The sequence below is a fragment of the Aegilops tauschii genome, chromosome 2, assembly GCF_002575655.3.
Source record: "Aegilops tauschii subsp. strangulata cultivar AL8/78 chromosome 2, Aet v6.0, whole genome shotgun sequence".
Classification (NCBI taxonomy): domain Eukaryota; kingdom Viridiplantae; phylum Streptophyta; class Magnoliopsida; order Poales; family Poaceae; genus Aegilops; species Aegilops tauschii.
In genome coordinates, this window is record NC_053036.3 from 513,566,236 (window position 1) to 513,638,324 (window position 72,089).

A 72,089-nucleotide genomic window follows, 5' to 3' on the forward strand; every position below is an offset into this window, starting at 1 on the left:
CATCAACAATTGATGCTCCTTCTTGATTTCTACTTTCGCGGTGTCAAACATCGCGAATAGCTCAAGGATCATCATAATTATCCCCAATATGTTATAGTTCATCACGAAGCTCTACTAGCTTGGTGGCAGTGACTATGGAGAACCATCACTATCTCATCTGGGAGATTAACTCCCACTCGATTCAAGCGATTGTGGTACTCAGACAATCTGAGCACATGTTCAACGATTGAGCTCTTCTCCCTTAGTCTGTAGGCTTAAGAAACTTGTCAGAGGTCTCATACCTCTTGACGTGGGCACTAGTCTAAAATCCCAATTTCAGTCTTCGGAACATCTCATATGTTCTGCAACGTTTCAAAAACGTCTCTTGTGCCACAATTATAAATCGTTAGCATTACGCACTGAACTATCACGTAGTCATCAAAACGTGTATGTCAGATGTTTCGTAACATCTACAGACGACGCTGAGGTTCAGCACACTGAGCGGTGCATTAAGGACATAAGCCTTCTGTGCAGCAATGAGGACAATCCTCAGTTTACGGACCCAGTCCGCATAATTGCTACTACCAACTTTCAACTAAATTTTCTCTAGGAACATATCTTAAACAGTAGAGCTAAAGCGTAAGCTATGACATAATTTGCAAAGACCTTTTGACTATGTTCATGATAATGAAGTTCATCTGATTATTGAATGAACTCCCACTCAGATAGACATCCCTCTAGTCATCTAAGTGACACATGATCCGAGTCAAACTAGGCCGTGTCCGATCATCACGTGAGACGGACTAGTCATCATCGGTGAACATCTCCATGTTGATCGTATCTACTATACGACTCATGTTCGACCTTTCGGTCTCTTGTGTTCCGAGGCCATGTCTGTACATGCTAGGCTCGTCAAGTCAACCTAAGTGTTTCGCATGTGTTCCGAGGCCATGTCTGTACATGCTAGGCTCGTCAACACCCGTTGTATTCGAACGTTAGAATTTATCACACCCGATCATCACGTGGTGCTTCGAAACAACGAACCTTCGCAACGGTGCACAGTTAGGGGGAACACTTCTCTTGAAATTTTAGTGAGGGATCATCTTACTTACTACCGTCGTTCTAAGCAAATAAGATGCATAACATGATAAACATCACATGCAATCAAATAGTGACATGATATGGCCAATATCATTTTGCTCCTTTGATCTCCATCTTCGGGGCACCATGATCATCTTTGTCACCGGCATGACACCATGATCTCCATCATCATGATCTCCATCATTGTGTCTTCATGAAGTTGTCTCGCCAACTATTACTTCTACTACTATGGCTAACGGTTAGCAATAAAGTAAAGTAATTACATGGCGTTTTCATTGACACGCAGGTCATACAATAAATTAAGACAACTCCTATGGCTCCTGCCGGTTGTCATACTCATCGACATGTAAGTCGTGATTCCTATTACAAGAACATGATAAATCTCATACATCACATATATCATTCATCACATCCTTTTGGCCATATCACATCACATAGCATACCCTGCAAAAACAAGTTAGACGTCCTCTAATCGTTGTTGCATGTTTTACGTGGCTGCTATGGGATTCTAGCAAGAACGTTTCTTACCTACGCAAAAGCCACAACGTGATATGCCAATTTCTATTTACCCTTCATAAGGACCCTTTTCATCGAATCCGATCCGACTAAAGTGGGAGAGACAGACACCCGCTAGCCACCTTATGCAACTAGTGCATGTCAGTCGGTGGAACCTGTCTCACGTAAGAGTACGTGTAAGGTCGGTCCGGGCCGCTTCATCCCACGATGCCGCCGAATCAAGATAAGACTAGTAACGGCAAGTAAATTGACAAAATCGACGCCCACAACTACTTTGTGTTCTACTCGTGCATAGAAACTACGCATAGACCTAGCTCTGATACCACTGTTGGGGAACGTAGCAGAAATCAAAATTTTCTACGCATCACCAAGATCAATCTATGGAGTACTCTAGCAACGAGGGGAAGGGGAGTGGATCTACATACCCTTGTAGATCGCGATGCGGAAGCGTTGCAAGAACGCGGATGGGGAAGTCGTACTCGTAGCGATTCGGATCGCGGTTGATTCCGATCTGAGCACCGAAGAACGGTGCCTCCGCGTTCAACACACGTGCAGCCCGGTGACGTCTCCCACGCCTTGATCCAGCAAGGAGAGAGGGAGAGGTTGGGGAAGACTCCATCCAGCAGCAGCACGACGGCGTGGTGGTGATGGAGGAGCGTGGCAATCCCGCAGGGCTTCGCCAAGCACCGCGGGAGAGGAGGAGGAGGAAGAGGGGTAGGGCTGCGCCGAAAGAGAGACGTTCTCGTGTGTCTTGGGCAGCCCAAACCTCAACTATATATAGGGGGGAGGGGGCTGCGCCCCCCTCTAGGGTTCCCACCCCAAGAGGAGGCGGCCAGCCCTAGATCCCATCAAGGGGGCGGCCAAGGGGAGGAGAGGGGGGCGCCCCACTAGATGGGCCCTAAGGCCCATCTGGACCTAGGGTTTGCCCCCTCCCACTCTCCCATGCGCCTTGGGCCTTGGTGGGGGGGCGCACCAGCCCACTTGGGGCTGGTCCCCTCCCACACTTGGCCCACGCAGCCTTCTTGGGCTGGTGGCCCCACTTGGTGGACCCCCGGGACCCTCCCGGTGGTCCCGGTACATTACCGATATCACCCGAAACTTTTCCGGTGACCAAAACAGGACTTCCCATATATAAATCTTTACCTCCGGACCATTCCGGAACTCCTCGTGATGTCCGGGATCTCATCCGGGACTCCGAACAACATTCGGTAACCACGTACAAACTTTCCCTATAACCCTAGCGTCATCGAACCTTAAGTGTGTAGACCCTACGGGTTCGGGAACCATGCAGACATGACCGAGACGTTCTCCGGTCAATAACCAACAGCGGGATCTGGATACCCATGTTGGCTCCCACATGTTCCACGATGATCTCATCGGATGAACCACGATGTCGGGGATTCAATCAATCCCGTATACAATTCCCTTTGTCTATCGATATGTTACTTGCCCGAGATTCGATCGTCGGTATCCCTATACCTTGTTCAATCTCGTTACCGGCAAGTCTCTTTACTCGTTCCGTAACTCACATCATCCCGTGATCAACTCCTTGGTCACATTGTCACATTATGATGATGTCCTACCGAGTGGGCCCAGAGATACCTCTCCGTTTACACGGAGTGACAAATCCCAGTCTCGATTCGTGCCAACCCAACGGACACTTTCGGAGATACCTGTAGTGCACCTTTATAGCCACCCAGTTACGTTGTGACGTTTGGTACACCCAAAGCATTCCTACGGTATCCGGGAGTTGCACAATCTCATGGTCGAAGAAAATGATACTTGACATTAGAAAAGCTCTGAGCAAACGAACTACACGATCTTGTGCTAGGCTTAGGATTGGGTCTTGTCCATCACATCATTCTCCTAATGATGTGATCCCGTTATCAACGACATCCAATGTCCATGGTTAGGAAACCGTAACCATCTATTGATCAACGAGCTAGTCAACTAGAGGCTTACTAGGGACATGGTGTTGTCTATGTATCCACACATGTATCTGAGTTTCCCATCAATACAATTCTAGCATGGATAATAAACGATTATCATGAACAAGGAAATATAATAATAACCTATTTATTATTGCCTCTAGGGCATATTTCCAACAGTTCATAGGCACGGACCATAGTCTGAGTTGAATCTAGTAACGGTATTCGGATGGAGAACGATTTAACTAGAAGCTTAGTAACGGTTTTCGGATGGAGACACGGCTAACTGGATCATAGTAACGGTATTCGGATGGAGAACGAATCAGCTAGAACTCAGTGACGGTCTTCGGATGGAGAAACGGCTAGACTAGATTCTTGTTTATGACCTGTGACATCTGAGGATCATGTTTTATTTTTTTTTGTTATTATTATGGACTAACCATTTACATTATATATTTTATTGAGTATCCCTGGGATGGTTCTACCTCCTGGATATTCACTGTGATTATTTATCTTTTATAATCCCTTTATGTGGTGTCGCTCAGATGCCCGACTGCGGCATGCTTGTTGTTTATTTATCTTTTATAAGCCCCTTATGTGGTGTCGCTCAGACGCCCGACTGCGGCATGCTTGTTGTTTATTTATCTTTTATAAGCCCTTTATGTGGTGTCGCTCAGACGCCCGACTGCGGCATGCTTGTCGCTTATTTATCTTTTATAAGCCCTTTATGTGGTGTCGCTCAGACGCCCGACTGCGGCATGGTTACTCTTGCATTTTCCTCTCGAGGAGTCATTCAGACACTCGCTTGGCCCTCAGTATTTTACTTTGGGATTTCGGGAGGACTACCGCCCGACTTCTCTTTTGTTTCCTCATGCATCATTAACTCTACGTCTGATTGCACTTGTTAATCTGTTCTCATGCATCGTGTTTACATTTGTTATATCTCATGTTCGAACTATCTTGCGAGTACTCTCATAGTACTCACCCACGTACTGCATGTTCATATTATCTCTGCATGCGAGCAACGCAGACTTTTGTGGCAGACGTTGTGATCATAATTATTTCGGAGTATGATTATCTCCTGTTATATTATACCCGTGTTCTTAATGTTTGCGAGTACATTCAAACGTACTCACTGGCTTGTCCCTGGCTATTGTCTTGGCCAGATTTTCGCGCATGGAGAAAAGCATCGCGGTGACAGCCTCGGAACCTACGTATTGACGATAGCAGCCTCGCGAAGATAGGAGTTATCCTGGTCAGCTGTTCTTGTGGGAATGGAGTCCCATAGACGCAGTTGTATCACAGACCGCTTCCGCCATCAACCACTAGAAACCAAATGTTGTACTCCTAGGCCACAATGGTCTTGTACTACATATTTTTGTACCTTGCTTGGAATTCTTGTATCAAGTTGGTGCCTCATCAGCTAACAGTAATCCTGGGGCTGGTGAGCACAAAGGCCGTTTTCTGGGAAATTATATCCCGAAAATCCGGTCGTGACAGTCGGAAGCTGCTACGTCGCTGACAATCGTATCCCCTCTGCCGTCCGACAACGACGGCGACGACCAAACCTCCTCCGATCGACAGCCAAAACTACGGCGAAAGCGCGGGCGTGGTGGCGGCCATGTCGGGACGTCGTTTGGTATGGACGGTCGGCGGCTGCGCGGTGAGGAGGCAGCCGGAGAATAGCGGCGGCGCCGGCGGCGGGGCGGGGCTGGGAGAGGGGTGTAGGTGTTGGAAGCGAAGGGACTGCTAGTGTACCCGACAGGCGGGCCACGGGAGGACAAGGGCGTGCGGCAAGCCCGTCCGCGCGATGTCCGTTTCGCCCCAAACTCAGCGCAAGTTTGGGCCGGGGATGGGTCGAACACGGACGGAATCCGGACATTTGTCCGTTTGGGGCCGCACGTTGGGCCGCACTATTCGTTCGTTCTACTTTAAACGGACGCACCCGGATAAGATAGGGTCGTGCGGTGGAGTTGGCCTTATTCCAGAAAGAAGGACGCTAGGAAAGAAAATGGAAGATTGAAGAAGAAGAAAAAAATATGACATGTGGGGCCGTGTGGTCAGGGTACTAATTTTAGGGATTTGAATATGAAGGTTCATTTACGTCACGCTCTACCACCTCAAGGTTTTTGCAACGAGATGGCAACCGAAATAATCAAAATCAGTATGTCCTCCGTGTTGACAACCGATTTGTGTCGATGGATCTACGTTCGAAACTGTTTCGATGAAAAAGAAAACTTGAGCTCTCTTGTGGTGGGGCACATGTGAATGGAGCACGTCGTCCAACACCACCCCATCCCATCAAGCCATCAGCCGTGACAGGAGCACGTCGCGCGCGCCTCGCCGGCTGATCCGACGGGTCAGCCAGCCCCGTCGCCCGTCTCGCAAGTCGCAAGGCTGTCCTCACCCCGCAGGCGTGCAGCACCTCGGTTCCCGCTCACCCCGGCATCCACGAGATACGGGCGTATCCGCTCCTCTAGCCCCCCTTTCGTTGCGCTTGGGTACGCGCACCACCTACGGCCAGTAGCATCGTGCAGGACAGCGTCGCCGCCGTGGCACAGGGGCCACGCACATCGTCACGCCCGCGTACCGTTCTGGCTTTCCCGTTCTCCGAAACGACTGGCACGCGTCCGCTGGATCATGCATGCTCTCGCGGCCCGAGCGCGTCGCTCGCGGTCACTACTCCGTCCTCGCTGTGACGCCACGGACAGGCGGTTACGGTGGCAGGCAGGCAGGCAGCCACCGACACGGCACCGGCAGGGCTCGCTTTTGAGCTCACCGCGGCAGCCGCAGGGTCCACGCTTCTCCGTGCGGGGAAAGAAGGAGGGGACAGACGGACGAGCGAGCGAGAGAACGGCAAAAAGGCGGGGAGGGGATACGATGCGGCAACAAGCGGACAAAGCAGGAAGGAAAACGCCTCGGCGCGCAAAGCAGAAGGTTTTGCCATTGCCAATGCAGGAGAAACCCCAGAAAGCGAACAAAACCCCGACCCACTTCCGTTTCACCGCTCGCCCACGCCGCTCCACGTTCTTCCCCCTGCTCTCCCACGCACGCGACGCGACGCGACGAGGCGGGCACTGCTCCGGTCCACGGGGTGCTTCGCCTGCCGACCCGTCCCATCGCGGCGCATCGTGCATCGTCTTGTCTTCGCGGCCAAGCTTTCTCTCGGCCCCGGTCTGCTCTGGTCTTATATTTTACGGAATCGATAACTCCTGAACGCGCTGCATTTTGATATTTCCGTCCGAACGCCTCCTGCGCCGTCAGATTTACAGTACGAATCTTAAATCGGCTGGGTTGTCACGTCACGCAAAAAACCCGTTTGGGCCCGACACTACCGACCCCGAACGCCTCAGTCTGTCTCTCTCTCTTATCCTTTCCCCAACCATACCTCTGCTCACTTTGCTGCGCATTCTCGCCGCCGTCGCCAACATCAACCGCAGATCAGCTCCCGCCCGACCACCGCCTCCGCCGCGCGCATCGACGGCTACCGCGGGACGAGGAGGCACGCAGTTCCCTCGACGCCCTCGCGTGGGGAGCATGGCAAGCCTGCGGCAGGCGCGCGGGAAGGAGCCCCGCAGGTCCCGCGGCGGCCTCGGGGAGGAGCATGGCAAGTTCCGGCGGCGGCTGGGCGATGAGGAGGTGCGGCCACCACCTATCCACCTGGTGCGCCGCCGATGCCGTCGAAGTTGGTGTTTGGTGCGGGCAGAGAGGAGCGGCGAGAGGGAGATGGGGGGAGAGGCGGTGGGCGACGCAGGGGGAGGGCGGATCCGGCGAGACACGCGGACCACCCTGATGCGCCTTCGGCTTCCATGCGGGAGCCAGCCGCCCCGTTCCCCGCGACGGCCATGAGCGCCAAGCTCCTCAAAGCTACAGCCATGGCGTGGCGGCTACCGCACCGCCGGGGAGGAGATGCAAGCCACCGCGTTGCCGCAAGGACGAGGTACCGGCCACCGTGCCGCCGGCGTGGAGAAGGGGTAGGCACGGCACCCGTTCTAGAGAAGTGGAGTGTGTTCTACAGGCTTACATCTCGCCGCGCGTTCTACAAATTGTGCAGCTCCTTTCTGAGGTATGAATCGTGTCCTCGCCTCTCCCGTTCCAGTTCTTCTACTAACTAATGTGAGTTTTCCCGAGACGAGTTGCCGTCCTGCTGATTGCTGGATTTTTAGAAGATAATCAATAGAGGTGTTGGTTAGTATTAGCTGCAGGAGAGGAAAGCGCTGGGTGCTCCCGTCGTCGCACACAGTCGCTGAGGAGAGCCGGCGCCTATGGAGGACGTCGAGTGGCAGTGGCAGTCGCTCCCGCTTCTTGTGACGCCCCCGATTCAATCGTACACTAATCATGCACGCAAACGTGTATGATCAAGATCAGGGACTCACGGGAAGATATCACAACACAACTCTAAAACATAAATAAGTCATACAAGCATCATAATACAAGCCAGGGGCCTCGAGGGCTCGAATACAAGTGCTCGATCATAGACGAGTCGGCGGAAACAACAATATCTGAGTACAGACATAAGTTAAACAAGTTGTCATAAGATGGCTAGCACAAACTGGGATACAGATCGAAAGAGGCGCAGGCCTCCTGCCTGGGATCCTCCTAACTACTCCTGGTCGTCGTCAGCGGGCTGCACGTAGTAGTAGGCACCTCCAGTGTAGTAGGAGTCGTCGTCGACGGTGGCGTCTGGCTCCTGGACTCCAGCATCTGGTTACGACAACCAAGTAGAAAGGAAAGGGAGAAAAGCAACCGTGAGTACTCATCCAAAGTACTCGCAAGCAAGGAGCTACACTACATATGCATGGGTATATGTGTAAAGGGCCATATCAGTGGACTGAACTGTAGAATTCCAGAATAAGGGGGGATAGCTAGTCCTGTCGAAGACTACGCTTCTGGCAGCCTCCATCTTGCAGCATGTAGAAGAGAGTAGATTGAAGTCCTCCAAGTAGCATCGCATAGCATAATCCTACCCGGCGATCCCTCCTCGTCGCCCTGTTAGAGAGCGATCACCGGGTTGTATCTGCCACTTGGAAGGGTGTGTTTTATTAAGTATCCGGTTCTAGTTGTCATAAAGTCAAGATACAACTCCGGGTCGTCCTTTTACCGAGGGACACGGCTATTCGAATAGATAAACTTCTCTGCAGGGGTGCACCACATAACCAACACGCTCGATCCCATTTGGCCGGACACACTTTTCTGGGTCATGCCCGGCCTCGGAAGATCAACACGTCACAGCCCCACCTAGGCACAACAGAGAGGTCAGCACGCCGGTCTAAATCCTATGGCGCAGGGGTCTGGGCCCATCGCCCATTGCACACCTGCACGTTGCGAACGCGGCCGAAAGCAGACCTAGCCTAGTAGGCGTTCCGGTCCAATCCGGCGCGCGCCACTCAGTCGCTGACGTCACAAAGGCTTCGGCTGATACCACGACGTCGAGTGCCCATAACTGTTCCCGCGTAGTTGGTTACTGCATATAGACCAAATGGCGAGCAGATCAAATACCAAGAACTCGTTAAGCGTGTTATTTTGAAGTAACCGCGGACGCCGTCCAGGGCCAGGCCCACCTCTCGCCTAGGTGGTCTCAACCTGCCCTGTCGCTCCGCCACAAGATCCACTCGCGGGTACTCCTACGAGCCGACCCGACTTTAGTCACCACAGGTGTCATGTATAGAGTATATAAGTATATACCCGTGATCACCGCCCAAGTGATCACGGCCCGATAGTATAGCACAGCAGACGGACAAGAATGTAGGGCCACTGATGGAAAACTAGCATCCTATACTAAGCATGTAGGATTGCAGGTAAAGGTAACAACAGTAGTGGCAAAGACAGGCTATGCAGCAGAATAGGATTAACGGAAAACAGTAACATGCTACACTACTCTAATGCAAGCAGTATAGAGAAGAATAGGCGATATCTGGTGATCAAGGGGGGGGCTTGCCTGATTGCTCTGGCAAGAAGGAGGGGTCGTCAACAGCGTAGTCGGTCGGGGCACCAGCAGCGGCGTTGGTCTCGTAGTCTACCGGAGACAAGAGGGGGAAGAAACAATGAATACAATGCAAACAGATGCATAACGATGCATGACATGACAAAGCGTGATGCTAGGTGTGCCCTAACGCGGTAGTAGGTGATACCGGCGAAGGGGGGAACATCCGGGAAAGTATTCCCGATGTTTCGCATTTTCGGACAGATGGACCGGAGGTGAAATGTTGCATGTTCACTATGCTAGGGACGTGTGGTGAACGAACGGGCTGCGTATCCGGATTCGTCTCGTTGTTCTGAGCAACTTTCATGTAGAAGTATTTTCATCCGAGTTACGGATTATTTTATATGATTTTCTAAAGTTTTAATCATTTTCTGAATTTAATTATTTATTTAAAACCCACATTATCCAGAACAGTATGGGATGACGTCAGGATGACGTATGTGTGATGTCAGCAGTCAACAGCGCGGTTGACTGGTCAAAACTGACACGGGGGACCCACGTGTCATAGACAGTGGGTTAAACAGAGTTCAAACTAATCTAATTTAGTTAGTAAGACTACTGGGCCCACCTGTCAGTGTCTATTTAACTAAACTTATTAGTTTTAATTATAAAAATGTTTATTTGGATAATTAACCGAAGGGGGGCCCACACGTCAGTGTCACTGGGCAGCCCTGTCAGCAGTTGACTGGGTCAACCCAGTCAACTGGGGCCCGCGGGGCCCGCTGGCAGTGACCCTGGGGTGGCCCCAGGTGTGCCACATCGGCGGTGGCCGGCGGCTCGACGCCGGCGATGCCAAAATGCGGCGGAGGGCCTCGGGCCTCGTCGGATTTCGCCTACGGGCGACCATTTCGCGCGCGCTAGGGTGCGTTCGAACGGGCATCCATCGAACGGGCCTCGGGCATCTAAAAAAATGTTTTCTCCACCATAATTACCAGTGCAATATTTGGCACCCACCGAACATTTTTGTTTTGACATTTGAAAACTTTGGGTGTTTGTCACTAATTCATTTTTTAAATTTGAGATGTTTTGATCTAACACTTGATTAGCAACAGTAACAGAGATGACATGGCATCATCAGGAGAGTTTTACTGTAGCCTAATTATCCGGGCGTTACACTTCTGCTACGAGTGTATTGTGATGCCCCCCGATTCAATCGTACACTAATCATGCACGCAAACGTGTACGATCAAGATCAGGGACTCACGGGAAGATATCATAACACAACTCTAAAACATAAATAAGTCATACAAGCATCATAATACAAGCCAGGGGCCTCGAGGGCTCGAATACAAGTGCTCGATCATAGACGAGTCAGCGGAAGCAACAATATCTGAGTACAGACATAAGTTAAACAAGTTTGCCTTAAGAAGGCTAGCACAAACTGGGATACAGATCGAAAGAGGCGCAGGCCTCCTGCCTGGGATCCTCCTAAATACTGCTGGTCGTCGTCAGCGGGCTGCACGTAGTAGTAGGCTCCTCCGTGTGTAGTAGGAGTCGTCGCCGACGGTGGCGTCTGGCTCCTGGGCTCCAACATCTGGTTGCGACAACCAGGTAGAAAGGAAAGGGGGAAAAGAGGGAGAAAAGAAGCCGTGAGTAATCATCCAAAGTACTCACAAGCAAGGAGCTACACTACATATGCATGGTTATATGTGTAAAGGGCCATATCGGTGGACTGAACTGCAGAATGCCAGAATAAGAGGGGGATAGCTAATCCTGTCGGAGACTACGCTTCAGGCCACCTCCATCTTGCAGCATGTAAAAGAGAATAGACGGTAAGTTCACCAAGTAGCATCGTATAGCATAATCCTACCCGACGATCCCCTCCTCGTCGCCCTGTTAGAGAGCGATCACCGGGTTGTATCTGGCACTTGGAAGGGTGTGTTTTATTAAGTATCCGGTTCTAGTTGTCATAAGGTCAAGGTACAACTCCAAGTCGTCCTGTTACCGAAGATCACAGCTATTCGAATAGATAAACTTCCCTGCAGGGGTGCACCACATAACCCAACACGCTTGATCCCATTTGGCCGGACACACTTTCCTGGGTCATGCCCGGCCTCGGAAGATCAACACGTCGCAGCCCTACCTAGGCACAACAGAGAGGTCAGCACGCCGGTCTAATCCTAAGCGCGCAGGGGTCTGGGCCCATCGCCCATTGCACACCTGCACGTTGCGTGGGCGGCCGGAAGCAGACGTAGCAACCTCCATTACAAAGGAAGTCACGTTACGCGGTCCAATCTGGCGTGCGCCACTCAGTCGCTGACGTCACGAAGGCTTCGGCTGATACCACGATGTCGAGTGCCCATATCTTTCCCACGTAGTTGGTTAGTGCGTATAGACCAAATGGCCAGACTCAGATCAAATACCAAGAACTCGTTAAGCGTGTTATTTTGGAGTAACCGCGGACGCCGACCAGGGCCAGGCCCACCTCTCACCTAGGTAGTCTCAACCTGCCCTGTCGCTCCGCCACAAAGATCCACCTAGAGGGCCGTCGGGACAAAGGTCCTTTCAGCCCCCAATCTGTGAATCACTCGCGGGTACTCCTCGAGCCGACCCGACTTTAGTGACCACATGTATCATGTATAAAGTATATAAGTATATACCCGTGATCACCTCCCAAGTGATCACGGCCCGATAGTATAGCACAGCAGACGGACAAGAATGTAGGGCCACAGATGGAATACTAGCATCCTATACTAAGCATGTAGGATTGCAGGTAAAGGTAACAACAGTAGTAGCAAGGACAGGCTATGCATCAGGATAGGATTAACGGAAAGCAGTAACGTGCTACACTACTCTAATGCAAGCAGTATAGAGAAGAATAGGCGACATCTGGTGATCAAGGGGGTGGGCTTGCCTGATTGCTTTGGCAAGGAGGGGTCGTCAACACCGTAGTCGTACTGGGTAGCGGCGGCGTCGGTCTCGGTGTCTAGCGGGAGAAGAGGGGGGAAGAAACAATAAATACAATGCAAACAAATGCATGACGATGCATGACACGACAAAGCGTGATGCTAGGTGTGCCCAATCGCGGTAGTAGGTGATACCGGCGAAGGGGGGAAACATCCGGGAAAGTATTCCCGGTGTTTTGCGTTTTCGGACAGATGAACCGAAGGGGGAAAGTTGCGAGTTCAATAGGTTAGGTATGTGTGGCGGACGAACGGGCTGCGTATCCGGATTCGTCTCGTCATTCTGAGCAACTTTCATGTAGAAAGTATTTTCATCCGAGTTACGTATTATTTTATATGATTTTCCAAAGATTTAATCATTTTCTAATTTTAATTATTTATTTAAATCCAACATTATCCAGAACAGTGCATGATGACGCAGGCATGACATCAGAGTGATGTCAGCAGGTCAACTGGTCGGTTGACCAGTCAAACCAGACAGGTGGGTCCAGTGGGACCCACATGTCATTGTCAGGGGCACTAACAGGGGGGTTTAGACTAACTAAATGGGTTAATTAGCGGGTGGGGCCCAGTAGTCAGTGAGAGAGTAGGGTTTTAATTAGCTAAACTATTTAATTAACTAATTATTCTTTTTATTTATTTCGTTTATTGAGGTGGGGCCTATAGGTCAGTGAGACAGGGGCGGCCCAGTCAGCAGTTGACCAAGTCAACATGGTCAACAGGGCCCACCTGCAGTGACCCAGGGTTGGCCCCAGGGCCAGCCACGTCAGCGGCGTCGGCGTTTAGCCGCCGACGGCCTCAAACGCGGCAGCGGCGCACGGGAGGCCGCGGGATTTGGCTACAGGCCACCAAAATTGACGCGGGGGGTCGCGTTCGAACGGGGAGTCGATGCCGTGTCGAATGGTGATGCCGGCCGGAGTTGGGGCCGCCGGAGACGGCGTCGGCGAGGAGCCCAGGCGACGGCCGAAGCACGGGCGGGTCGGAGCCGGCGCTAGGAGGCACGGGAGGGGCGCTGGTGGTTGCCACCGGCTCCTGCGAGCGTTCTGAGCACGACAGCAATCTCAAACGAGGGTTGCGGTGGCCGGAAGCGAGCAGTACGACGTCGCCGGCGGTGGGGTGTTTCGGGCAAGCAACGGCAACGGCGTTGCGGCGCGCTATTGGGCAAACGGAAGGGCTAGTCGGGCCCTACTCGACGCAACGAGTTCAACGGAATCATGCCCATGACCATATGGTCACCGGCGACGAGATCCGCGGTGGAGCGTTCGGGTGCTACGGCGACAACTAGCTATGGCGCAAATGCGCGAACTAAAATGGCCTGGGAGGTTCTACGCGATGCGGGGAACACGGTGCGCACGGGCTCGTGACCACTTGGTCGCCAGAGCCACGCCGGCGACGAGCTTGGGCGAAGCCGCGTTCGGGCACGGCATGGAGGAGGAGCTACGGTGGCGGAAATGCTCGGGAAAGAGAGGGGAAAGAAGTGCATGCTCACGTTGCTCCTGTAGGTGTGCTTAAGTGGGCTCGAGGAGGGCTCGGTGCGGCGGATTCGGCGGCGAAGCTCGTCGGAGCAGAGGAGGAAGACGGTGGCGTCGTGGGCGTTGCGGTGGCTCCGAACTCCAACGGGGTGCACCGGTCGAAGCAGCGGACGATGGCGGCCCTTGGAGACACAGTGGGGCAGCAAGGTGGGCACGGTGGCCGTGGCTAGGCCGGAGCCATGGCGGCGGTGGCGCTCGGATGCGGTGGGATGGATCTGAGGGGAGAGGGAGAGGCGCAGGGACCGAGGGAGGGGGAGCGGGGGCGAGTGGGAGAGGGGATCAAGGAGGCGAGGGCGTGGCGGCCTTATCTCCTCCCGGCGTCGGTGCCGGCGAGGCGGTCGGGTGGGGACGCGCCCCTGTTCCAACCCGGGTCGGGGGAACAGGGAAGGGAGACGAGGCAGGGGGGCCGGGTCGGCTGTTGGCAAGCTGGGCCAGGTGGGCCGGTCTGGCCTGTGAGCTGGGTCGCCTGGTCCAGTGGGGGGCCCTTTTCTCTTTTTTTTATTTGTCTTCTGCTTTTGTATTTTCTTTTCTTTTATTTCTTTTCCTTTTCTGTCTTAATTCACTTTAAAATACTTAGGCATTTTCTAAAAATGAGTTTTCTCCACAATAATTACCACTGCAATATTTGGCACCCACTGAACATTTTTGTTTCAATGTTTGAAAACTTTTGTTGTTTGCTATATTTTGAATTTGAATTTTAAACCGGTTTTGAACTAACGAGAGATTAGCAACAGTAACGGAGGTGACGTGGCATCATTAGCAGAGTTTCACTGTAGCTTAATTATCCGGGCGTCACAATTCTCCTCCACTACAAGAAATCTCGTCCCGAGATTTAAGAGGTAGAGAAGGGGGGAGGTCTAGTTAAGAAATTATAACGGATCTTCTCGGCCTTGGTTGCTCTTCTCGAAGAGGTCGATCCATTACATTGATGTCTTCATTTCTCTGCTTCAGGTCATCATGATGAAGTCATCATCCTTTCTTCGGAAATTTCATCGTACTTACGAAAGGACAAGGGGTAACTTCGGAAGAATGGACCTTACAAGGTTGACTATGTGGCAGATAACTCAGGGAATGTGGTAGAAAGTAACTCTCGAGTAGATACTTAAGAAAATATCGAGAGTAAAGTAAGAAGGTGCCATGAGAAGTTTCCAATGGGCAGGCAATCGTTGGATGGCCTAATCAGAAGGTGAAGGGGGTTCAGAGCAACGAGAATAAGTATTGCGTCTGATATCAGAATATATCACTTGGCAGGTGGCCCGTGAATTACATAAGAATTGAAGCGCGAGGAATAACTTTGACAATAGGGAGTACAGTAGAGTCAGGTTTCGATCCTGTGGAACTGTGGGTTATGGGCCCACCAAGTGGGTTAAAAGTAGGAAGGGCGATGACGTCTTGCACGATCATGTAAGCAAGGTATGTCAGAGGATAGCCTATCAGTTATGTCCGCAACAACATCAGTACCAAGGGCGAGGGACGGAGAGAACCATTTTCCTGCTCGTTGAACGAGGCGGACCAATAGGCAAAGTTCTCGTCCATCGGTGGCTACCGGAATGTCATCAACAATAGTAACAGGTTCTTGCTGACAGAATTGTACACCGAGGTGTTTACATAAGCAGGAGAATATTGCTGCTTAGATCATATAGATCACAAGAAAGGTTCAAACAAACAATGGAAAGTAAAATATGATTATCATATTAAACAGAACAATGGAAAGGAAAATGTGTTTAAACACATAATTCAGGGGTATATCCTTCCAAGAACAATCAGGGCATGATATCCATGTCAAGATATAACATAGAAAACCCTTTAGGTAAGAGGAGAAAGAAATTTCATGACATTACCCATACAAAGGTGTTTGGATAATTGATAAGGAAAATTTAGCATTGTGCTTCAATTGTTCTTATCGATGATCGGAGTACCACAGACAAGCTTCGAGATAGCATGGACATGGTCTTCAAGCAAAAGTCGGACTTTGGATACACAAAGGATTCATCAGGAACAACTTATAGAATAAGTCTTACAATTTCCTCATGGAAGAATGGCTAACCTTGCTAGAAAGGAAACTATAACAATAGGTCCTCCGGCCAGGTGTGCTAGGCATGACAACACCTTACCGAGTGATATAGAGACCAATGTTATAACTCTTGGAATTATGTTCCAACCATCATATCTGACCGAGGTTCAGATCTGTTTGGTGTCAGAATACCTCTGACTTAGGATGCCAGAGAAGACAAGGTGCAACAAAAATTGACGAGAAGACATTGTAAGATTCTTGGGAAATGAACTATGGGAGTGAGTTCTGAAACAAGAGTTCATCATGAAACCAAGGAGAGGATGAGGGGTGGCTGATGGACTCAATGACAATTCCTCGAGATTTCCAAAAAGATGGATTTCCACAATCATGTGATCAAGGAGATAACATTTGTCAGATCAAGTGACATAATGATGTATGCTGGAGGAAAACATACGCAATTAATCATTGGTTGAAAGGTGCACCCGAAATATGGGCTGGGTTGCACGATCAATGTTAGAATGGTGACTTAATGAACAAAAGAATTAGAATGAAACTCGACCATTCACTTCAAAGCAATAGGGTTGCTAGAAGTTTTGAATTCACACATCATAGTTCAATTGTCGGTATTCCGGTTGGAAACAACACGGGTACCAAGAAAGAATGGTGGGGGTGAGAAGTATCACTATACTAGGGTTGCTAGAAGTGTATCAACGGCGTCGCCAGCCATCGACCCCTCCATTTCGAGCTTGCTCGAGGTACAAGATGCATTCGTCCATCTCATCGCTACGAAATTTGTTGAAGCTGCAAGTCTGATTAATCAATCCATTCCACCGGTGTTGTTTCAGTATTTGCCATGCTTTTGTTTTAATTGTGTTTTTGCACTGACAGTCAGTACAAGTAGTAGAATAGAGTGTCAAGCATATCAGACATACATAACCTGGTCCCATGTTGCTTTCATGTTGATTCAATCAAATCTAATTGATCGTTTGAGACAATCTCTATTTTGGTTCAGTAATGTCATGTTCATTTTACTGTCGGAGTGATCCATCGAGTCCATGCATGCATTTTTGGTTGATTGGTTCAGTACATATGGCCATGCAATTGAAGAAGAAACAGTCTACAATCATTGATCGAGCATACTATGGGCAAACATTTTTTATTGCCATGCCAATTAAATTTTTTATTTGACACAGCGAATTAACTTCTATTGCCAAGACGAAGGCAATTTTTCGGCAAATAAAAATGGAAATTTTAGTTCAGGAATCATGGCGAATTTCTAAATTTAACCATGGCAACTCTATTTTCATTTGACCATGGCAAATTTTGTTCAAAGATCATGGCAAGTTTCAATTTCTCATTAAGTAACCATGGCAACTTTTTTTTCATTTGATCTTGGTAAGTTTAGAAATTGATCATGGCAATTTTAGTTCGTAGATCATGGCATTTTTTAGTCTCATGTATTCCGCTTGGCAACATTTTTTTAGCCAGGACGATGGCAATTTTTAGTAAATGACCATGGGAAATTAAGTTTATGATGCATGGTAAATTTAATTATTTAAACATGGCAAAAGAATATTTAGTAAATCACGATGGCAATTTTTCTGAATGTTAAGTACATCCAGAACTTCTGTCGCGCCCTTGTTTGGCAAATTTTACTTCATTTTTTGCCATGGCAAAAATACCTTTATTCACACGGCAAATTTTAGTTTAAGTTTCCATGGCAATTTTTTTTGTTTAAGTTTCCATGGCAAATTTATTGTAAAGAGCATGGAAATTTTGTTTTAAATATGATGGCAAATTTACATTTCCAGAACATGGCAAATTTAACTATGTAGCACGGCAAGTATACTTGCAGAGCCATGGCAGTTTTTTAATTTATTTGCCATGGCAAAATTACTCCATTTTTTGCCATGGCAATTTTTTACTCCATTTTTGTCATGGCAAATTTAACTTCATTTTTTGCCATGGAAAAAATACTTTTATTTTTCACATGGCAAATTTTATTTTTAGTTGCCATTGGAAATTTTATTTTTAGTTGCCATGGCAAATTTATTGTAAAGAGCATGGAAAATTAATTTAAATATTATGGCAAAGTTACATTTGTAGAACATGGCAAGTTTTACTATGTAGCATCTTAAATATATTTGTGTAGCCATGGTATTTTTTAATTTATTTTCCATGGCAAAAGTACTACATTTTTGCCATGGCAAAAATTAAACCATTTTTGCTATGACAAATTTAACTCCATTTTATGCCATGGCAAACTTCTTTAGTTAACATGTTCAAAAACATGCAAACTTGCTATGGCAAAGTTATAGATGTTCAAAACATGGCAATCTTTGCCATGGCAACATAAGATGTTAAAAAATATGGCAAATTTGCCATTGCATTTTAAAATGTTCAAAAACATGGCAAACTTTAATATGTTTAAAAACATCGTAATTTCTTTTAATTAAGTTTTGTCCAAAAACATGGCAAACTTCTTTTAATTAACATGTTCACAAACATGCAAACTTGCCATGGCAACTAAAGATGTTCGGAAAAATGCCAACATTGTAGATGTTAAAACATTTGTAAACTTGCCATGACAAATTTAAGATGTGCAAAAACATGGCAAAATTCTTTTTTAATTAAGTTTGTACAAAAACATGGCAAACATGCAAACTTTCTTTAACTAAGATGTTCAAAAAACATGGCAAACTTGCTATGGCAACTAAAGATATTCAAAAACATGGCAACCTAAGATGTTAAAAAACATGGCAAACTTGCCATGGCAACTAAAATCAGTATTGTTGATAGAAGTTTTTTTTCTCCATGGCAATTAAATGCATTTTTTGCCATGATTAGTTTTGTCTTTTTGCCATGTCCATCCGTAGAATGTTTGTCATGGCCATTACAAATTAGATTCAGAACACAACGAGTTTGTTCTTTCAAATTTCTTTTTGCCATGGCAAAAAGTTTTGATCCTTTGAAATTTGTTTTGCCATGGGGATTACATGTACGATATCATCACAACTTAAGATGTTTTCTCCATTCTTTTTCCGAAAATTTTCTATGTGTCTGGAGAGAACTTCTTTCACCATATCACTTCATGGCAACTTTTCATTTTTTTTATAAACATCATACTGATGGCAATTTTTCGTACTGGTGAGATTCAGATTGCCATGACTTCTTCCTTTTTTTGAGCCATTTTTTAAAATATAAACTTGAACATGGTAATTTTTTTCATAGAATTGCAAAAGTCCATGGCAATTTTGTTGTGCACAGAAAAACTGGGCCTTTTACTAGTCATAACTTTGCCTAAAAAAATAGTCATAACTTAATATGGGCTTTATTTATTTTTTGTTTTGCTTTTCGGGCCCGGTGGTTGGGGCGTTCGCGCTAGGGCGATCTCCTCCCGAATGAGTTTGTTCGGTCCATGCTCCCTCCCGTCCCGAACAAAACGTTCGGTCTGGGGTGCTCCCAACGGAACGTTCGGGAGTTATCGACGTCCATATTTTAACGGAAGGCGTGAGGGAGTGGTTGAAGAAAACTGGTTGACACCCGACACAGCGTCGCGCCCGAGAAGCACGCGGTTCACTGCGCTGCCGCAGGCTTTGCCCTGCCTTCTCCTCCCAAATGCCGAGGGAAAAGGGCATGGCCCTTTGGGGTTTCTTCGACGGCAACGACGCCGGCGGCGGACCTGCGCCCGACATGAACGGGTTCCCCTGCTACCCCGCCGCCGGCCCGGGCGCCCTCGCCTCCTCCTCCCTCTCGCCGCCTTCCTCCCTTGCCCCGGTACGCGCCCTCTTACTCCACGTCGTGTAGTGGCAACTATTTGGGGTTTCTTCTTCTTTCTGTGGTCCGGCCCGGTGACTGCGAAAGGCGTGCCTTTTCTTTGCATTGATCCCTTTCCCGTGGCTAACCGCAGGCCGCCGGCGTCGTGAAGGCGGAGGACGGCAGCCGGCCGATGACACGCCACCTCCACGCCGTCTCCGGAGGCGATGCCGGCGGCGGCGAGGACGACGAGGTCGCGCCAGAGCCTGGCCGCCACGGCAAGCGCAAGAGGCCCCCCAACGCGCGCCACACCCCTCGGCAGATCCAGGAGCTCCAAGCGTACGCGCGTGTACCCATACGTCCCTTCATGCCGTGCTCGCTTCTTTCATCATGCTCATGCATGCCGCTGTTGATCGGTGCAGGTTGTTCGAGCAATGCCCCCACCCAGACGAGAAGCAGCGGGCGGCGCTGGGCAAGAGGGTCCGCCTCCAGCCGAGTCAGGTCAAGTTCTGGTTCCAGAACCGCCGCACGCAGTTGAAGGTAATTAACCAGTCTGATCGAGCGCTCCAACACTCTCGATCCTTTACTCGTGCACTTACAACACGGCTGATTCCTCTCTGTGGTGGTTCATCTTGCAAGAGGGAATCTCTGATGCACGAGAACCAGCTGTTGATGGCGGAGAACGGCAAACTGCGCGCCGAGAACCTGTCCCTCCGGGTGGAGATGGCGCATCCAGTGTGTGGCGGCTGTGGCGGCCCGGTCCCGGCGATGCTCGACGAGTCGCCGTCCCTGGAGGAGGACCTGCGCGTCCAGAACGCCACGCTCAAGAACGAGCTCAGCCGGCTCTGCGCTCTCGCTTCCGCGTTCCTTGGCAGGTCCATTTCCTTCGTGGCGGCGCCACCAACGCCAGGCTCGCCAGTGGAGCGCATTGGCTCAATGCCGTCGGCCACCGTGGCCAACTCGACGGTCACCGAGTTCACGGGCAGCCCCTCCAGCCAAACAGTGGGAATGGCGATCACGCCCATGGCGAAGGCTGGCATCGACAGGTCCGTGTTCTTGGAGCTTGCGACGAGTGCAATGGATGAGCTTGTCAAGATGGCGCAGATGGACGAGCCGTTGTGGATTCCAAATGTACCCTTGCCTGGTTCCCTTGCCAAGGAGACGCTCAACCATGAAGTGTACTTGAGGACCTTCTCACCAGCCATAGGGGTCAAGCCCCCGGGGTTTGTATCCGAGGCCTCTAGGGAGTCCGGCATTGTAAGCAGTGACGGCAGCGTCGAGCTTGTGGAGACTCTGTTGGATGAGGTTGCCCTCATCTCACTATGCCCTCCCTTCTCGTTGCTATTCCCTGTATGTCTGAACTTACATTGCCTGTTTTGAAATCTTGCTTCAGAGACGGTGGTCCCGTTTTTTCTCGTGCATAATCGCCGAATCGTCGACGACCGAGGAGATCTCTACTGGAGCTGCAGGGAATAGACATGGTGCATTGCTGCTTGTGAGTGTTCGTGTTGATCAGTATCCAGTGTCCATATGCACGTCTTATAGTCACTTAATTGTAGCATCCACTAAGTGTTTCGTCTATCATTGCAACAGATGCAGGCAAAGCTGCAGGTTCTTTCACCTCTTGTCCCTGTTAGGGAGGTGGCATTTCTCAGGTTCTGCAAACAGTTGGGTGAGGGTTTATGGGCTGTAGTGGATGTTTCCATGGATGGGTTGGGAATGGAGCAAGGCCTAGCCGTGGCATCCACCACTGCAAATATGAAGTGCCGGAGGCTGCCTTCTGGCTGTGTGGTGCAAGATACCCCCAGTGGCTTCTGCAAGGTACACCATCCTCTCTACATTCACTTGTTCACATCATGTTCTTGGGTTGGCAATTGACAGCAATGTTAGCACGCCTCAAACTCGCCTGCTTCTGTGTTCATTTATTAGTACCAGTTCTGCATGACCACATGAGAATGATCTTTTCAGAGTGCGAAATGCAAGTTTGTTCCAGTTCTGCATAACCACATGAGGATGTTCTTTTCAGAGTGCTTTTTCAGTTGGTTTAGTGTGTTATTGACTGATAACCGTGCTGTATAGTATTCACAAAGCCAAAAGGGTAGGCTCAGTTTTTCAATAGATTAAGTAACTGTGGTTGCAAGCCCACCACCTCAAGTTAGGTAATCGATTGTCAGCGGACAGGGTAAACAAGTGATTTGTGAATAATTAACTGGATTTATAATCCAGTATTTCTTCCCAAGCATGTGCCTTTTCTTTGTTTAATCTTGAGTCCAGTTCTTGAAACGAAAACCCTATACTAACTGCCCACAATATGATCAATTTGTCTCATTGTCGAGAATTTAAGATCTTGACCACTAAGTCTATTGTTTGTCTTCATGGAAGGTACTTTTAGTCTTTTAAAGAGGAAGGTTCAGTTATTTTTTGCACATCTAATTCACGTACCATCAGCTTTTTTCTGTGCTATCTGTCCATAAGTTGACAAGGGGTTATGTCTGCCATACGTGTGGCATATCACACAGGCCGTGCATCAGTGCATCTGAAGAAGGATCAGCTGTTCGTATATCAGTCATGTTATGTGGTTTCCTGTTTATCTTCCCTTCAACGACTCATCGTTTGTTGATTAGGTGCAATCAACAGTGTGGGAAATATGTCAAATTATAGTTTTATTGGAATGTAATCATTCGATACATGTTACAATGTAGGAGTTCATAATAGGTTGGTATCTTGAGATAGAATTAGTCTAAATTATTCTCTGCTCTTCTTCATATTAAAAACTTGGTCAAAATATTTCGGCAAAACGTAAAAATATGATTTGCTAACACTGCATACCAAATACTTACACTAGTGTTCCAGCAAAAAAAATAAAAAATACTTACACTAGTGTACCTGACACTAGTAGAATTGCACTGCAGAGCTTGAGATTGTGTTTTGGGCATGCATTCATGCACTTACGTGCTAACAGATGCAGTTGAATTTACACTGCAGGTTACATGGGTTGAACATACAGTATACGATGAATCCTCCGTGCACCAGCTCTACCGGCCTCTCCTTCGGTCTGGCCTTGCCCTTGGTGCAGGGCGGTGGCTTGCGACACTACAGCGCCAGTATGACTGCTTGGATGTTCTCATGCCGAAGCAAGACTCGTCAGGTACAGAAATATGATAATCTGCAACATCTATGTGACATGCTTTGTATGGTATTGCTTCCTTGGAATTAAAATGGCAATGTACCACATTTTTCACAGATGCCATGTTGGAAGGATCACGGAGCTTGCTGAGGTTGGCAGAGAGGATGATGGACAACTTCTGTGCGGGGGTGAGCGCATCTTCTGCTGAATGGAGCAAACTGGATGACGTCACGGGGAGCATTGGGGAGGATGTGCGTATCATGGCACGTAGGAGTGTGGATGAACCTGGGGTGCCAGCTGGTGTGGTGCTGTGTGCTGCCACATCGGTGTGGATGCTTGTAACACCCAAACGGCTTTTCAACTTCCTGTGCAATGAGAAAACCCGAGCTGAATGGGACATCCTAAGCAAGGGTGGCCCTATGCAGGAGGTGACAAAAATCTACAAGGGGCAACAGAATGGCAATGCCGTATCTCTACTGAAGGCCACTGTGAGTATTATCTATAGCTTCGCCTAGTTGTTGCTCCTTCTATGCTTATTAGAAACATTGCATGTTTAACTGACTAGTAGTCGGGAGGCTTTTCAGTGATCTAGAAGCTGAGCTCATTTGGTGCTTTAGTCTTGGGAACAATGCATCACTTTAGATTTTCGGAAGAAGAAAAAACACGTATATTTAAAACTTGTTTCTGTGCTCTGAATGTTTGTTCAGAAGGTGTAACGTGTAGATATGGGTCAGGCATAGTTAGTACCGAGCATTGGCTCTGTGCGTCAAATGATGTAGAGGCGGGGCGTGATCCTCCTTTTTTGCAAAAAAAAGTTAATACTGAGCATGATGACGAATGAAGCGTGTGAAGTTGAAGTTATATTCTTGAGGAAGAACGTAAGATGTTTTCACCAGCCTTGCTACCACTTCTATTCCAAAACTAAATTAGACGGTACTTTTAGGATTCATGCAGTCAAGCTTGAATTACTACAGTTGTACACAAAATCATGAAATTTACTAGTATGTTTATCAATGAAAGTACTCGACATAAATGTCTTGTATAATTTTAACTAGCATAGAACTTGAAAAGGCAATGGTCAGATATATTTATTGGAGGAGAAATATGAAACAGCAATCGTTATTTTCTTGGGAACGCGCCCAAATGTGTCATTTCGTAATAGAAGAAAACAGCAAGAGACTGAATGTAGGAAGTAAATTAGGATGTGTGTTGGTATCGAAGTTCTTTTCCAAAACCAAATTAGATGTGCTTTTAGGATTCGTGTAGTCAAGCTTGAATTACTGCAATTCGTGCTTTTAGATGCTTAGGACGGAGGGAGTAGTATGTTATCAATGGAAGTGCTCGAAATCAAACGTCCATATATGAAAACAGCAAGGCTCGAGATCAAATGTTTTTTTTAATAATTCATGCAGTCAAGTGGAGACATATATGAAAACAGCAAGGTTTTTTTTGTTCTAAATCTGTGTGAACTTCCATCTAGTTTCTGTGAACATGTACTGTGCCATTTTGGGTGATCATAAGCATCTAATTGACAGAAAACCTCATCGTGTTGTTTGATCATTTCTGGCTTCAGGATGTTAATCGTGCTTGATTTCTTCCTGGCCTTCCTTTTTCTTACCTCAACCCTAATGTCTTACATTACATGGACAGGCCCCAAACACCCACCAGGACAGCAGCATTCTGATCCTACAGGAGACGTGCACAGATGCATCCGGCTCAATGGTGGTGTACACCCCAGTGGACATCCCAGCAATGCGCCGTGTCATGGGCGGAGAAGGCGACCCGGCATCGATCATGCTCCTGCCATCCGGTTTCGCCATTCTGCCCGGCGGTCCAAGCATGTCTGGCGACGACGGTCACAAGACATGCGGCTCGCTGCTCACCGTGGCGTTCCAGATACTCGGGAACAGGCAGCCCACCGGGAAGCTCACCGTGGAGTCGGTGCAGACCGTGGACAGCCTCATCTCCTGCACCATCAACAGGATCAAGACGGCGCTGCGCTGCGACGCCTGAGCGAGCTTGGAGACCGGGGAACCTTTTTGGCCTAGGAGCGAGCGAGCAGACGGTGAAGGGTCTTAAGAGTCAAGAACGAACCGCGAAAATAGGAGTGTGGCCTTTGCTGGGTGGTAAGGACAATGGTGGTGGTTCGGGTATTGACTCGGCCTTCTCCCGGCTGTTCTCTACCATGGCATTTGCATTTTGGACAGACAGTTGGAGGCTAGTCTTCTTAAGCTTTTGTTTGCATTTTGGCCCGGACTTGGTAGTGTTGGTAGCTATGAGGTTCCATGTTTTGGGGATAACAAGATGTGATGCTTTCTGTAGGAACTCGCTCTGAATGGCCATGTTCCGTTGGCCATATGTTCGGTTTCTTTTGAGGCAGCCTTAGGTCCCAAGAATGGTATCCAGCAAGCAATAGTCATCTACTAGAAATAATCACCTTTGTAATGTTGTTTTGTCATGTACTCCCGCCGTTTCAAAATAAGCGTCGTGGTTTTAGTTCCACCACACTCATTTTGGGACGTAGGGAGCAACAGTCATGGTGCAAGGGCACGGAAATGTGAACACAAAGTAGCTGTAAACTCTGGGACATGGAGTTTCTACACTCAGCTCAAATGCATCATGAACAGCAAAATAAAAAAAATGTTTAAAACAAAAATATCTCAAGATTTTTGGCAACAAACATTACTGAATTTTCTGCATACATGCAAATTTTCATGAAGAAAAAACATCCTTAATGCTCCGGGCAAAAGAAACAAAATCGATGCTCCAAGAAAATTATTTTTGAAAGCATTTTGGAGTGTTGATTTTGTTATTTTTTACCGAGACCTCCACAGATGCAATTTCAACAGTTTGCACGCAGGCAGAAACCCATGCAATGTTTATTGTAAAAAAATCAGAAATTTTTGAATTTTTTCTTGTTTTTTTTCAGATTTTACTATCCGTAGCCAGAGCATTTGAGCTCAGGATTAGAAGACAACTTTCGTAAACTCTGTTCATAAATTCAGACAGTTGGACTGTAAAATTCAGACCTAAAATAAAAATGCAAGGAAATGATGAATCCATTTTCTGCCAATCCATAATTGATATGCAGTTGACTTGGATAACTGACGGTTCCTTCATGATGGTGGTACGACAGCTCAATAGACTACAAAAGACCCGAAAAATACCCAGATTAGTTCCGAAATACAGCAGTTCTCGAACTACGAGGACTCAGTCTCCTCACTAGTCACTACAGGCTACAACTACATCTCCGATGCTAAACAAGCATAAATAGTTCACTTCAGCAAAGAACTATCTTACACACTGAGATACCACGACAGAGGAGCGATAAAACAGGCTATGCATGACAACACTGTTAACTGGTGTCAGAGCAGCTGCACAGCGTTAGGCCTTTGCTGTTTCTCTCACCAGAGCAAATTTGGCCAGAAGGCCAGAAAGCTGAAGGAATGACCCAACGCCATCACAGATCCTCATGTGCGCAAATCCCGTTTCCTGTGCGGACAAACATGAAACTTTAGTTGACGGTATAAATCAGAAGAGACGACGGCATAAACAACATGACTGGGTTTACCTTCAGCAGTTCCAGCTTCAGATATTCAGCCATGTCATAGTTCTTGATGACACGGAAGAGGGTAGTGATGATGTCAGTAGGAGAGTAGCCCAAATCATAGAGTTGCTTTAGGCCAGAGCAGGCCTCATCAAACTTCCCATCGAGTACATTTTTCACCATACTCTTGACATGCAAGGGATGTGGTTGATCGCATACCTAGAACCAGTTCATCGTTGCTGTTAATTGAAGAAGTATTGCAGAATTCAGATGATGCAAAAAGAGATAACTCGTGCCAACCTTGAACACATTTTCTTGATTAACAAAACGGAACCCGCTGACTGTAGCTTGCAAATTGTTCAAAGCTTGCCTCATGTCACCATCAGCAGTAAAAATGATGGCTTCAAGACCTTCTGGCACATAAGGGACCTTCATTGATCAACATACAGGCAGTAAGAACAATATGGTGGTATCAGCATGATCAAATGGATTTCAACACTACAAAATAATAATAATAATAACAACTGAAATTCGCAAAACTGGGAGTTGCCTGTTTGCAGTTTTGCAGGTAAGTAAGCTCCTGGAGGTCTCATATCAACCATCCTTGTTACCAAATCGCAAAATAATAAGTTTCTATATCGAACAACTCAGTCTGTTCAACAGTTTAGGATGACCAATAGGATATGCACCTCTTGACTCAGACCAGTGAGCCTTGAAGTACATTCAGTAAAGTAGTTACACAGGTACTACTTGCTAAGGCCAAACTGACTTATCCTCATGGGATAGGCATACACTTTAACTATCTAGTTACAGGATTATTATCAGTTCACAGTAACAGCCACTCCACATGCACTAGTTGCCATATAATCTTAATTAACTGGTTCAGAAAATAACAACCTCTTCAGCAAGAACAGTCAATTAGCATTAAATACTTGTCTGATCCCATTACTTATGATAATAGGGATCGGAAGCATTCACGGTTAAATACCATATCAGCAGCAAAGCCTCTACATGTTCAGGTAAGAATTAAGAGCAGCAGTCAAGCAACCAAACTGTGTAATGGCACCAGCAAGATGCATATCTCTATTGCTGCTCATGGTGGTTGGAATCAGTACCCTAAACTACAGCTACTTATCAGCACTGCAAATTATCTCTCCAACTAGGAGATAATTCTTCATGATACCAAATTAATCTTCTTGATTATTTATTAAGGTACCCTGTAATTCATATACAGTTGTAGTTCTGCCTTTCCCGCTCGTAAAGAAAAAGGCTAATTTCATTTTCCTTAACTGCGGAACAGGACTGTCATCTGAGTGCTCTTATATAATCATTAGTAATATTAATTTACAATCATTATGCACAGATGACAAGCAGGGTGAAAGGTCAAAAGTGAATGGCAGACGATGTTATAAATAAATAAGAACAGTTAATACATGCAAACATATCCTCAATGTTATAAAAAATAACAAAACATATGTCGGATCATGTATCAGAAAAAGGGGGTTCTCTTAATCTTCAATTAGTGACAAAGCACATTAAATTGACAATAATTTAAGGTGGTTGGAAAATTATGCGTATGAGTAAGGGTTTCAGCAGTTCACATGCATAAACATCCAGGAGTCCACATTGGGTAAATGTATTTGACAGTTATGGCGGTATGAATGAACAGCTAAGTCCCAGCTTTATCTTCTAACTGAGCCAACAAAGACAGTACCCTCCAATAGCTATGTCCTTGCAAAGTTGCAACTACCAGGGCTACTAAACATTACCTTCTCAGCTGCCACCACGACCATAAGGCGGCCAAGGATCTCCTGATCTGAAAGCCTCGAGAACCGGACAATAGCGCAGCGACTTTGGATGGGTTCAATGATTTTAGATGAAGTATTGCATGCAAGAGCAAATCTTGTGGTGTTGGAATAAATCTCCATGGTTCTTCTCAGTGCTTGCTGTGCTCCTGTTGTCATGCTGCACATAGCAAGTGTGAGGCACAAACAGAAACTGAAAACATAGTTACCTATATCACTGAACAACATTTCGAGCCATAATCCAAGCTCTTCAAAATATTGTAATACTACACTTGCAGATGGAGTTGCTATCTATACCATGTGTCACTACGATGATAAACATTCTGGTGTGATATTCATGGCAGAGAGTCTGGTTTTTAGGGCAATGCCCTTTGACATGTACATTTGTATTCTGTTTAGGGGCAATTGAAAGGGCCGTGTTTATTCAGTAAGCTCTGATGAGTGGGCCAACCATGTCAGATTTGCTAACAAATGGGAGGTTTGGGTGCTGTGTGAATAGTTAGAGCGAGAGTTGTGGTTCCATGAAAAAAGACTCGAAAGCCAAAGGTGTGATGAATTGTTAAAATTTCTGCTGTGGTCCCATGAAAAAAGACTCAAAATGCGTGATAAACTGTTAAAATTTCTGCTGAAGTTGTGGTTCTGAGCAATTCATTTTTTAATATATACATGTAGGGTTTCCCCTGATTATTTTCACAGAAAAATACAATGACCTCTATCTAGTTCATTGTAATGTGGGCCAGTCATCGGTTCATAATCCAGTATGAATCATAGCATTCTCGAGTGTGAAACCAACCGATGGTGAGCTAGCAACAAGGTAACTAACATGTCTTTTTATTTCTCGGGCTATCACCGACATCACACAGGCCTGAATCCCACTCTGGGGATGGCATTACCTGTCAGCTTCGTCCAGTATGACGATCTTGTGCCGTCCGGGTGGCAGTGTGACCTTCTTCTGCGCGAACATCTTGATCTTGTTCCGCACCACATCAAGCCCCCTGCAAAAGCACGGATCGGCCATCACACGCCCAATTCATACAGCCACGGGCCGCAAGTACAAAATCAAGTCACGGCGGCAGCAACCTGTCGTCCGAGGCGTTGAGCTCGAGCACTCCCTCGCGGTAGCTGGGCCCGAGCATCTCGTGGGCGAGCGCCAGGATGCTCGTCGTCTTCCCGGTCCCCGGAGGCCCCTGGCGAGAAAAAGACATGGGAGTAGAGGAAACGGGGTGAGGTTTCCGTGTTGCGAGGGTGCGCGCGGAAGGTGTTCGAGGAAATGGCGCTTACGGAGAGGATGAGGTTGGGCATGTTGCCGTCGCGGGCGATGACCTCGAGGCGGCTGACGGCGTCGGCGTTGCCGACGACATCGGCGACGCGGCTGGGGCGGTACTTCTCCACCCACGGGATGTCGTACGTGTCGGCGGGGGCGGCGGCCGCGGAGGAGGCGGCGGCCATGGCGCTGGGGTGGGGTTTTTTTTTTTTTGAGGGGAGGGGGGGGGGGGGGGGACCTTTCGGTTGTGGAGGGAATAGTGGGGAAATTGCCGGGCCAGCGGCGCGAGGGTTTTCATTCCGGCCCTCGGTCGCGCTTTCAAGACGACGGCCTGGGTGGACGGCTGCGATCGACCACACTGATCTGGAGGATTTTCATTAAAAATGAAATGTATCTTACCAACATTTTCCTATAGGTCTTTCTGCTATCTCTTTCATTTTTACATCTCTTTCCCACCCTATTTTGGAGCCAAATTCGGTTTGGCTTGTGCGGCACGGGAAATGCTTGTGGAAATGCAATACACAAAGATTTAGAAAAAAAAAACATAAGGATACTCATCTGCGCTCATGGGTTATGAATAACACACTGTTAATGATGGTGTCAGCTAACCGCTTGAAGTTGACAAGACAATCAGTGGTTTGTTGAAGATCCACGTGACGACGAACTTCTATATCTATATGTGAATACACATGGTCATTTAAGGCAACTTATCATCTATTGGTTTTCTTAATCTTACAAATTGAAAGCTCATTGGATTAGAGGTCCTTACGGAAAACTATCAAGAAACGATTTTGTGTTGGAAATCTCACTGGGTTAGAGGTATTAAACTTCTATGACATTGTCTGAACTTACATTGTCGTGCAGGGAAGAAGTTAACAACCTTTGAGTCCATTAGAAATCAAATTATTGATAATCGGGTCTGGATGAGTCACATGTTTTCCGCGGTTGTCTATTCTTTTGATGTTTCACTCCATCTTAGAAGACCAAAGTGACAACGGGTATATCGTCAAAGTCTCCTTCGAGTTTACTTTCCACTCCATAAAACATTGCATCATATGGATGATGTAGCAAAAGCCATGCCGATTTTTATGGAGTGTGTCTGAACTACTAAAGATTGTCCAAAAAAATCAAGAAGCACCCTAGCCGCTCTCTAAGTTAAACGCTCAGGTTAAGTCATTTTGCACATTTTTTCACGCCTACATTAAAATGCCTCAAATACGTTAATGAAACCATCTGCACCAACACCAATAAAAAAATGAAATACATCGTGGTCTCTAGGGATGATCGTCTTCTTCTACCCCACCAACCCGATAGAGCGTCGCGCTCTCTTTGTCGCTGTAGCCAACCAGCCGTCATTGGTCGTGGAAGGGTTCATCAGAGCAATAGTCTTTCCAAACCAACGCCCTGTACATGAACCAACCAAGAGTCGTTGCCTTGGGAGATCCACATATTCAAGATCCCAACCTCCAAAAAGCTCGTAAGCTTACATGGAAAACGAGGTTGCACCGACGTGGTAGAGAGGAGTTCGGAGGACCAAACTATAGAGGGAAGTCATCATCGGCACGCCAACAAACCCTACAAACAGTAACCTTGCACGCCAGAAAGACCTCACCCCCTGCTAGACAGCAGAAGCCTCCTCATAGGATCCAAAAAGGAGCCCCCCCAGACGTCATTGCTCACCTTGAGCATTGACATCGACGAAGGGGGATCGATCCAAGCCGTTGCACTGGCACCACCACCTGCACCATCCCCCGTGTTCCACGTTGTTGATAAGAGGGGCAACACCAAGAGCAAGATATCCCCCCCCCCCGACAGCTGCTAGTAGAGGTAACCCCTCGCTACTGACCACACCTTTCACTCACCATCTTCCTGCCGCCCTGCAACCTCCGCCACCAATGTCGTTGTCGACCCTCAAGCAACTGCACAAAAGCAGCCTGACGACCGAATGCCCCACGCCCCGATGGCCCATGTCTGCCGCCCTCGTCAGCGACCCGCACCGCCGCCACACACATGCACACGCACGAGAACCACGTCTTGCCACCTCGCGCCAGCCAGTGAGTTGCCCCGCTGCCGTCGTCCTCGGATCTAGGCAAACTTTCCCAGGCAGAGCCTATGGTGGCGGTGCGAGGAGGGAGGGGCTGGGTGGAAGGGTGGCGCACTAGGTTTTTCGCCCCTGAGTCAGCAGGGCGGGCGACACTGGGGGGGAGCTCAAGCAACGCTTGATTTACCCTTGTAAAATCACATTGCCACTATTTTTTTAATGGCCGCCGGGGGGGGGGGGGGTAAATCCCCGCCTGAATATATTCGATTGAATTTGCCTAGAAGCCTCACAGCTCCATACAAATGGGTTCAAGTGAACCGAAGTGCACGGGGAAGAACAACAAAGAAGAAACACAACAAAAAAACCATACAGACAGCCGAACCCCGAAAGGACCACCAAAGAAGAGCACACAGGGGGAAGAAGACCTCTCGACAACACCAAGCGGTGTCGTTGCCAGCCCCCGAGAAGCTCAACCACCAAAGAGCCACCAACGAGCTGATTCTGGATGCACCACGGCCACTAACCACCATCATGAAACTCACGAGCACAACCAGCAAGGAGGGGGTCTTTAGCTTCCATCTCCATCTGACCAAGCAAGGAGAAGAACCTTGAACGTTGGTCGTCTGGTCGCCACCCAACAACACCCCACGGATACAAGTGTCATATGAGAGTCAGGTGATTCAAAGAGGAGGGTAACGACCCCGCTAACCCGGCTTCAAATGAAAAATCAAACCCATTCCAGTGCAAGGGCGAGCCTAGATCATGTCAACAGAGCACAACCACCCCCACTCCACCACCTCCCACACCCCTGCAGCAAGCGACTATCATTTTCACTGACCAAGCATGATACGTCTCCGTCGTATCTACTTTTCCAAACTCGTTTGCCCTTGTTTTGGACTCTAACTTGCATGATTTGAATGGAACTAACCCGGACTGACGCTGTTTTTAGCAGAATTGCCATGGTGTTATTTTTGTGCAGAAATAAAAATTCTCGGAATGACCTGAAAATTCACGGAGATCATTTTTTGAATTAATAAAAAATATTGGCGAAAGAATCAACAGAAGGGGGCCCACACCCTGGCCACAAGGGTGGGGTGCGCGCCCACCCCCTGGGGCGCGCCCTCCGACCTTGTGGGCCCCCTGGACCTCCACCGACCTCAACTCCAACTCCATATATTCACTTTCGGGGAGAAAAATCAGAGAGAAGGATTCATCGCGTTTTACGATACGGAGCCGCCGCCATGCCCTGTTCTTCCCGGGGAGGGCAGATCTGGAGTCCGTTTTGGGCTCCGGAGAGGGGAATCTGTCGCCATCGTCATCATCAATCATCCTCCATCACCAATTTCATGATGCTCACCGCCGTGCGTGAGTAATTCCATCGTAGGCTTGCTGGACCGTGATGGGTTGGATGAGATTTACCATGTAATCGAGTTAGTTTTGTTAGGTTTTGATCCCTAGTATCCACTATGTTCTAAGATTGATGTTGCTATGACTTTGCTATGCCTAATGCTTCTCACTAGGGCCCGAGTGCCATGATTTCAGATCTGGACCTATTATGTTTTCATGAATATATTTGTGTTCTTGATCCTATCTTGCAAGTTATAGTCACCTACTACGTGTTATGATCCGGCAACCCCGGAGTGACAATAGTCGGGACCACTCCCGGTGATGACCGTAGTTTGAGGAGTTCATGTATTCACTAAGTGCTAATGCTTTGGTCCGGTACTCTATTAAAAGGAGGTCTTAATATCCCTTAGTTTCCAATAGGACCCCGCTGCCACGGGAGGGCAGGACAAAAGATGTCATGCAAGTTCTTTTCCATAAGCATGTATGACTATATTCGGAATACATGCCTACATTATATTGATGAACTGGAGCTAGTTCTGTGTCACCCTATGTTATAACCGTTGCATGATGAATGCCGTCCAACATAATTATCCATCATCTATCCATTGCCTACGAGCTTTTCACATATTGATCTTTGCTAAGTTACTTTTCCGTTGCCACTGTTACGATTGCTACAAAACTGCTACTGTTACTTTTGCCACCATTGCCGTTACTTCCATACTACTTTGCTACTAAATAATTTGCTGCAGATATTAAGTCTTTCAGGTGTGGTTGAATTGACAACTCAGCTCCTAACACTTGAGAATATTCTTTGGCTCCCCTTGTGTCGAATCAATAAATTTGGGTTGAATACTCTATTGGGGAACGCAGTAATTTCATAAAAATTCATACGATCACGCAAGATCTATGTGATGCACAGCAACAAGCGGGAGAGTGTAGTCCACGTACCCTCGTAGACCGTAAGCGGAAGCGTTATGACAACGCGGTTGATGTAGTCGTATGTTTTCACGATCTGACCGATCCTAGTACCAAAAGTACGGCACCTCCGCGATCTCCACACGTCCAGCTCGGTGACATCCCACGAACTCTCGATCCAGCTGAGTGTCGAGGGAGAGCTTCGTCAGCACGACGGCATGATGACGGTGATGATGAAGTTACCAGCGTAGGGCTTCGCCTAAGCACTATGACAATATGACCGAGGTGGATTATGCTGGTGGGGGGCACTGCACACGGCTAAGAAAGTTGTCTGTTGTGTGTTCTAGGGTGCCCCCTTGCCCCCGTATATAAAGGAGCAAGGGGGGAGGCCGGCCGGCCCTAGGGCGCGCCAAGGAGGGGAGGAATCCTCCTCCTAGTAGGAGTAGGATTCCTCCTTTCCTAGTCCTACTAGGAGGGGGAGGAACGAGTAGGAGAGGGGAAGGAAAAAGGGGGGCGCCGCCCCCCTCCTAGTCCAATTCGGACTCAAGGGGGAGGGGCGCGCGGCCTGCCCTGGCCGCCCCTCTCTCTCTCCACTAAGGCCCATCTAGGCCCACTAGTTCCCCGGGGGGGTTCCGGTAACCCTCGGGCACTCCGGTTTTCTCCGAAATCACCCGGAACAGTTCCGGTGTCCGAATATAACCGTCCAATATATCAATCTTTATGTCTCAACCATTTCGAGATTCCTCGTCATGTCCGTGATCATATCCGGGACTCCAAACAACCTTCGGTACATCAAAACACATAAACTCATAATACCGATCATCACCGAACGTTAAGCGTGCGGACCCTACGGGTTCGAGAACTATGTAGACATGACCGAGACACGTCTCCGGTCAATAACCAATAGCGGAACCTGGATGCTCATATTGGCTCCCACATATTCTACGAAGATCTTTATCGGTCAAACCGCATGACAACATACGTTGTTCCCTTTGTCATCGGTATGTTACTTGCCCGAGATTCGATCGTCGGTATCTCAATACCTAGTTCAATCTCGTTACCAGCAAGTCTCTTTACTCGTTTCGTAATGCATCATCCCGCAACTAACTCATTAGTCACATTGCTTGCAAGGCTTATAGTGATGTGCATTACCGAGAGGGCCCAGAGATACCTCTCCAACAATTGGAGTGACAAATCCTAATCTCGATCTATGCCAACTCAACAAACACCATCGGAGACACCTGTAGAGCATCTTTATAATCACCCAGTTACGTTGTGACGTTTGATAGCACACAAAGTGTTCCTCCGGTATTCGGGAGTTGCATAATCTCATAGTCATAGGAACATGTATAAGTCATGAAGAAAGCAATAGCAACATACTAAACGATCAAGTGCTAAGCTAACGGAATGGGTCAAGTCAATCACATCATTCTCTAATGATGTGATCCCGTTCATCAAATGAGAACTCATGTCTATGGCTAGGAAACTTAACCATCTTTGATTAACGAGCTAGTCAAGTAGAGGCATACTAGTGACACTCTGTTTGTCTATGTATTCACACGTGTACTAAGTTTCCGGTTAATACAATTCTAGCATGAATAATAAACGAAGGCTACTTGTTCCTTGTATATATATATATAGAGGAAAGGGGTTATTTTTCCTTTACGGCAATAAGAGTTGATTCCCTTGCTTGTAGTTTTGGATCGAACATTTATCATGATATAAGGAAATATAAATAACAACTTTATTATTGCCTCTAGGGCATATTTCCTTCAGTCTCCCACTTGCACTAGAGTCAATAATCTAGATTACACTACTAGAAAAAGGCTTACTAGTGGCGCACCAGTTTTGCCTACTAATGACGCACTACTGGTGCGCCACTAGCACCACGCCACTAGTATTTTTTACTAATGGTGCACCGCTGGTGCGCCATTAGTATCTGGTATACTAATGGCACACCAGGCCGTGCGCCATTAGTATAGGCCACGGTGCGCCATTAGTATGCCTCCTAGGGGGCCATATATACCCATGTGCTTTGCCATACTAATGGCGCACTGCGGGGTGATGCGCCATTAGTATCCTTTGGCATACTAATGGCGCACTGCTGGGTGATGCGCCATTAGTATCCTCTGGCATACTAATGGCGCACTGCGGTGTGATGCGCCATTAGTATCCTTTGGCATACTAATGGCGCACGTTGGTGTGATGCGCCATTAGTATTTATATTAGGGATTTTTTTCTTTTCTGATTTTTGCACAGATTACAAAATATATTATTGGACAGAATATAAGCAACAGCAGATTCATCGAATACAATAGAAGATTAGTCTCCGAATACAATTCATCATATTAGTCTCCGAATTCAAAAGACCGAACAAAGATAGAACATTACAAGTCTCGAGACCGCGAGTAGCGAGTTTGTCTTCACATTACAAGTCGATATCGATCATCTAAACTACCATCACATAGAAGAGAGCTGCGGTCATCACGATGAGCATCATCGCGATGAAACTGGTCTTCATCCGGTTCCTCCAACGCTCCCTCCTCTCTCTCCCGCTAGATAGCGCGCGTATCTAGATTCCGCCTCCGCCCTAGTGGTGTACCCTTTGTAACTGTTACCGCTGAAACGGTGAACCTGTCTCCGACACTCCTCCCAGTCGTCGTAGACTCCGGGAACCTTACCCTTGTACACGACATACGACGGCATCTCTATGCACTAGCCAAACAACAGACAATACATAAGCAATATATAAGTATGCAACAAAAGGATCGGAAGAGAAAAGCAAGACATTAATAGCACGATTCATGGTCCTACTAATAAATAGCATCGATTACATCTAAGTTGAATGACTGTCCAAACCAAAGAGACATACAAGTTCATTAAAGTTTAATTACAACATGAGCTAATCAATGTTTTAGAACTACACATAGCATCACTACTTTCGACTCGACTCATGGGACCGGAGCGTGGATGAAGCCGCCGTCTGTCGTGATGGTCATGAAGTCGCAGGCGTTGTCAGCCTGCATTTGTAGCGTTGTGTCTATCTCACTGTTGGACGGTTGAAATTTGAGGTAGAACTGCCCCGAGGTACGAAGGACATCTTGATGGATGATTTCTGCAAACTCCGACTGGATGCGAAAGAATTCTTGTCGGATGTCCGCGTCCTGGATTGCCGCCAAGCTTGCGGCCCAATCTTTGAGATTATTTGGTAGCAGAAGGTGATTATGGTCCCGCACGATCGCCCGCATGTGATGGAGGGCGTAGTAGGCATCCTTCTGACCGCCAGGCGGCTGCTTGACGCAGGGGAACGTCGTATTGTGGGTGAACACGTGCCTGCCGTACCTACGAACTGGCCTCTTAAAGGTGCCTCCAGATGCGGCGTAGCCGGGGAGAGCATCATCAAGAACTTTCTTGATATTTGTGTAGTCTATCTTGAAGTCACGGTCCGGGTCGAAATACGTGGCCATGGAATATTTCGGGCTTAAGAGGATGAGTGTGCAATGTGTGTCACTACACAGAACACAGAATGTTAGAAAAAAAAGAACGATCAAAATATAAGAAATCATATGTTACGGGGCGGTTAGGAGATGACTTACTCGGGAAAGTAAGGCACGAGGAAGTTATCCTTATCTGGGTTTGCCAGAATGACGCCTTCGAGGTGTGAACTCACGACTTGCCGGTCCCCAGCGCTGCCCAAGATCTTGGCACACATGTAGAAGGGGTCGACTATCACAATGTCCGGGGTCTTGTCTCTAATGATCTGCATCTCCATACTCAGCGAGAACAGCCGAACGAAGGTGTAGTGCAGCGGATGAAGGTTAAGCATAGCAAAGATGTCATCAAACCGCAGGACGATCGTACCCCCTACGGCGCTATCCACAAAGCCCTTGCCCTCTGGCACCTTGGCCACAAAAACCGGGTATGCCACATCATTCTCTCTAAGATGCCGCTTCTCCAAAGAAAGAACACTGTCATGGAGACTCCGCATAGCACCGGTTGCAGCATTGAGCATATTTGTCGGTAGCATCGGCCTACCCGCCACATGCACCCTCCTCGAGATATCCTTAGGTGAAGGTGGCCCGTCCTGAGCACGGATCGTACTTGGTGCCGGCTGGCTTGCACTGGCGCCCTTGTTAGTCTTTCGTTTCCGTCCCTTCTTCCTGATCTGCTGCAATGGGATCGAGTTCTGCTCAGAGACCGCCTTCTTGAGCGTGTTGGGGCTGATAATATTTGGCACCTCAGCTATCTGAGGCTCGGTGAAGGCGGCAGTTGGAGGCGTCTCCTGAGAACTGAACGCCAGATGACGCCTATTGCAATTGGGTTTCTCCGCCGTACCAGCTAGATCGCGGTCATCTTTTTCAGGGTTGGGTTCTTGAGAAGGAGGCCCGCAGAACTCGTCACCGTACCCATGTTCGGCAAAGTACTTATCGACGTTGGAAAATGTACCGCCGTCGTTGTCGTCGTCGTCCGGATCCTGTGCCATATGCATGTCCGGATCCTGTGCCATAGGGATGTCCGGCAGTACGGTAGCGTTGCGGCGTTCTTGCCATGGCTTGGCGCTGGCACGACTGGCGGTCTTGTCTGTGGGGTGGTGTCCCCCGCCCCCAAACGAATCTGGCTCTTCGGCCAAAGCAGGGGCCAGCTTACACAGGCGCTGAGGGTCATCACATCATCTTCGTCGGCCCCAGCGGGTCGAATCGGAGGTAACAACTCGTCGCAGCCTGGCAGCACCCGAACCAGTTCAACCCTATACAAGGTGGGTGGCATCGGATTACCGTGGAACACGCGGTTGCCCGGTTGAACGATTCTGCCCTTGGCGACATCGACCAACTCGCCGCCCACGAAGTGCAGGAGAGTGCAAGGAACATCGGTGGCGCCCTGCGAAAACATGTAGGGCCTCAAGGATGCCCAGTCAAAGGCAAGGAGATGAAGTCATCGGCCGAGAGGCTTATTTACCGTGATGCCGTCGAGCTCGGCTAATGTCGAGGCACCGCCAACGGCGGGCGTGCGCGTGCAACTGACGGAGGGGCCGCTTGCTGGCGAGGTGCCGACCGGCGTACACCCGGGTGCATTAAGGTCCAATGCCCATGCCGGCGCCGGAGACACGAATACCGCCTCTGCCGGAGACACCAATGGCGCCGCCTGCGCGTTATGCGAGTTGCTGGCCGTGAAGCTGGGAACCGGGGGAGGCCCCTGTTGGCCGCCCGCAATCCACGTCGTCAGCCCCTGAATCAAGGTAGGCACAATGGCGGTAAGCGTCGTTCCCAGTTGTTGTTGCACTTGCTCTTGGACAATCTCCGGAATCCGCGCCACTTGTTCCTTGAGTTCTTGAACCTCGCGCGACTGGCTTTCCGAGCTGGTCTTTTTCTCCTTTCGCCCACCAGCGGTATAGTATGACGACCATTTTGTGGACAAGCCTTTGCCGGCCACACGACCAGCTGACGACGGCTTACTGAGCTTATCCTTGTTATTCATTACGTTCAACGCCCTATTTAAAGGGGTGTCAAAAGGGGAGCTCTGAGACGACCCCGCGCTACTGCTTTCAGCCTCCTGCGGAAGGAATGTGAACCATTTAGAAATTTGGCTTCATTAATTAGAATGCAACCATATGGAGCTAATTACGCGGGGGTGTATTCCTTACCAGAACAAGCTCAAGCGCCCTGGTCTTCGGATCCGTGGTAAGCTCCTTTGTTACCGGGTCCTCCTTGTACCAGGCCCTGACAAAGTTCCTGGTCTGCTTGTCACGTAATTTCTCGAAGCGGGGCGGTAGGCCTTGCTCGGCATGCTCCGCATCCTCCTTGTCCCATATAGGCTCCGCCACTCTGTAACCGCCGGGACCGAGTTGGTGGACCCCTAAGTTCAACTCCCGCATTTCTTTCCCCCACTAACTTGATTCGGAGATTGCGCTGCTCTCGCACTTGATCTTGAACTCCTTGTAGTCATCTTCGCTCATCAAAGGATATTTCGCCTTGATCTTCTCATAACTATCACCTTTTTCAATCATTGCCTTCACCGTGCTTCTCCATGTAGACAGGGCCGTGCTCATCCTCGTGAGGGCGGCACTGTTCACTTTATTCCCTGAGAGGCGTGTGTTTGCAAACTCAGCGGGGAACTTGTATCGTTCGTGCAGCTTCGTGAAGAGGAGGCTGCGCAAATTTCCTCGGTCCTTATGCCTTAGGTTCTCGGTGTTGATCGAGACGGTGCTCCGGAGAATGCACCCGAGCTGAACCGAGTACCCCTTGACTACATGTTTGGGCGCCGTTGGATGCCCGTCGGAGTTCACTTCAGTAAATTCCTCCTTGACGGTGCCGAGCACGTTCGGGCGCCGGTCCTTCCGTTGCCTCTTCGGTTGGTTGCCATCTGTGCGTGCGCCGCCATCATCAGTGGTGGCATCCTCGGCGGCACCATCAGTGGTGTCATCCCCGACGCCACTAGGGGTTGTGTAGTCAGGATCGGTGTCTTCCGCGGCGGTGTCCTCATAGCGGTGAGGTTCTTCCTCCATCTCCTGGGACAGCTCCCAGAATTGCTTGCCGCCCGAACCGCCGGCCTCATCGTTGTGGGCCATGTTTCGCTCTAAATAGGAAAAAAGTTTGGTCAAAAAGTTGGTTATTGTCAAGGAACAAGATCATGGTCTCATCATTTAGGGTTTGTCGACACCGAGGCATCCTAAAAGCTAAGCTTTTATCATTTAGGGTTTGTCGACGCCGAGGCACCCTAAAAGCCTAAGCGTACATCATTTAGGTTCTCATCGACACCGAGGCACTCTAAAAGCCAAGGTTTTATCATTTAGGGTTTGTCGACGCCGAGGCACCCTAAATGCTAAGTTAAGTTTTCATCATTTAGGGTTTATCGATGCCGAGGCACCCTAGGTTGACTGATATATATGGGTATCTTCTAATAATATACCCTACTTAATTAAGGACAAACAGCAAGAGACAGTAAACATATCACACTTCTATATGTATAACACAAGAGGCAGTTGATCCTACTTAATTAAGTACTAAGATACCCCGGCCCATGCATTAGTCGCAAGTACCCCATATGTCCTATTTTTAGCAAAGTCATGCTAAAATTCACGGAAAATTTCAGCATGACCTTTGCTGAAAATAGGACATATGGAGTACCCGAATTTGCCGGAACGGAAGTTAATCGACATTCCGGCAAACTCAAGGGCCTCTCGGGGTACCTGCAAAATCATTATCCAATGAAGGAATTGCGCTGCACACTGCTGCCTCACGCTGCTGCCAAAATCATTATCGACATGCTGGTACTGTGTTTCTCAAAAAACATCTTGCCAGCTAGTAGACCATCATTTGCCAGGCCAAATTGAGGCCAAACAGAAAACCAATGTGGCCATGGCACAAAGTCCATGACCCAGAACAGGAGACATCTGAAACTATACAAGTATACAAGCCTACACTAGATGCATACCGCTCCCTTATGAAGTACAGAGAGGAACTTTGCTATGCTCACTAGATACACAAAATGAACAAGATCACTATTCATCAGCAAGTAAACTCTGTATAATTGAATACTTCTCTGGTATAATCAGCTTCCAACAGAACAAGTACAGATTTTGCCCCACCTGTTCTGGTCTCTATCACTGAATGACTCTGTAACAGCTGGTGATGAACCCCACAAGACTGTACTCAAGTTCTGCAAGAATCCCCAACAGAAGAATTACACAAAGTAAGTAACAGCGAACAAATTTTCGACCAAATTACACGGCAGCACTGGGAGACCCAGGGATGACCCAAGGGTGGGGTGCTAACTTATGACACGCTAAAAAGAACCAATATCTCACATCAAAATATGCCTAACAAAAAGCATACTGTAGCGGATAAATGCCTTTTGCAAAATATGTTTAAATCACAAAGCAGAAACCCTATCAAGTTCAACATTAATACAAGTAAAATTAGACGCTGAATGATTTCTAGCATCGCAGCCTGAATACAGCAAAGTCAAAGAAATATTTTGTTGGCATCCAACGGCAGGGCTTGTTTAAGAGTTTTAAATAACTTACAAGTTAGACTGTCCAATAACTTCAGCAACTGAATGCTAAGGTAGAGTAGATATAAAACTAAGGGGGTTGTTATACTATGTGTTGGACACAATGATGTTTACTCTGTTCGGGCATAATGAGCTCTACTTGTTACAATGTCCAATGGCAAACGGAAAAGGCCAAGACATAAAGTTACTACATATTGGTGATTCCCAGCAAAAGATTTCTAGCATCACAACTTGAATACAGCAAAGCCAAAAAATATGATTTTCTAGCATCCAACAGCAGGGCTTGTTACAACTAAGGGAATGCCACATGATACTACTACTGTATCTAATACAACAACATGACACTTGTTACTGTATCTAATGTTCCTACAACTACTGTATCTACAACAGTAGCACATGATACTGCTACTGTATCTACAACTACAACTACTACAACAACATAAAACTACTATGCATCATCTTCCTACTATACTTGCTACTCATCTTCAGAACCAAACAACAGCAAAAACAGAACCAAACTACTATCCATCCATCTAGCAAGCAACTAGCACAACTCATCCATCCATCCATCAAGCATCATATACCTAACTAACATCAACATACATACATCTATCTAACATCCATTGATCCGTGTAACTAGCAGCATGAACAAGAGAGGAACAGGGAACAGTGACATGGACAAGAAGCATAGAGGCAAGGAAGAGAGGCTCACCCCAGGCCGCGGTCGAAGGAGAGCAGCTGCTGGCCACGCGCAGGAAGAGACGGCGGGAGGTGGTGGCAAGGGTCACAGCACCGTCCTTGGCTCGCCGGCTGCTGCGGAGGTGACCGGTGGCGGAGGACGGCAGGGGCACGCAGGGTGTGGGCCCGTCGGGGCTGCGCTCGCCGGCTGCTGTAGGGGCCGGAGGAGGCCCTCGCTCGTCGGAGGGAGGAGGAGAGGAGAGGAGCGCGGGGGCGGCGGGGGTGGAGTCCCGCGGGGGTCGGGGCGGCGGCGTCGGGGCAGCGCAAGACCACAGCGGCGGCGGCGTCGCCGACGGCGTGCAGGCGCGACGGACGGAGGGGGCGGAGCAAGGGGGCGGCGGCGTACGGTTGGGGTCGAGTGGGGGATCTGGCGAGGGAGGGAGGGAGGCCACAGTGCGAGGGGAATAGGTGGAGTGGGGGGAGGGTTAGCAATGGCGCACCTCCCCAAGTGCGCCATAAGTACGACGATAGCAATGGCGCACCTCACCCTGGTGCGCCATTAGAAATTACTAGCCCGACTGGTCAGGTTATATTCCACCAAACCCTATCTCCATCAGAACACGCCCACTAGCCCGACTGGTCAGCACGCAACACACACACTAGGAGGTCCTGGGTTCGATTCCCAGGCTCCCCAATTTTTGTTTTTATGCATTTAAAATGCTGTTTGATATTTATTTGTGTTTAAATATGTTCAAACTTGTTTAAATCATAACAGTAATATTTTTTTATAAAAACAGTAATAATTTTTTTTAAAAATATCATCAAATTTGTTATTTGAAAATATTTATGAATATGAAAAAATATCATCAAATTTGTTATTTGAAAATATTTATGAAATACAATCGAGAAATGAAGGCTACAGTTTAAATACAATCGATCTTAGCTAGCTATCTGTTCACAATCTTCTTGCCCTTATTTTTCGTAAATGGAGTTCTTCTCTTGAACGGACGTCCTTTAGGTAGGGTGGTCCTGCTTCTTCTTGTGGTGTATGCTGATACTTCATCGTCGTCGTCATGTTCCATCTTCGGGTCGCCGTACTTGTCGAAGTCTTGCTCATTGGCGACTCCATCCATTCCGATGATCTTCCTTTTGCCTCTCCTCACGACAACACGACTGGGCTTTGACGGGTCGGTAATGAAGAAGCATTGGTCCACTTGGGAAGCCAGTACCCATGGCTCATTTTTTGCGGTGACGTTCGCGCCTGCGGTCTTGGATTTGGCTTCGGGTATAACCATGGTGGTGAAATGCCGGTCTTCTTTTATGACGCTCTTGGCCCATCTGACACGGAACATCGGGACCTTCTCTCCATCGTAGCTCAGCTCCCAGATCTCCTCGATCCTTCCGTAGTATCTGTCCTTGTCGTTACCGGTGTAGGATTCCATCGTTACCCCGGAGTTCTGATAACCATCGCTCTTCATGTCCTTGTCCTCGGTGTAGAATGTGTAGCCGTTGATATCGTACGCCTCATACGTCATCAGGTTGTGCTCGGCGCCCTGTGACAAGGCGAATATGAGTTGTTCTTCCGCGGAAGAATCCTCATGTAAAGGGTACGACAGAAGCTTCTGCTTGAACCAACGCGTGAAACATGAGTTGTGCTCTTTGATTATATCTCCGTCTGTCCTCTGTTGGCCTCGGTCATTGTACGTCTTCTCAATAAACGTTCTGTGCTCTACCACCCAAGGATCGACCACGTCTATGTGTTGTAGCGCGACTAGGTTTGCTCTTTCAAAGTCGGCGAGTCGACCATCGAAGTCGACATGCATTTCGCGGCGACCCTCACGGTGACCCCATCCAGCGAGCCTGCCGAGGTGCCTGTTGACGGGCAGACCAACGGGGTTCTCGATGCCTAGATAATTCGTGCAGTAGGAGATGCACTCTTCGGTCAGAAAGCCCCTGGCTATGCTTCCCTCTAGATGTGACATGTTGCGAACGTATCCTTTGATGACACCATTCATCCTTTCGAACGACATCATGCTGTGCAGGAACGTCGGCCCGAGTTGGATGATATCCTCCACGATATGGACCAGCAGATGCACCATAACGTCGAAGAATGCGGGCGGGAAGTACATCTCAAGCTCGCATAGTATCACCACGATCTCTTCTTGTAGCCTTCTGAGTTGCCTCACGCCAACCGACTTCCGAGAGATGACGTCGAAAAAGTTGCATAGGCCAAATAGCGTTTCACGGACGTGCGCGTCCATGATCCCACGGATTGCAACTGGAAGTATCTGCATCATCAGCACGTGACAGTCGTGAGACTTCATCCCGCTGAACTTCTGCTTCGCTGAGTCTAGGTATCTGCTTATCTTCCCCGCGTAACCATAAGGGTGTTTTACTCCTACGAGGCAGGTGAAAAACTGATCGATCTCCTCCTGACTTAGAGTGAAGCACGCGGGAGGGAAGTCATTTCCGGTCTTCTTCGCCTTTTTGCCTTTGCGATGACTTTCCGTGTTCTGCTTCGCCTCATCATCATCATCATCATTAGCGTGAAGCTCCTCCCTGATGCCCATTGATTTTAAGTCTGCCCTTGCTTTCGGCCCATCTTTGGTCCTCTCTGGCATGTTGAGCAGGGTACCAAGCAGACTCTCGCACACGTTCTTCATGATATGCATGACATCAAGGCTGTGAGGCACACGGTGGATCTTCCAGTACGGCAAGTCCCAGAAAACAGAGCTCGTTTTCCATACCTTCAGCAATGGCTCTGGCGCCTTAAGCTTTCGCTTCTTTCCCGGCTCTGGCGCCTTTTGCTTCTTTCCCGGCAGTGGGCAATCTTTCCAATTTTTCAACAGCTCGTCTATTTCCTCGCCGCTCCTCGTACGCGGGCGTCTTCGGGGTTCGGTTTCACCATCGAACAGATCCTTGCGTTTCCTCCACGGGTCATCGTCGCGAAGCCACCTTCGATGTCCCATGAACACGGTTTTCGAAGACCCGGGATCTCTATCTAGCTGGCGATACGTTGTGTCATCCATGCACCTGACGCATCCAGAAAATCCGTGGACCACCTGCCCCGCGAGATATCCGTAACCGAGATAGTCGTGCACCGTCGTGAGCAGTGCGGCTCTCATAGGGAAATATTCTTTCTCTGCGGCGTCCCACGTATTGGCTGGCGTTTTCCACAGCGTGTCTAGCTCCTCTTTCAGCAGCCCCAGATACAGATTGATGTCGTTCCCTGGTTGTTTCGGCCCTTCAATTAGCATACTCATGTGAATGTACTTCCTCTTCATGCACAACCAGGGGGGAAGGTTGTACATCCACACAAACACAGGCCAGGTGCTATGTGTGCTTCTCTGGCTGCCAAACGGATTGACTCCATCGGTGCTCGCGCCCAGCACGATGTTCCTTGGATCGTTCCCAAATTCTGGGTGTTCGAAGTTCAACGCTTGCCACTGGCTCCCATCCTTAGGGTGACTCAGCATCTTGTCTTTTTTATTTATCTCCGGATCATTTGCGTCATCTTCTCGCTTCTTCTCCTCCCTATCCGCGTGCCAACGTAGGAGCTTTGCTACCTTAGGGTCCGCGAAATACCGCTGCAGACGAGGAGTGATCGGAAAGTACCACACCACTTTTCGAGGAGCTTTCTTCCTCTTCTTGTATCGAGTGACGCCGCACACCGGACATATGGTAGACTCCGCGTGCTCGTCCCGATAAATGATGCAATTGTTCATGCACACATGGTATTTCACGTGCGGTAAATCCAGAGGACACACAATTTTCTTCGCCTCCTCGAAACTGGCCGGGCACTTGTTCCCCTTGGGAAGACGTTCGTGCCAGAATGACATGTTCTCGTCAAAGCAGGCGTCGGTCATTTTGTGTTTTACCTTCATCTCCAGAGCCATGAGCGTTACTTTTAGGCGGGTATCCTCGGGCCTGCATCCTTCATACAATGGAGTAACCGCGTCTATCTCCAGTTGATCCAGCTTGGCTTTCTCTCAGGCGGCAGCTCTTGCGTTATCCGTCTGCTTGAGAAGCAGCTCTTGAATATGAGGGTCCTGCACCCAGCCCATCGATGGTCCATCGTCGTCTGCTCTGCCGGCATCTTCATCTTCATGATCATGCCCTTCGTCTGCTCCCGCATCTTCCTCATCATCATGTCCGGCATCTTCTACATGATGACTGTGTATAGCATCACCGTCGTGATCATGTCCTGGAGATTCTTCGTCTTCTCGCTCGCCCGAGCCGCGGTGGTTGTCTTGCTGCCCATCCTCATTTCTTGCCCGACCCCCATGGACGACTTCATAGTCATCTTCATCACCTTGCCACCGATAGCCATCCATGAAACCACGCAAGAGCAGGTGGTCCCGCACCTGCCCGGAATCCGGGTCCGCAATAAGGCTCTTCAGCTTGCATATTCGACACGGACATCTTATCTCCGTCTCGTTCTTTTCAAGCATCTCGGCCTTCGCGGAGCTCAAAAACCTATTCATGATGCCTTCGGTCATCGTGCGGACCATGGTCGCCTGCGGGGTAGAGCAAAACGATATTTTAGAACCAAGAAAAAATTTGGCATGACTTTCCCTAAAAATAGGACCAAAAAGAATGCATAGTGCCAAAATTCTCGCCGAAACGGAAATGAATCAACATTCCGGCGAAATATTGGCAACTATCGCATTTCAAATACCGGTACCTACAAACACAAACATATATGCAACACCACAAACATATGCAACACCACAAACATACATAGATCTAGCTAGGCCATAAAAAGTGCATGTGCACGTTGTTCAAGAGGGAGAACAACATAAAGATAGCTTCCCCCTTACTTACCTATCAAAAAAAGGTAATTTAACCACTTAATTTGGATGAATTTATGGTGCAAATGAGGTGAGGAGGAGGAGGCAGCCGAGACAAGCTTGGAGTAGGAGGTGGAGAGAATGAAGTGGGGAAAGTGAGTGGGTAGGTGTGGCTGTCCAAAATATCTAGCTCGTCCCAGGTTACTAATGGCGCACCACCACCTAATGCGCCATTAGTAACCCTGGTTACTAATGACGCACCTGCTGGTGGTGCGCCATTAGTAGTTTTGCAAAAAAAAACACTAATGGCGCACCAGGGAACAGTGCGCCATTACTAGTTTAAACTAGTAATGGCGCACTGTTTCCTGGTGCGCCATTAGTAGTTTTGCAAAAGAATAAAAAATAAAAAAATTTAGTAGTGGCGCACTATCTGGCTGGTGCGCCATTACTAGTTAGAACTAGTAATGGCGCACTGTGCCCTGGTGCGCCATTAGTATGTTTGGAAAAATAAAAAAAATTGTTACTAATGGCGCACCGTGTGGCTGGTGCGCCATTAGTGTCTTTCACACTAATGGCGCACCACCACATGGTGCGCCACTGCTATATAGCAATGGCGCACCACGTGTCTGGTGCGCCATTAGTGGCCATTCCATCTATAGCCCTTTTCCTAGTAGTGTTACATAGTAATGATTCTAACACCCATGGAGTCTTGGTGTTGATCATGTTTTGCTCGTGAGAGAGGCTTAGTCAACGGGTCTACAACATTCAGATCCGTATGTCTCTTGCAAATCTCTATGTCTCCCTCCTTGACCTGATCGTGGATGGAATTGAAGCGTCTCTTGATGTGCTTGGTTCTCTTGTGAAATCGGATTCCTTTTGCCAAGGCAATTGCACCAGTATTGTCACAAAAGATTTTCATTGGACCCGATGTACTAGGTATAACACCTAGATTGGATATGAACTCATTCATCCAGACTCCTTCATTTGCTGCTTCCGAAGCAGCTATGTACTCCGCTTCACACGTAGATCCCGCCACGACGCTTTGCTTAGAACTGCACCAACTGACAGCTCCACCGTTCAATATAAATACGTATCTGGTTTGTGACTTAGAGTCATCCGGATCAGTGTCAAAGCTTGCATCGACGTAACCATTTACGATGAGCTCTTTTTCACCTCCATAAACGAGAAACATATCCTTAGTCCTTTTAAGGTATTTCAGGATGTTCTTGACCGCTGTCCAGTGATCCACTCCTGGATTACTTTGGTATCTCCCTGCTAAACCAATAGCAAGGCACACATCAGGTCTGGTACACAGCATTGCATACATGATAGAGCCTATGGCTGAAGCATAGGGAACATCTTTCATTTTCTCTCTATCTTCTGCAGTGGTCGGGCATTGAGTGTGACTCAACTTCACACCTTGTAACACAGGCAAGAACCCTTTCTTTGCTTGATCCATTTTGAACTTCTTCAAAACTTTATCAACGTATGTGCTTTGTGAAAGTCCAATTAAGCGTCTTATCTATCTCTATAGATCTTGATGCCCAATATATAAGCAGCTTCACCGAGGTCTTTCATTGAAAAACTCTTGTTCAAATATCGTTTTATACTATCCAGAAATTCTATATCATTTCCAATCAACAATATGTCATCCAAATATAATATTAGAAATATTACAGAGCTCCCACTCACTTTCTTGTAAATACAGGCTTCTCCAAAAGTATGTATAAAACCATATGCTTTGATCACACTATTAAAGCGTTTATTCCAACTCCGAGATACTTGCACCAATCCATAAATGGATCAGTGGAGCTTGCACACTTTGTTAGCATCCTTTGGATCGATAAAACCTTCGGGTTGTATCATATACAACTCTTCTTCCAGAAATCCATTCAGGAATGCAGTCTTTACATCCATTTGCCAAATTTCATAATCATAAAAGGCAGCAATTGCTAACATGATTCAGACAGACTTAAGCATCGCTATGGGTGAGAAGGTGTCATCGTAGTCAACTCCTTGAACTTGTTGAAAACCTTTCGCAACAAGTCGAGCTTTGTAGACAGTAACATTACCGTTAGCGTAAGTCTTCTTCTTGAAGATCCATTTATTCTCTATGGCTTGCCGATCATCGGGCAAGTCAACCAAAGTCCACACTTTGTTCTCATACATGGATCCCATCTCAGATTTCATGGCCTCAAGCCATTTTGCAGAATCTGGGCTCATCATCGCTTCCTCATAGTTCGTAGGTTCATCATGGTCAAGTAACATGACCTCCAGAACAGGATTACCGTACCACTCTGGTGCGGATCTTACTCTGGTTAACCTACGTGGTTCAGTAGTAACTTGATCTAAAGTTATATGATCATCATCATTAGCTTCCTCACTAATTGGTGTAGGAGTCACAGGAACTGATTTCTGTGATGAACTACTTCCAATAAGGGAGCAGGTACAGTTACCTCATCAAGTTCTACTTTCCTCCCACTCACTTCTTTCGAGAGAAACTCCTTCTCTAGAAAGGATCCATTCTTAGCAACGAATGTCTTGCCTTCGGATCTGTGATAGAAGGTGTACCCAACAGTCTCCTTTGGGTATCCTATGAAGACACATTTCTCCGATTTGGGTTCGAGCTTATTAGGTTGAAGCTTTTTCACATAAGCATCGCAGCCCCAAACTTTAAGAAACGACAACTTGGGTTTCTTGCCAAACCACAGTTCATAAGGTGTCGTCTCAACGAATTTAGATGGTGCCCTATTTAACGTGAATGCAGCCGTCTCTAAATCATAACCCCAAAATGATAGCGGTAAATCAGTAAGAGACATCATAGATCGCACCATATCTAATAAAGTGCGGTTACGACGTTCGGACACACCATTACGTTGTGGTGTTCTGGGTGGCGTCAGCTGCGAAACTATTCCGCATTGTTTCAAATGAAGACCAAACTCGTAACTCAAATATTCTCCTCCACGATGAAACTATATTTTCTTGTTATGATGATTTTCCACTTCACTATGAAATTCTTTGAACTTTTCAAATGTTTCAGACTTATGTTTCATCAAGTAGATATATCCATATCTGCTCAAATCATCTGTGAAGGTGAGAAAATAACGATACCCGCCGTGAGCCTCAATATTCATTGGACCACATACATCAGTATGTTTGATTTCCAACAAATCTGTTGCTCGCTCCATTGTTCCAGAGAACGAAGTTTTAGTCATCTTGCCCATGAGGCATGGTTCGCAAGTACCAAGTGATTCATAATCAAGTGATTCCAAAAGTCCATCAGAATGGAGTTTCTTCATGCGCTTTACACCAATATGACCCAAACGGCAGTGCCACAAATAAGTTGCACTATCATTATCAACTCTACATCTTTTGGCTTCAATATTATGAATATGTGTGTCATTACTATCGAGATTCAACAAAAGTAGACCACTCTTCAAGGGTGCATGACCATAAAGGATATTACTCATATAAATAGAACAACCATTCTTCTCAGATTTAAATGAATAACCGTCCCGCATCAAACAAGATCCAGATAAAATGTTCATGCTCAACGCTGGTACCAAATAACAATTATTCAGGTCTAAAACTAATCCCGAAGGTAGATGTAGAGGTAGCGTGCCGACGGCGATCACATCGACTTTGGAACCATTTCCCACGCGCATCGTCACCTCGTCCTTAGCCAATCTTCGCTTAATCTGTAGTCCCTGTTTCGAGTCCCAAATATTAGCAACAGAACCAGTATCAAATACCCAGGCACTACTGTGAGCATTAGTAAGGTGCACATCAATAACATGTATATCACATATACCTTTGTTCACCTTGCCATCCTTCTTATCCGCCAAATACTTGGGGTAGTTCGGCTCCCAGTGACCAGTCCCTTTTTGCAGTAGAAGCACTCAGTCTCAGGCTTAGGTCTAGACTTGGGCTTCTTCACTTGAGCAACAACTTGCTTGCCGTTCTTCTTGAAGTTCCCCATCTTCCCTTTACCCTTTTTCTTGAAACTGGTGGTCTTGTTGACCATCAACACTTGATGCTCCTTCTTGATTTCTACTTCCGCAGCCTTTAGCATTGCGAAGAGCTCAGGAATTGTCTTGTTTATCCCTTGCATATTATAGTTCATCACGAAGCTCTTGTAGCTTGGTGGCAGTGATTGAAGAATTCTGTCAATGACACTATCATCAGGAAGATTAACTCCCAGTTGAATCAAGTGATTGTATACCCAGACATTTTGAGCATATGCTCACTGACAGAACTATTCTCCTCCATCTTGCAGCTGTAGAACTTATTGGAGACTTCATATCTCTCAATCCGGGCATTTGCTTGAAATATTAACTTCAACTCCTGGAACATCTCATATGCTCCATGACGTTCAAAACGTCGTTGAAGTCCCGGTTCTAAGCCGTAAAGCATGGCACACTGAACTATCGAGTAGTCATCAGCTTTGCTTTGCCAGACGTTCACAACGTCCGTTGTTGCTCCTGCAGCGGGTTTTGCACCTAGTGGTGCTTCCAGGATGTAATTCTTCTGTGCAGCAATGAGGATAATCCTCAAGTTACGGACCCAGTCCGTGTAGTTGCTACCATCATCTTTCAACTTAGTTTTCTCCAGGAACGCATTAAAATTCAATGGAACAACAGCACATGCCATCTATCTACAACAACATAGACATGCAAAATACTATCAGGTACTAAGTTCATGATAAATTAAAGTTCAATTAATCATATTACTTAAGAACTCCCACTTAGATAGACATCCCTCTAATCATCTAAGTGATCACGTGATCCAAATCAACTAAACCATGTCCGATCATCACGTGAGATGGAGTAGTTTTCAATGGTGAACATCACTATGTTGATCATATCTACTATATGATTCACGCTCAACCTTTCGGTCTCAGTGTTCCGAGGCCATATCTACATACGCTAGGCTCGTCAAGTTTAACCCGAGTATTCTGCGTGTGCAAAACTGGCTTGCACCCGTTGTATGTGAACGTAGAGCTTATCACACCCGATCATCACGTGGTGTCTCGGCACGACGAACTTTCGCAACGGTGCATACTCAGGGAGAACACTTGTACCTTGAAATTTAGTGAGAGATAATCTTATAATGCTACCGTCAATCAAAGCAAAATAAGATGCATAAAGGACAAACATCACATGCAATCAATATAAGTGATATGATATGGCCATCATCATCTTGTGCCTTTGATCTCCATCTCCAAAGCACCGTCATGATCACCATCGTCACCGGCGTGACACCTTGATCTCCATCGTAGCATCGTTGTCGTCTCGCCAACTATTGTTTCTACGACTATCGCTACCGGTTAGTGATAAAGTAAAAACAATTACAGGGCGATTGCATTGCATACAATAAAGCGACAACCATATGGCTCCTGCCAGTTGCCGATAACTCCGTCACAAACATGATCATCTCATACAATAAAATTTAGCATCATGTCTTGACCATATCACTTCACAACATGCCCTGCAAAAACAAGTTAGACGTCCTCTACTTGTTGTTGCAAGTTTTACGTGGCTGCTATGGGCTAAGCAAGAACCATTCTTACCTACGCATCAAAACCACAACGATTTTTCGTCAAGTGTGCTGTTTTAACCTTCAACAAGGACCGGGCGTAGCCATACTCGATTCAACAAAAGTTGGAGAAACTGTCACCCGCCAGCCACCTGTGTGCGAAGCACGTCGGTAGAACCAGTCTCGCGTAAGCGTACGCGTAATGTCGGTCCGGGCCGCTTCATCCAACAATACCGCCAAATCAAAGTATGACATGATGGTAAGCAGTATGACTATTATCGCCCACAACTCATTTGTGTTCTACTCGTGCATATAACATCTACGCATAAACCTGGCTCGGATGCCACCGTTGGGGAACGCAGTAATTTCAAAAAAATTCCTACGATCACGCAAGATCTATGTGATGCATAGCAACAAGCGGGAGAGTGTAGTCCACGTACCGTCATAGACCATAAGCGGAAGCGTTATGACAACGCGGTTGATGTAGTCGTATGTTTTCACGATCCGACCGACCCTAGTACCGAAAGTACGGCACCTCCGCGATCTGCACACGTTCAGCTCGGTGACGTCCCACGAACTCTCGATCCAGCTGAGTGTCGAGGGAGAGCTTCGTCAGCACGACGGCGTGATGACGGTGATGATGAAGTTACCAGCGTAGGGCTTCGCCTAAGCACTACGACGATATGAACGAGGTGGATTATGGTTGAGGGGGGCACCGCACACGGCTAAGACAGTTGTCTGTTGTGTGTTCTAGGGTGCCCCCTTGCCCCCGTATATAAAGGAGCAAGGGGGAGGCTGGCCGGCCCTAGGGCACGACAAGGAGGGGAGGAATCCTCCTAGTAGGAGTAGGATTCCTCCTTTCCTAGTCCTACTAGGAGGGGGAAGGAAGGAGTAGGAGAGGGGAAGGAAAAAGGGGGGCGCCGGCCCCCTCCTAGTCCAATTCAGACTCAATGGGGAGGGGGCGCGTGGACTGCCCTTGCCGCCCCTCTCTCTCTCCACTAAGGCCCATCTAGGCCCACTAGTTCCCCGGGGGGGCTCTGGTAACCCTCCGGCACTCCGGTTTTCTGCGAAATCACCCGGAACACTTCCTGTGTCCAAATATAGCCGTCCAATATATCAATCTTTACGTCTCGACCATTTCGAGACTCCTCGTCATGTCCGTGATCATATCCGGGACTCTGAACAACCTTCGGTACATCAAAACACATAAACTCATAATACCGATCGTCACCTAACGTTAAGGTGCGGATCCTACGGGTTCGAGAACTATGTAGACATGACTGAGACACGTCTTCGGTCAATAACCAATAGCGGAACCTAGATGCTCATATTGGCTCCCACATATTCTACGAAGATCTTTATCGGTCAAACCGCATAACAACATACGTTGTTCCCTTTGTCATCGGTATGTTACTTGCCCGAGATTCGATCGTCGGTATCTCAATACCTAGTTCAATCTCGTTACCGGTAAGTCTCTTTACTCATTCCGTAATGCATCATCCCGCAGCTAACTCATTAGTCACATTGCTTGCAAGGCTTATAGTGATGTGCATTACCGAGAGGGCCCAGAGATACCTCTCCGACAATTGGAGTGACAAATCCTAATCTCGATCTATGCCAACTCAACAAACACCATCGGAGACACCTGTAGAGCATCTTTATAATCACCCAGTTACGTTGTGATGTTTGATAGCACACAAAGTGTTCCTCCGGTATTCGGGAGTTGCGTAATCTCATAGTCATAGGAACATGTATAAGTCATGAAGAAAGCAATAGCAACATACTAAATGATCAAGTGCTAAGCTAACGGAATGGGTCAAGTCAATCACATCATTCTCTAATGATGTGATCCCGTTCGTCAAATGATAACTCATGTCCATGACTAGGAAACTTAACCATCTTTGATTAACGAGCTAGTCAAGTAGAGGCATACTAGTGACACTCTGTTTGTCTATGTATTCACACATGTACTAAGTTTCGGGTTAATACAATTCTAGCATGAATAATAAACATTTATCATGATATAAGGAAATATAAATAACAACTTTATTATTGCCTCTAGGGCATATTTCCTTCATACTCTACCCTAAAAAACTGTTGTGATCCCCTACACTTGTGGGTTATCAAGACCTTTTTCTAGCACCGTTGCCGGGGAGCATAGCTATATTTGTTGAGTCACTTGGGATTGTTATCAATTTATCACTATGAAGAATCTGAAGGATGCTAAGACTAAGATTTATCCCTCTAAGATGAGGGGAGGTAAGGAACTACCATCTAGCTCTGCTTGAGATTCACCTTCTATTATATGTAAACTTGTAACACCACCACATGCTATTAATCCTGATATGTCACAAGTTATTGATGATGCTACTTTTGCTATGAATGATACTTATGCTGATGTTAGTACCTTGCTTGATGATGATGATGATGATGATGATGTGCCACTAGGTGACTTTCTTGATGAACAAATTGCTAGAGTAAGACAACATGATATTGTTGAAACTGATGATGAGCTTGAAACTGAAAATCTTGAAACACCTACTAGAACTAGCCCTCCTAGATATGAATTGCCTAAGGTACCGAAAGGTTATGTTATGAATGAGGATACAACTAGAGATATTCTTGCTTGTAACGATAGAGATGATCTAGAGAAATTATTATGCAAGTATAAAGAAAACTCCTTGAATGCTAGAATGCAATATGATCCTAAGTTTGCTACTTCACCTATCTTTATTGATGATAAGGATTATGAATTCTCTGTCGACCCAGAGTTAATTACTTTGGTTGAATCTCATCCTTTCCATGGTTATGAAACTGAAACTATTGTGGCACATCTTACTAAGTTGAATGACATAGCCAACCTTTTTACTCATGATGAGAAAACTCGCTATTACTATATTCTCAAATTATTTCCGTTCTCATTAGAGGGTGATGCTAAAGCTTGGTAAAATACTCTTGCTCCTAGTTGTGTGCGTAGTCCCCAGGATATGATTTATTACTTCTTTGAAAAATATTTCCCTGCTCATAAGAAACAAGCTGCCTTACAGGAAATATTTAACTTTGTGCAAATTAAAGAAGAGAGTCTCCCACAAGCTTGGGGAGGCTTTTCCAATTGCTTAATGCTTTTCCTGATCATCCTCTTAAGAAAAATGAAATAGTTGATATCTTCTATAATGGACTAACTGATGCTTCTAGGGATTTCCTAGATAGTTGTGCTGGTTATGTTTTCAGGGAACAAACTATTTGGCAAGCTGAAGAATTATTGAATAACATATTGAAAAATTATGATGATTGTACTCTTCCTGAACCACCGCTTAAACCCACTCCAAAGAAGAGGGGTATCTTATATCTCAGTCTTGAAGATATGCAAGAGGCAAAGAAATCTATGAAGGAAAAAGGTATTAAAGCTGAGGATGTCGAAAATTTACCTCCTATTGAAGAAATACATGGGCTTGATACATCATCACCACCTAAGGTGGTAGAGGTAAATTCTCTAATGAAATTCAATGATAATGACAATCCTCACAATATGCACCCTAACCAATGCCTTTATGAGTTTGAAAACTACATTAGAAAACAAGATCACTTCAATGCAAATATTATGAAACAATTGAAATACAATTCTGATATGATTGCTCGCTTGAGTGACTTGTTATTTAGAATCTCAAATGATGTTAGAGGTGTGGGAAAGCATGCTTCTATGGTTCAAACTCAGTTAGAACATGTTGCTAAATCTCAAAGAGAGTTGCTTGATGAAATGAATAATAATATAAGTGACTTTGCTATTAGAGTAGCAACTAGAGGAGGTAAAATGACTCAGGAACCACTTTATCCTGAGGGACACCCAAAAAGAATTGAACAAGACTCTCAAAGAGTTAACACCGATGCACGTAGTCCTTCTAAAAATAAAATAAATAAAAATGATAGGACTTTGCATGCCTCTAGTGAACCTGAAGTAGAAAAACCTCCTGATAATGATAATGAAATTTCTATCTCTGATGCTAAAACTCAGTCTGGTAATGAACACTCACCTTCTGGTAATGAAAAAGATAATGATGAGGTTCATGAAAATACTCAAACAAATAGTAAAGAACCAGACAATGATGTTGAGATATAACCTGCAGTTGATCTTGATAACCCACAACCCAGGAATAAAAGATATGATAAAAGAGACTTTGTTGCTAGAAAACACGGTAAAGAAAGAGAACCGTGAGTTCAAAAACCTATGCCCTTTCCACCTAAGTCAACTAAAAAGAAAGATGATGAAGAATTTGAATGCTTTGCTGAAATGCTGAGGCAAGTCTTTTTGTGTACTCGCTTGACTAATATCTTAAAAATGCCTTCTTATGCAAAGTACATGAAAGACATCATCACCAATAAGAGAAAAATACCGGAAGCTGAAATCTCCACCATGCTTGCTAATTATACTTTTAAAGATGGAGTACCTAAAAAACTTGGAGATCCGGGAATACCAACTATACCTTGCTCCATCAATAGAGATTATGTGAAAACTGCTTTATGTGATTTAGGAGCTGGTGTTAGTGTTATGCATTTCTCTTTATATAAAAGACTTGATTTGAATAAACTCACACATACTGAAATATCTTTGCAAATGGCTGACAAATCAACTGCTATACCTATCGGTATTTGTGAGGATGTGCCCGTTGTTGTTGCTAATGCTATTATTTTGACTGACTTTGTTATACTTGAGATGCCCGAGCACGACATCATGTCGATTATCCTTGGTAGACCATTGTTGAATACTGCAGGGGGTGTTATTGATTGCAATAAAAGCAAGGTCACTTTTCATATCAATGGTAATGAGCATATGGTGCACTCTCCGAAGAAACAATCCCAAGTGAATGGTATTAATGTTATTGAAAAATCTCCGACAATTACTATTGGAGGTTTTGAATTTCCTCTTCCTACTGCCAAAAAAGAAATATGATATTCTTATTGTTGGGGAAATGCATATCCTCGTTGAGGTAACCTAGTGTTATTCGAAAATTCTCCGATTTCATGTCATTCGGAAGAAGTTTGTTAATAAGACTTGATCAACCTTGTTAATTGATTCCTTTTGATTAGCATGAGATGGATGCATTTAGAAGGCACAAACCTCTGTAACCATCTTATACTTCCTGTTATTTAGATTAAATAAAGCAAAAATAGTATTTTCTGTCTATTTTCTGAATTATCCGTGCAATAAAAAATGTCCCGAAAATAAAAGTTATCCAAATGCCCTGAAAATTTAGTATGATTTTTTATAGAATATTTGAGAATTTTTGGCACTAAGAACACACCAGGGGGCCTCACCAGCTGGCCACGGGGGTGGAGGGCGCTCCCCATGTCCTTGTGGGCCCCACGAGGCCCCCCTCCATTTATTCCAGCACCCATCCGCTCCTTCTTCCTCCAGAAAAAAAATCACTCCATAGCTCAAACTCGTGTTCTTGCTCATTGCTGCCATTTTTGATCTCCTTGCTCAAAGCTCCATTCACAAAACTGCTTTGGAGGATTGTTCTTCGGTATGTGACTCCTCCAATGGTCCAATTAGTTTTTGTTCTAGTGCTTTATTCGTTGCAAATTTTTGCTGCTGTGGTGACCCTATTCTTGAGCTTGCATGTCAAATTTTTATGGTCCAAAGTAGTTTTTGTTGGGAAACGTAGCATGCAATTTCAAAAACAATCCTACGCTCACGCAAGATCTATCTAGGAGATGCATAGCAATGGGAAGGGGAGAGTTTGTCTACATACACTCGTAGACCGAAAGCGGAAGCGTTTGACAACATGGTTGATGTGGTCGAACTTCTTCTTGTTTCGACCGATCAAGCACCGAACGTACGACACCTCCGAGTTCTGCACACGTTCAGCTCGATGACGTCCCTCAAACTCTTGATCCAGAAAAGTGTCAAGGGAGAGTTCTGTCAGCACGACGGCGTGGTGATGGTGATTGTGAAGTGTGATGCCTACTACGCAACCTTCTTCTTGTAGACGTCGTTGGGCCTCCAAGTGCAGAGGTTTGTAGGACAGTAGCAAATTTCCCTCAAGTGGATGACCTAAGGTTTATCAATCCGTGGGAGGCGTAGGATGAAGATGGTCTCTCTCAAGCAACCCTGCAACCAAATAACATTGAGTCTCTTGTGTCCCCAACACACCCAATACAATGGTAAATTGTATAGGTGCACTAGTTCGGCGAAGAGATGGTGATACAAGTGCAATATGGATGGTAGATATAGGTTTTTGTAATATGAAAATATAAAAACAGCAAGGTAACTAATGATAAAAGTGAGCATAAACGGTATTGCAATGCTAGGAAACAAGGCCTAGGGTTCATACTTTCACTAGTGCAAGTTCTCTCAACAATAATAACATAATTGGATCATATAACTATCCCTCAACATGCAACAAAGAGTCACTCCAAAGTCACTAATAGCGGAGAACAAACGAAGAGATTATGGTAGGGTACGAAACCACCTCAAAGGTATTCTTTCCGATCAATCCGTTGGGCTATTCCTATAAGTGTCACAAACAGCCCTAGAGTTCGTAGTAAAATAACACCTTAAGACACACATCAACCAAAACCCTAATGTCACCTAGATACTCCAATGTCACCTCAAGTATCCGTGGGTATGATTATACGATATGCATCACACAATCTCAGATTCATCTATTCAACCAACACATAGAACCTCAAAGAGTGCCCCAAAGTTTCTACCGGAGATTCAAGACGAAAACGTGTGCCAACCCCTATGCATAGGTTCATGGGCGGAACCTGCAAGTTGATCACCAAAACATACATCAAGTGAATCAATAGAATAACCCATTGTCACCACGGTTATCCCACGCAAGACATACATCAAGTGTTCTCAAATCATTAAAGACTCAATCCGATAAGATAACTTCAAAGGGAAAACTCAATCCATTATAAGAGAGTAGAGGGGGAGAAACATCATAATATCCAACTATAGTAGCAAAGCTCGCGATACATCAAGATCGTGCCGAATTAAGAACACGAGATAGAGAGATCAAACACATAGCTACTGGTACATACCCTCAGCCCCGAGGGTGAACTACTCCCTCCTCATCATGGAGAGCGCCGTGATGATGAAGATGGCCACCGGTGAGGGATCCCCCTCCGGCAGGGTGCTGGAACAGGGTCCCGATTGGTTTTTGGTGGCTACAAAGGCTTGCGGCGGCGGAAATCCCGATCTATTATGTTTCCCGAATGTTTTAGGGTATATGGGAATATATAGGCGAAAGAAGTCGGTAAGGGGAGCCACGAGGGGCCCACGAGGGTGGAGGGCACGCCAGGGGGTGTGCGCGCCCCCCTGCCTCGTGCCTTCCTTGTTGATCCCCTGACGTGCACTCCAAGTCTCCCGGATTGCTTTCTTTCCAAAAATAACTTTTCCGAAGGTTTCATTCCGTTAGGACTCCGTTTGATATTCCTTTTCTGCGAAACACTGAAACAAGGGAAAAAGCAGAAACTGGCACTAGGCTCTGGGTCAATAGGTTAGTCCCAAAAGTAATATAAAAGTGCATAGTAAATCCCATAAAACATCCAAGATGGATAATATAATAGCATGAATACTTCATAAATTATAGATATGTTGGAGACGTATCAGCATCCCCAAGCTTAATTCCTGCTCGTCCTCGAGTAGCTAAATGATAAAAGAAAGAATTTATGAAGTGTGAATGCTAGCAGGTGCATAAGTTTGATCAATGATAACTTCAATCACCTTTTCTAGCATCATTATATGTCATAACAGTAGCTCAACTCATAGAACTTTGCATGATCAAGTAACAAACTATTCACATGTTAACGTATAGATCATAAACTTTCTTGAAAACTAACAAACTATGTTCTCAGTCATCAAACAATTACAATTCATCTTATTTTCAGGAAGAGTCTATGTCAGAGCTTTGATTCAGCAAACTTCACATACTCAACTATCATTTAGTCTTCCATGATTGTTACCACTCAAAGCATATTTTTAGAACAAATGGTATTCATCGAACATAGAGAAAGATAGGGGCTTAATGTTTCGCCTCCCAACCTTTTACCTCAAGGGTAATGTCAACAGTAATAATTCATGCTCAAATATATTTGAACGACCATATATGCTTAGATCTTTCTATCACATGATGCTTGCCAACTAAAGAGTAGGTTGGAAAGAGAAGGAATACTACTGACTCTTGCATAAAAGTAAAAGATAGGCCCTTCACAGAGGGAAGCAGGGATTTGCAGAGGTGCCAGAGCTCGAAGCAAAAACAGAGATGAAAATAATTTTGAGAGGTATGCTTTCATTGTCAACATAACGACCAAGAGTTCCCAATATCTTCCATACTACATACATTATAGGCGGTTCCCAAACAGAAAGGTAAAGATTTTTACTCCCCCTCCACCAACAATCATCAATCCATGGCTTGCCCGAAACAACGGGTGCCTCCAACTAACATCAATCATGGGGGAGTTTTGTTTGCAATCATTTTTTTATTTGATTTCGATCTTTTGATCATGGGACTGGGCATCCCAGTTACCAGCCATTTTCTCGTGAATGATGAGCGGAGTCCACTCATCGTGAGAATAACCAACCTAGCATGGAAGATACTGCTAGCCCCTAGCCGCTACATGAGCGATTCGGGCATACAAAACAGATTATTATTTGAAGGTTTAGAGTTTGGCACATGCAAATTTACTTGGAACGGCAGGTAAATACCGCATATAGGTAGATATGGTGGACACTCATAGAAGAAACTTGGTTCAAGGATTTTGGATGCACAAGCAGTATTCCCGCTTAGTACAGATATTTTGGCTAGCAAAGGATTCTAAATAGAAAGCACCACATGTTAGAGGATCCATAACAATATAACTTCTATACAAATATACCCAAGCACAACTCATTATGTTGTCTTCCTTGTCCAACTTCAACTAATTTGCTCAGGTTTGAAAATAATAAATGGGGATCACAATCATAGAAGATGTCCAAGATAGTATATTTATATGTGAAATCTCTCTTCCTTCAATATTCTTTCATGAATTGTTCAAGTGACCAATACAATGTTTGCTAACCTTCAATAAATTTACCACCTCTACTTCTTATATGTGAAGGCATTACTCCCCATGGGAAAGGCATATGAAACATATACAATTTCAGATTTATGACATTCAAATCATTCAATGATTTACTCGTAGGATATAAGTGAAGCACACGAGTAAATGACAAACTACTCCAAAAAGATATAAGTGAAGATCAATGAGTAGTTAAATAATTATTTAGCTATGTGAAGACTCTCCCATTTAATAATTTCAGATCTTGGTATTTTATTCATACAGCAAGCAAAACAAAATAAAATAAAATGACGCTCCAAGCAAAACACATATCATGTGGTGAATAAAAATATAGCTCCAAGTAAAGTTACCGATGAACGAAGACGAAAGCGGGGATGCCTTCCGGGGCATCCCCAAGCTTAGACGCTTGGTTATCCTTGAATATTGCCTTGGGGTGCCTTGGGCATCCCCAAGCTTAGGCTCTTGCCACTCCTTATTCCATAGTCCATCGAATCTTTACCCAAAACTTGAAAACTTCACAACACAAAACTTAACAGAAAATCTCGTGAGCTCCGTTAGCGAAAGAAAACAAAACACCACTTCAAGGTACTGTAATGAACTCATTCTTTATTTGTATTGGTGTTATATCTACTTTATTCCAACTTCTCTATGGTTTATAAACTATTTTACTAGCCATAGATTCATCAAAATAAGCAAACAACACATGCAAAACAGAATCTGTCAAAAACAGAACAGTCGGAGGTAATCTGTATCAAACGTATACTTCTGGACCTCCAAAAATTATAAAATAAATTGTTGGACCTGAGGAATTTGTCTAGTAATCATATGCAGAAAGAATCAACTAAATAGCACTCTCCAGTAAAAAGTTTTAGCTAATCTCGTGAGCGCTAAAGTTTCTGTTTTTTACAGCATGATCATAAAGACTTCACTCAAGTCTTCCAAAAGGTTCTACTTGGCACAACACTAATTAAAACACAAAAACGCATCTAAACAGAAGCTAGATGGATTATTTATTCCTAAACAGAACCAAAAAGCAAGAAACTAAAATAAAATTGGGTTGCCTCCCAACAAGCGCTAACGTTTAACGCCCCTAGCTAGGCATGATGATTTCAATGATGCTCACATAAAAGATAAGAATTGAAACATAAAAGAGAGCATCATGAAGAATATGACTAGCACATTTAAGTCTAACCCACTTCCTATGCATAGGGATTTTGTGAGCAAACAACTGATGGGAACAATAATCAACTAGCATAGGAAGGCAAAACAAGCATAACTTCAAAACTTTAAGCACATAGAGAGGAAACTTGGTATTATTGCAATTCCTACAAGCATATATTCCTCACTAATAATAATTTTCAGTACCATCATGAATGAATTCAACAATATAACCAGCACCTAAAGCATTCTTTTCATGATCTACAAGCTTATAAATTTTATTACTCTCCACATAAGCAAAATTCTTCTCATTCGGAATAGTGGGAGTATCATAAGAGACTCAAATACTATAAATTGTTTCCACATTAAAAGAGTAATGTTCAGAAAAAGGGTAATCATAATCATGACAAGTTTTATAAATATAATCATCACTACTTTTCATAGCATAAGTTTCATCACAATAATCATCATAAGTAGCAACTTTGTTCTCATCATAATCGATTGAAACCTCTTCCGAAATAGTGGATACATCACTAAATAAAGTCATGACCTCTCCAAATCCACTTTCATAAATATTATAAGATTCAACATCCTCCAAAATAGTGGGATCATTACTTCCTAAAGTTGACACTCTTCCAAACCCACTTTCATCAATGTAATCATCATAGGTAGAAGGCATGCTATCATCATAACAACTTTGCATATCAAAACTTGGGAGGCTAAAAATATCATCTTCATTAAATGTAATCATCATAGGTAGAAGGCATGCTATCATCATAACAACTTTGCATATCAAAACTTGGGAGGCTAAAAATATCATCTTCATTAAATGTAGCATCCCCAAGCTTGGGACAAACATTAATTTCAGCAAATATATTCTCAAATATGTCATTCTCATTAAACATAGCTTCCCCAAGCTTGGGCCTTTTCAAATCATAAGCATAATCACTCTCATCATTAATAGTATGGATAGCACCAATAGTATAGCAATTATCATATTCTTCCAAGCAAGTGCCAAAAAGATTTTCAAGATCATAAGAAGTATTATTATCTTCCCAATCATAATCATCACAACAAGCAATAGGAATAACGAGATCATCATCAAGTGCATCATCTTCCACAATTATTTTTGATTCATTTTCATGAGGCACAACAATAATAGGAGCAACATTATTTGGGAGAGATATCTTTTTACCTCTCTTCCTTTTTCTTTTCTTCTTCTTCACCACATCATGTGTGGGTTCAATCCTCTTTTTGGAGCTCCTTATTAATGAGATTGGTTGAATAGAAGGCTCCTCCTCGTTACCTGATTCATCATAAGAAATAATAGGAGGATATTGGGAAGTCTCTTCCCTTTCATTAGTATTTTCTTCATCTTCTATTTGTTTTCTTTTCTTTATGTAGTTGGCAATATAAGGATTTTCAATGCAATTCACCGCACAATACACATAAATTTCTTCTAGTTCAAAATGAAGAACTCTATCAAGGACAAATTCTGGAATGACCTTAGTTTTACGTTTCATTTCTTCATAACCCAAGAGCAAACTAAGTTCATTATGATGTGCAAGGGAAATCAAGTCATCACAATTTTTGGACACGATATGATCATGAAACAATTTGCATTGGGTACTGAAATGATCATGTTCATTGCAAAGTTCACAAGTACGGCTAAGAAAATTTAAATTTTTAGCACAAACATCTAGCCTTTCTTGCAACAATTTAGTTTCTAAATGCTTATGCCTCTTGCAATATCTATCTTCCCTATTTGGTGTGTACTTGCAAACCCAATACACTCCACAAAAATCGACATGCTTATAAGAGATATTTTCATCATGACTAGTGCAATCATCATTAGTACTATGGATATTCAAGGAGTTCATACTAACAACATTGCAATCATGCTCATCATTCAAAGATTTAGTGCCAAACATTTTAATGCATTCTTCTTCTAACACTTTGGCACAATTTTCCTTTCCACCATACTCATGAAAGATATTAAAAAGATGAAGCGTATGAGGCAAACTCAATTCAATTTTTTTAGTTTTCTTTTATATACTAAACTAGTGATAAAACAAGAAACTAAAAGATTCGATTGCAAGATCTAAAGATATACCTTCAAGCACTCACCTTCCCGGCAACGGCGCCAGAAACTAGCTTGATGTCTACTACGCAACCTTCTTCTTGTAGACGTCGTTGGGCCTCCAAGTGCAGAGGTTTGTAGGACAGTAGCAAATTTCCCTCAAGTGGATGACCTAAGGTTTATAAATCCGTGGGAGGCGTAGGATGAAGATGGTCTCTCTCAAGCAAACCTGCAACCAAATAACAAAGAGTCTCTTGTGTCCCCAACACACCCAATACAATGGTAAATTGTATAGGTGCACTAGTTCGGCGAAGAGATGGTGATACAAGTGCAATATGGATGGTAGATATAGGTTTTTGTAATCTGAAAATATAAAAACAGCAAGGTAACTAATGATAAAAGTGAGCGTAAACGGTATTGCAATGCTAGGAAACAAGGCCTAGGGTTCATACTTTCACCAGTGCAAGTTCTCTCAACAATAATAACATAATTGGATCATATAACTATCCCTCAACATGCAACAAAGAGTCACTCCAAAGTCACTAATAGAGGAGAACAAACGAAGAGATTATGGTAGGGTACGAAACCACCTCAAAGTTATTCTTTCCGATCAATCCATTGGGCTATTCCTATAAGTGTCACAAACAACCCTAGAGTTCGTAGTATAATAACACCTTAAGACACACATCAGCCAAAACCCTAATGTCACCTAGATACTCCAATGTCACCTCAAGTATCCGTGGGTATGATTATACGATATGCATCACACAATCTCAGATTCATCTATTCAACCAACACATAGAACCTCAAAGAGTGCCCCAAAGTTTCTACCGGAGAGTCAAGACGAAAACGTGTGCCAACCCCTATGCATAGGTTCATGGGCGGAACCCGCAAGTTGATCACCAAAACATACATCAAGTGAATCAATGGAATAACCCATTGTCACCACGGTTATCCCACGCAAGACATACATCAAGTGTTCTCAAATCATTAAAGACTCAATCTGATAAGATAACTTCAAAGGGAAAACTCAATCCATTACAAGAGAGTAGAGGGGGAGAAACATCATAAGATCCAACTATAGTAGCAAAGCTCGCGATACATCAAGATCGTGCCGAATCAAGAACACGAGAGAGAGAGAGAGATCAAACACATAGCTACTGGTACATACCCTCAGCCCCGAGGGTGAACTACTCCCTCCTCGTCATGGAGAGCGCCGGGATGATGAAGATGGACACCGGTGAAGGATCCCCCCTCCGGCAGGGTGCCGGAACAGGGTCCCGATTGGTTTTTGGTGGCTACAGAGGCTTGCGGCGGCGGAACTCCCGATCTATTCTGTTTCCCGAAGGTTTTAGGGTATATGGGAATATATAGGCGAAAGAAGTCGGTAAGGGGAGCCACGAGGGGCCCACGAGGGTGGAGGGCGCGCCAGGGGGGGTGGGCGCGCCCCCTGCCTCATGCCTTCCTCGTTGATCCCCTGACGTGCACTCCAAGTCTCCCGGATTGCTTTCTTTCCAAAATTAACTTTTCCGAAGGTTTCATTCCGTTTGGACTCCGTTTGATATTCCTTTTCTGCGAAACACTGAAACGAGGGAAAAAGCAGAAACTGGCACTGGGCTCTGGGTCAATAGGTTAGTCCCAAAAGTAATATAAAAGTGCATAGTAAAGCCCATAAAACATCCAAGATGGATAATATAATAGCATGAATACTTCATAAATTATAGATACGTTGGAGACGTATCAAAGTGATCCGCGCAGGGCTTCGCCTAAGCAGTACGTGAATATGACCGGAGGCGTAAACTATGGAGGGGGCGCCGCACACGGCTAGGAATCAATGTTGTGTGTTCTAGCGGTGCCTCCCCTCATATATATAGGTTGGAGGGGAGGAGAGGCAGCCAAGGGGGTGCCCCAAGTTGGAGGAATCCTACTTGGGCGCCTCCTAATTCGGGCTCCCCCTTCCATATTCATTTGGAGGGGGAGGAAGGAGAGAAGGAAGGGGGGGTCGAATCCCTCCCCTTCCTTTCTCTCTTCTCCTCTTTTGGCCTACATGGGGCGCACCAGCCCCCTAGGGGCTGGTCTGTCCCCTTCTTGGCCCATTAGGCACATGTAGTTGCCGGGGGGATGCCCGGAACCCCTTCCAGTGACCCAATATGTGCCCGATACCCCCAGAACACTTCCGGTGTCCGAATATCATTGTCCTATATAATCTTTACCTCTCGACCATTTCGAGACTCCTTGTCATGTCCGTGATCTCGTCCGGGACTCCGAACAACATTCGGTCACCAAATCACATAACTCATATAATACAAATTCGTCATCGAACGTTAAGCGTGCGGACCCTACGGGTTCGAGAACTATGTAGACATGACCGAGACACCTCTCCGGTCAATAACCAACAGCGGAACCTGGATGCTCATATTGGTTCCCACATACACTACGAAGATCTTTATCGGTCGTACCGTAATGACAACATACGTTATTCCCTTTGTCATCGGTATGTTACTTGCCCGAGATTCGATCGTCGGTATCTTCATACCAAGTTCAATCTCATTACCAGCAAGTCTCTTTACTCGTTCCGTAATACATCATCCCACAACTAACTCATTAGTCACATTGCTTGCAAGGCTTATCATGATGTGTATTACCGAGAGGGCCCAAAGATAGCTCTCCGATACTCGGAGTGACAAATCCTAATCTCGATCTATGCCAACCCAACAAACACCTTCGGAGATACCTGTAGAGCATCTTTATAATCACCCAGTTACGTTGTGACGTTTGATAGCACACAAGGTATTCCTCCGGTATCCGGGAGTTGCATAATCTGATAGTCAAAGGAATATGTGTATGACATGAAGAAAGCAATAGCAATAAAACTTAATGATCATTATGCTAAGCTAACGGATGGGTCTTGTCCATCACATCATTCTCCTAATGATGTGATCCCGTTCATAAAATGACAACTCATGTCTATGGTTAGGAAACTTAACCATCTTTGATCAATGAAGTGTCTAGTAGAGGCCCATTAGGGACACTGTGTTTTGTCTATGTATCCACACATGTATCAAGTTTCCGGTTAATAAAATTCTAGCATGAATAATAAACATTTGTCATGATATAAGGAAATATAAATAACAATTTTATTATTGCCTCTAGTGCATATTTCCTTCAGTTTTAATGCATTATATGGCCTCTAGGCACTTGTAGGAGTAGTTGCTACCAATTTTGTTGAGTTTGGTTCACTTTTATTTCGAGTCACTAAAAATTTCAGAAATTTTTCAGAGAAAGAAAAATGTCTAGGAGAATGTACCAAGGTGGTTCTTCAAGGAAGGAAGCACCGAGGCGTGCAATACATGAACTGGACCCTGAACTGTTGGGGAACGTAGTATGTCAAAAAAATTCCTACGATCATGCATGATCTATCTAGGAGAAGCATAGCAACGAGTGGGGAGAGTGTGTCCACGTACCCTCATAGACCGAATGTGGAAGCGTTTAGTAACGCGGTTGATGTAGTTGAACGTCTTCGTGATCCAACCGATCAAGTACCGAACGCACGGCACCTCCGCGATCTGCACACGTTCAGCTCGGTGACGTCCCTCGAACTCTAGATCCAGCTGAGGTTGAGGGAGAGTTTTTCCAGCACGACGGCGTGGTGACGGTGATGATGAAGTTACCGACGCAGGGCTTTGCCTAAGCACTATGACAATATGACCGAGGTGGAAAACTGTGGAGGGGGGCACCGCACACGGCTAAAGATCAACTTGTGTGTCTATGGGGTGCCCCCGTCCCCCGTATATAAAGGAGGGGAGGAGGAGGCCGGCCGGCCACAAGGGGCGCGCCAAGGGGGGAGGAATCCTACTCCTAGTAGGAGTAGGTTTCCCCCTTTCCTAGTCCTAGTAGGAGAAGGGGGGGAGGAGGAGGAGGAGAGAAGGAAGGAGGGGGACGCCGCCCCCTCCCCTTGTCTAATTCGGATTGGGGCAAGGGGGGGGGCGCGCCACCTCCTGGCCAGCCCTCTCTCTTGTCCACTAAGGCCCATGAGGCCCAATAGCTTCCCAGGGGTTCCGGTAACCACCGGTACTCCGAAACTTATCCGATACGACCCGAACCATTCCGGTGTCCGAATATAACCTTCCAATATATGAATCTTTATGTCTTGACCATTTCGAGACGCCTCGTCATGTCCGTGATCTCATCCAGGACAACGAACAACCTTTGGTCATCAAATCACAAAAACTCATAATACAATTCGTCATCGAACGTTAAGCATGTAGACCCTACGGGTTCGAGAACTACGTAGACATGACCGAGACACATCTCCGGTCAATAACCAATAGCGGAACCTGGATGCTCATATTGGCTCCTACATATTCTACGAAGATCTTTATCGGTCAAACCGCACAACAACATACGTTGTTCCCTTTGTCATCGATATGTTACTTGCCCGAGATTCGATCGTCGGTATCATCATACCTAGTTCAATCTCGTTATCGGCAAGTCTCTTTACTCGTTCCATAATGCATCATCCCGCAACTAACTCATTAGTCACATTGCTTGCAAGGCTTATAGTGATGTGCATTACCGAGAGGGCCCAGAGATACCTCTCCGACAATCGGAGTGACAAATCCTAATCCCGATCTATGCCAATTCAACAAACACTATCGGAGACACCTGTAGAGCATCTTTATAATCACCCAGTTATGTTGTGACGTTTGATAGCACACTAAGTGTTCCTTCGGTATTCAGGAGTTGCATAATCTCATAGTCATAGGAACAAGTATAAGTCATGAAGAAAGCAATAGCATTAAACTAAACGATTGAAAGGACCACGATGTCGCCTAGAGGGGGGTGAATAGGCGTTTTAAAATCTTTTACGGATTTGGCTATATCCTAATGCAGAAATAAACTAAGCGGATACTTTTCAAGCACAAATCCTAAATATACTAGGCTCACTAAGTGCACCAACAACTTAGGATAAACAAGATGAGAACAACGAGGATATGAGTAAGCACAAGTAAGTCACACAAACTTACTCAATGTATATCACGAGATATGGAAATGAATAATACCCACAAGGCCACAACCACAAGTAAGCAATACAAGCTTACAGAAATTGTATCACAATATATGGAATTGAATGATACAAGCAAACTCAAGTAAGCACTACAAGCTTACACAAGTTATGTCACAAGATATGGAAATGAATGTTACAAGCTAGCAATTCACACTAAGCATAAGACAGAACAATAGTAGAAAGTATGAATTGTGAATATAAAGTGTAGTCCTAAATAATCTCTTCAAGGGAATGGCCAACACAATATAATGAGGACAACAAGATATAGTGAATGCACGGTTAAGTGACCAAAGTAAACCACAAGTAAGGAGTTAGGGTTAGGGATAACCAAAGTCACGGAGACGAGGATGTATCCCGATGTTCACTTCCTTGGAGGGAAGCTAGTCACCGTTAGAGAGGTGGATGTTACCACAAAGGCACACCAACACCATGAAGGCTCACCCTATTCTCCTTGAGATATCACCACGAAGGCGATTCTCAACCACTAGTGGTAGACCTTGAGGCGGCCTCCAAACCTTCACAAACTTTCTGGGGGACAAATCACAAGCTGATTCCTCACCGGAGCACTCCTACCGCCTAGGAGTCTCCAACCTCCAAGAGTAACAAGAACAAAGGGTAAATGCTCAAGGCTTGCTCAAATCACGAATTCCTTTGGTCAAGAGAGGGAGAGGGAGTGGATCTATCACTTGATTGGAAAAACTCTCAAGAACTCTCACGAATCTCTCCGGGATCTAAGATTTGGTGTAGGAGAAGTGAGAGGGAGCCACTTGTGTTCTTGGGGCGATTTGGGATGAAGTGGTCAACCCTCTACCGGATGGGTAGAGGGATATATATAGTGGTAGTGCAAATATGGCCGTTGGAGTGTAAGTGGCTGTGCCGGGCTGGACATCCGGGCCTGGGGCCGGACATCCGGCTGCTGTGAAGTGTGCACACACATACGCAGAAAAACAGGTTACAGGGCCCAGACATTTGGCCGAAGCCCGGACATCTGGCCAAACTTGGGGCCCCGGACATCCGACGCATACAAACAACATTTCAGTAAGGTTTCTGGACATCTACGACCGGACATCCGGGGCAGGGGCCGGACATCCGGCGATTTCACACAAATCAGACGCCCTCTGGATAGCAGTGGCCGGACATTCGAGGAAAAGCCCGGACATCCGGCCAACACAAAAACTGCAGCCGCCCCAAAAGTAAAACATGCATAACTTTCACATCCGGACTCTGATTTTGATGATCTTGGGATCGTTTTGAAGCTATGGAAAAGCTCCAGGTCCTCACATAGAGAACCACCTGAGGGAGTCCTGGATTAGGGGGTCCTCGGACAGCCAGACTATATCCTTTGGCCGGACTGTTGGACTATGAAGATACAAGATTGAAGACCTCGTCCCGTGTCCGGATGGGACTCTCCTTGGCGTGGAAGGCAATCTTGGAAATACGGATATGTAGATCTCCTCCGTTGTAACCGACTCTGTGTAAACCTAGCCCCCTTCGGTGTCTATATAAACCGGAGGGTTTAGTCCGTAGGACAACAACAACAATCATACCATAGGCTAGCTTCTAGGGTTTAGCCTCTACGATCTCGTGGTAGATCAACTCTTGTAATACTCATATCATCAAGATCAATCAAGCAGGAAGTAGGGTATTACCTCCATCGAGAGGGCCCGAACCTAGGTAAACATCGTGTCCCCCGCCTCCTGTTACCATCCGCCTTAGACGTACAGTTCGGGACCCCCTACCCGAGATCCGCCGGTTTTGACACCGACATTGGTGCTTTCATTGAGAGTTCCACTGTGCCGTCATCACAAGGCTGGATGGCTCACCTCGTTGTCAAGGACAACATCACTTCTGGGGGAGCCCTGACTGTAGGCCAAACTCTCCGACTAGGCGGTTTCGTCATGATCGCCTATTCGGCCGCTGCGCCGACGATGACTTCTCGGGTCATC

At 46.1% G+C, this 72,089-nt stretch overlaps 2 protein-coding genes across 2 annotated transcripts; one reads left to right on the plus strand and one right to left on the minus strand.

Annotated features, from left to right (window-relative positions):
- The first annotated feature begins 19,444 nt into the window (after nucleotides 1–19,444).
- Nucleotides 19,445–25,275, plus strand: LOC109773141 (homeobox-leucine zipper protein ROC4). The gene is made up of 9 exons (XM_020331843.4): nucleotides 19,445–19,733; nucleotides 19,867–20,051; nucleotides 20,135–20,252; nucleotides 20,352–21,017; nucleotides 21,106–21,207; nucleotides 21,306–21,533; nucleotides 22,698–22,860; nucleotides 22,957–23,327; nucleotides 24,490–25,275. Exons 1-9 carry the CDS (start codon nucleotides 19,575–19,577, stop codon nucleotides 24,850–24,852), a joined length of 2,355 nt encoding a protein of 784 aa, XP_020187432.1. The 5' UTR covers nucleotides 19,445–19,574; the 3' UTR covers nucleotides 24,853–25,275.
- A 605-nt stretch (nucleotides 25,276–25,880) lies between these two features.
- Nucleotides 25,881–29,736, minus strand: LOC109773133 (replication factor C subunit 4). The gene is made up of 7 exons (XM_020331831.4): nucleotides 29,473–29,736; nucleotides 29,272–29,378; nucleotides 29,085–29,186; nucleotides 28,156–28,351; nucleotides 26,687–26,815; nucleotides 26,411–26,605; nucleotides 25,881–26,331 (listed from the first exon to the last, which is right to left on the minus strand). Exons 1-7 carry the CDS (start codon nucleotides 29,638–29,640, stop codon nucleotides 26,224–26,226), a joined length of 1,005 nt encoding a protein of 334 aa, XP_020187420.1. The 5' UTR covers nucleotides 29,641–29,736; the 3' UTR covers nucleotides 25,881–26,223.
- Between the last annotated feature and the right edge of the window lie 42,353 nt (nucleotides 29,737–72,089).

Coding starts and splice junctions, on each gene's coding strand:
- LOC109773141 (XM_020331843.4), top strand. CDS start 19,575: ATGCCGAGGGAAAAGGGCATGGCCCTTTGGGGTTTCTTCGACGGCAAC. Junction 20,052..20,134: donor CAGATCCAGGAGCTCCAAGC/GTACGCGCGTGT, acceptor TGATCGGTGCAG/GTTGTTCGAGCAATGCCCCC. Junction 20,253..20,351: donor ACCGCCGCACGCAGTTGAAG/GTAATTAACCAG, acceptor TCATCTTGCAAG/AGGGAATCTCTGATGCACGA.
- LOC109773133 (XM_020331831.4), bottom strand. CDS start 29,640: ATGGCCGCCGCCTCCTCCGCGGCCGCCGCCCCCGCCGACACGTACGAC. Junction 29,187..29,271: donor CTCAACGCCTCGGACGACAG/GTTGCTGCCGCC, acceptor GTGCTTTTGCAG/GGGGCTTGATGTGGTGCGGA. Junction 28,352..29,084: donor ATACTGGACGAAGCTGACAG/GTAATGCCATCC, acceptor TGCTATGTGCAG/CATGACAACAGGAGCACAGC.